This window comes from Neophocaena asiaeorientalis, unplaced genomic scaffold (assembly GCF_003031525.2).
Source record: "Neophocaena asiaeorientalis asiaeorientalis breed wild unplaced genomic scaffold, Neophocaena_asiaeorientalis_V1.1 scaffold105, whole genome shotgun sequence".
Lineage (NCBI taxonomy): Eukaryota > Metazoa > Chordata > Mammalia > Artiodactyla > Phocoenidae > Neophocaena > Neophocaena asiaeorientalis.
The window spans coordinates 2,553,827-2,624,172 of record NW_020172162.1 but is presented as its reverse complement, the minus strand read 5'-3'; the positions used below and the strand labels follow the sequence as shown (position 1 = coordinate 2,624,172).

Genomic DNA, 70,346 nt, shown 5'->3' with positions numbered 1-70,346 from the left:
AACGTGAGTTCCCACGCAGACTTGGTCCTCGCTGCGCCGGTGAGTTGTGCTGCAGCGCGCGTGAGGGCCTTGCGTGCCGACATAGTTTTTTTTTCCAAGGTGCTTTTTGCAGAGGTAAAGGACTTTTGAGTACTCAGGGGGCCCGTCCGGAAGAATTTTACACGCAAATGCCAACCAGGCAAGGATGTGCGGAACAGGGTTAAGCACTTCGGTGTCAACTTCACCTTCTTAAAGTAATTTTTGTAACTTTTTAACTGCTCCCTGTGCCTCGGGCAACGCGTCGAGTGCCCCAAAGCTGCGGCTTCGGGAAACTGAGGCTAGGAAGTGAGTTCTCGGGCTGGGGCTGGCTCGGGATGGGCCCAGAGGGACAGAGACGAAGGAGATTCTTTTGTTATCCACACTCCCAAACCCACCCCCCCCCTCAGTTCTTCTGGGGTTTTTGTTGTTGCTGTTGTTTGTTTTTTTAACCATCCATTCCTAATTTCCAGTTTCATATCGCCGTACAGGACTGTCAGCTTCCTTCACCCTCAGTACTGAGATTTGCTGAGATTTTGTATCTTCACAGTTTTACATCCCGAGCCATTAACCCAGTGTCTGATAACTTAGTAGGTGCTCAATAAATTTTTGATGAATGAACGGAGAGCTTCTTGGATTCCAGAAGAAAGTGGGGCCAGTGCATCCTGTTCCTGCTAGTGGTCTAGCTGGCGTGTGCATGGCCCTTGAAATGAAATTCATGGAAAAACCAGAGCCTTTAAAATCTGTCACATAAACATTCCACCACTGAACGTAGGTTTTACCGTAGAGGCCATGTCCTTGTTGAAGCGATTTAACAGAAAAGTGTTGTGTTCTTGTCTTCCCCCACCACATACAAAGCACTAGTAATAGAAGAGAGACCACTTACTACCTAGTAGACAAGATGGCCAGCATCCCAATGATCTGTTAAAGGTACCACATGGACACATTTTCTTTACCCTCTTCCAAACTTCTGGGCTCCTAAGCATCTCATAGATGAGCAAAAGAGGAGTAGAATGTCTAATAATCAGGAAGAAAAAAACTGGAATCAACCCTGACAGAAGTTTGAGTAGGTGAAAATTTAATCTGCTGGACTGTCCCACCTGCCACAGGTGGGACAGTCCAGCAGGAGAGCTGTTTAGAAAGCCCCTGAAGCAACAGGGAAAGAAAACAACATGCTTTTATGAATTGTATTGACACCATGGTGAAAAATTGGGGGATCTGTCTTTTAAATGACCTCAAATTTTATAACGTAGAGACACATGAAGGTTGCTAGCCAACGAGCAAAAATAATTTGGTGTTAGTGTATGGGAGGTTGGGGTGTAACGTTTTTGTTTTTCCTGGCACTTAATTTTGATGGCAAATTTTGGTACCTCTCCTGTTATTCATTGTACCTATTATTGGCTAAAGCAAGTCTGGGGGAATTATTTGTAGAATCAGTCTTTGGGGTGATGGAACTTTTCTCTGTCCTCTTGATGGTGGCTACAGGGATGTATACCTGTGTTACCTTTCATAGAACTGTACACCCCCTCCCTCCAGAAAGTAAATTTTACTGTATGGTAATTTAAAAAAAATAGAAATTGAAGGCACACACACAACACAAAACATGATCCCAAAAGGGATCTTTTATGTGCTTTGTGAGTATCACCTTGCTCTTGCTGTTTCTTTCCCACTTCACATTGGACAATGGCTCTTCTGCCCCGTCTGATGTTCTAGTATCTCTTGCAACATTATTATTTCAGCCCAGGCTCTTGCAGTTTCTGGAACGAGCTGTCACACGTGACCCGCACATGCCAAGCTAAGGGCTCTCCACGCTGGCATGTAGCCTTCAGTGTGTCAAACAGGAGAGGTGCGATTTCATTTGGAGTGGCATTAATGCCTGGCATGTTAGTCCCTGAATGATTAGACTTTTTACAAACTGTTGTTTTAGAGCTGAGTTTTTCTCAGCAGCTCACCTGGTAACATGCCCTTCCTCTATTTTTAATTCAACTTGAAACACATGTACGGCCATCCCGCAATATTTGTGGGGGATTGGATCCAGGACCCCCTTCAGATACCACAATCCACACATGCTCAAGTCCCTTACAGCGAGTCCTTCATATCCTTGGATTTCGAACCCACAGATTTGGAAGGCTGACTGTATTTTAAATCGGCACTTTTAGGTTTTTGTTCTCTACTAACGGCCACCTCTCCTCTCCTCTTGTCTGATTTTCAGTTATCAGTTATCACTGCCCAGTGAAACACAGTATCTGTAAAGGCATTGAATGCTCAGTTGAATAAATCACGTGTTGGTCTTTTCTTGTTTGCCAGGGGCTGTTGGTTTGAGCATGGAGCTAGTAAATTGAAGAGGGGAGGCTGGGGATGTGGAGGGGGGTAGCTTATACCCGACTGTGCCCCAACTCCAGTTAGCTCATGTGGTCACAAGACAACACATTTGTAAAAGTGGGAAGTACAGAGGAAACTCTGCTTATACCTCCTAGGAAAATTAGTCACCATTGTCCAGTCAGTCACATGGGTGGCTGCTGGGATATGCTAGCCCTTTTCTCCTTGACCCCAGCTTCTGGATTCCACGGTTAAAGTTAAAAGCAGAGTCTGACTCCTCCTACCATTGATGTCGAAGGAGGTAGCCAGTCCTTCGTGAGGCCAAGGAGGGCTTAATAAGTAGAAGCCCTTAGCTGAGGAAGACATCACATTTAGTCACATTCAGAAAACGCAGTCTCCGAAGGGTGAGACGCCACATCACAGGCAGGCAGGGCTGTGCGGTTGTCCTTCGCTGCGCACGCTGAAAGATAAGGCTGTTCTCTGACTGAATGAGGAAGGCAGCGACAATTACAGTTCAAGGAAACTCAGGGGAACATTGCCCTGGTTTTGTGAGGACTGGTATTTTTCAAACTTTATTTGAAGATGTGTCTAAAAATAAAAACAAATTGCAAACATGTCCTGCGAGTCCCATGGGCTGGATGCCACAGCCAAGAGGGCCGGGTTCTGAGATCCCCAAGGCTCCCAGCCATTCCTGCAGACCCAGAGACGGAGCCCAGCAAGGGTGGATGGCATGGGAACATTCTTCCCGTCCTTAGGGAGGGCATTTTGATTTCACCCCTTCCAGTTTAACGTTTCTTTTTTCTTCCATTTGAAAGAAACATTACAAAACTTTTAAAAAATTTTAAACCATTTTATTTTAGTTTTAAAAAATCTTCACGTTTACCGAGTGCTGTGTGCCGGGCACGTTCTCCTCTGTAGTTTTCATAGAGTCTCTAGAAGGAAAGGTAGTGTGTGCAGCTCCTTTTACAGAAGAAAGCACCAAGGCTTGGCTGGGTAAGCCACTTGCCTGGGATTAGAAGCTAAACGTAGGTGAAGCCAGGATTAGATAGAACACAGGTCTTTCTGCCCCTAAAGTTTGGTAGGGAATTCCATTTTCATCCAAATCAGCTGTACCTTCGTGATCCGAAGGCCTACCTGGCCTGTTGACTCGCTCCTGCATCTGAGGCCAGCCTACAAACGTGTGCTCCGCAGGGAAGGGAGAAGGCAGAGCGGGGATGGCCCGCCCCCTTTCGGTCCCAGCTCTTCTCGGAAGGCTGGAATGAGGCCCCCAGCCCGAGTCCACCCGCCTCTTTCCCTCTTCTTGCTCTCTGCAGCACCCACCCCAAGCGAGGCGCAACCCGCCGCCCCCCTGCTTCTCTGCAAACTAGGAGGACTGTTGTGAGGACTGCACCGGTGAACGTGTGAAACAGTTAGACCTCACAGGCAGCACTGCATGAATGTCAGCTGCTGTCCTCTTCTATGTTTAATTTTTAAAAATCAGTATAGCCTGCAGTGGAGAGGCTTCATGAAGTCAGATCACATGGCTTTGGCAAGATGAAGTACCGTTTGGTTAGGTCTTAGTTAAACTGTTTAAATCCTTGCATGTATTTTATTAATAACACCTTTAAAATGGTCTGGGCCTGTTCTCCGTGCTTTACCTTTTGTATGTGGCAGGGCTGCACAGCCACCATCCCGGGGGTCTCAGGCTCCGATCATTCCTATGCTGGGGCTCTGGGGCTCACGTTCTCAAGGAGATCCTCAGGTGGTACGAGTTCGCCTCGCTTTACATCTGGGAACAGGAGTGGAGGTCGGGAGGATTTGCCCCAAGGCGGCCTGAGGTCGGGCTGCTGGGCCAGGTCTTTGGACCTGACCTCATCGTGCGGGGGAGTCCTAAGTCCCGTGGACGTTTCCGATGTGGTAGGGCAGAATCCTGAGTCAGCCGACTGGGATTTGAACGTTGAGGTTTCAGGAAGCCCAAGTACTTCCCATTTCTGGGCCTGCTGCCTGTCCTGTGAGACTTGGGCAGCCACAAGCTTCCAGCGCCTCTGATTAGCCTGGGCTAGATTCTCCTAAACGAACTCAATGCAGAGGCACCCCAGGTCACTCCCAGCCCCCTGTGGGCGCCGCTAGAGGACGTTTTGCTTTGGAAACCTGTGGGGTGCTTAGGGAAGAGCCCAATGACCCTGTGTGGGCAGAGGGGTTTGCCAACGGTTTGCCATGCCAGGTGCACCCTGCTTGCCTTACCGTGGTCTAGCCTCCAGCTCCTGAGAAAGGCATCCTCTCCCAACCCCCCAATCAGATTCTCGCGTGACTCCTTATTACGCACTTTGAGCTGGTGACCTCAGGACACTCCTTCCTTTTTCTGTGGCCCAGCCACTCCTCAGCTCCCCAGACCTCCCCTCCCCTCTCCCCACTGCATCCTGCTGATTCACCCTGGAGCCAGGGCCCCTAGAGCAGGCCCCTGATTTGCCCAGTTTTGTCCGGTTTTGAGGAATCAGGGAAGGAGGGCTCCAGGTACGGGTCAGAAGTCTTCCAGGGTGCTCAGACACAGACATGAGAGAACCCCAAAGAAAGCACCGTCCATCATCTAGAATGCAGGAACCCAACAAGTCCAGCCTAGAGAATTGCTAAGCTGCTCTCCAGCCAGCCACAGATTCTCTAAATGACCTGGCTTTAGCGCTCAGCTTGGATCCCTAATCCAGGACACTTGGTCCTGGTTTGGTTTTTTTTTTTTTCCTCCCATGAAATTTGACTTATTTTGAAAAACACTCCAAGTATCAGGGCAATGCACTGATGGGGCCTATAATACACCCGCCAGGAAATGGCATTTCCTTAGTGTTCAAAGCTGATCTTTTCACCTTTTTGTTCACACCTTGGCTTGTGAGCTGAGAATTTTTTCTGATCTCCCCATCACCCCATACTGAGGAGCTTTTAACACCTTCAGAGGCAATAATTCAGAGACAGTTATGAAATGAAAGGTCTGCACTAGTTTGTCAGTTATATATTGTTTCTTAGAGCATCAGTATTTTAAAATATCTTCCTAGTCTGATTCCCTGGAGATCCCAAGAAGCTCCTGGAAAGTCAGTCTATTTTTCTTTTTTTTTTTTTGTGGTACGCAGGCCTCTCACTGTTGTGGCCTCTCCCCGTTGCGGAGCACAGCCTCCAGACGCGCAGGCTCAGCAGCCATGGCTCAAGGGCCCAGCCGCTCCGCGGCATGTGGGATCTTCCCGGACCGGGGCACGAACCCGTGTCCCCTGCATCGGCAAGCGGACTGTCAACCACTGCGCCACCAGGGAGGCCCTCTTTTTTTTTTATTTATTTTTTTTTATTTTATTTATTCGGCTGTGTCGTGTCTTAGTTGCAGCATGTGGGATCTTCGCTGCAACATGCAAGATCTTTCGTTGCAGCACACAGGCTCTTTGTCGCCCCGCGTGGGCTCTCTGGTTGTGGTGCGCGGGCTTAGTTGCCACGCGGCATGTGGGATCTTAGTTCCCCGACCAGGGCTCGAACCTGAGTCCCCTGCATTCTTAACCACTGGACCACCAGGGAGGTCCCAGCATCAGTATTTTAAATACTTAAATGATTTGATTTTACATTCTTAGCTTGTTGCTATTTATGGGTATAACTTAGAAGATGACCTGGCTAGCAGGAAAGATTGCTAAACTTCTTATTTTTTCATTTAAAAAAAAGTCTCATTTTCAAAGAATTGCATGCTCACTGTAGAATGTTTGGAAAGTAGAGGAAACTAAAGAAGAAAAGTCATCCATAGTCATCCTAATTGGAGGTAATTAACATCTTGGCATGTTTTCTTCCGTCTGCTTATGGCATTTTTCAATTACATTGTCAAGATATCCCCTGTGAACTTTGAAGTACATTGTTATTGACTGGGTGGCCCTGTAATGAACAATTGATTTTGAATCTTTACACATAATTTAATGTTCGGCCCTTTCTGTCAATAGAGGTTTTGAAGTCGTGTGTTGAGAAAAATGTGTAGAAGTTGACTTTCTAACTTTGTATATTGGAAATAACAATAGTGATCAAAGGTGATCTCAATCCAGGTCACATTGAGTTTGTTGTCCCTTCCATTTTCTCTGCAGGTTTTTGTGGAATTTATCAGTAATTAATAGTGACTGATGGTTACAGAGGGCTTACTCTGCACCAGGATTTCCACCCTCAGCCTGACCCTAGAGTTCCTGCCTATGTTTAACCTAAGATCAATTCGAAGTAAAAGACCCCCTGGCCCAGGTTCTTTGCCCTTCTGGCCTTTGCTTATTTCGTATCATAATTTTCAAGTGTGTGAGGCGCTAAGTGACAGAAAGATTTGGCTATAGGTCTTTATAAGCTGAAAGTGATGAAGATCAAGATATGCCCATTTACACATTGACAGCGTTATTTCCAGAGCAAATATTTCCCCCTAGAATTTGCTTTAATGTTATGTCTTACCCCAAAGGAAAAAAATCTTGTAGATATATGTCAGACTGTAATATTATTTGTATCCAGATCGCAAAATTGTAAGCACTGGTGGTCTTCTGCACAGCTGTGGCATGCGGCCTGTGTTTATTAGATGTGAGTTACAGTTGTTATAGAAACCTTAATATAATATCTTCTAACCTTGAGGTTCTGACTGCTCTTTCCTTCCTGTTACTGTTATCTTCTAGTGTTTCCCATCCTCCCCTCCAACAGAAGTTCCCAGAGTTCTGTCTTCATCCTCCAGGTCCTCCCACCTCTACCCTGTGTTGGTTTCAATCCCTGTAAATAAGCTATACAGTCGATCGATCCCCTCACAGTCACCCCACTGGCACCAGCAGCTCCCCGTCACACAGTGGGGAGTGTAGCCACCAAAGCACAGGGCAGGGAGACCGGGGGCCACTCCCAGTGTATGGTCTCCAGCATGTTACTAACCTCTCTGAGCCTCGGGTCTCACACCTATACAACGAGATGATTTCTGAGGTCCCGTTTGGCTCTAAAACTCTGCCTCGGTTTCCTCACTTGTAAAATGGGACTAAGAAGAGTTTCCACCTCCTAGGATTGTTAGGTTAATTACACTTAGTAGAGCTCTTAGCATAGCATCTTCCACAGTGTAGGCTGTTGTTTGCATTGAGTCTCCGTCAAGTGTGCAAAGCACTGGGCAGTGTGGCGAGGAGTTGGAAGGGAATGGCACGGCAGGGTTTCTGCCTTCCAGGGTTTGCCCAGGTGAGCTGGGGTGTCCCTCTGCTCCAGCCACACCCCTGTTGGACACCTCCATTAGCACCCTCAGGGCTGACCTCAGCCAGGGACTCTCCCATCAGAAGCCCATTAACAGGCCCCCTTACTGGTTTTCAGCCCTTCTCTGTCTCCTCCCAAAGGGACTACTCACTCCAAATCCTTGTCTCAAAATCTACTTCTGGGGGAACTTACACTAAAAAAAGAAGTGATACCGAAATTTCCATGATACATTAAGCAAAAGAAGCAAGGAGAAAGGATCTTAAACCTTTTAGTCTCAAGATCCCTTTCTACCCTTAAAAAGTATTGAGGACCCCAAATAGCTTTTGTTTATATGGGTTCCTGTCAGTATTTACCGTGGTAGAAACTAAAACAGAAAAAGAAAAAATGTTTAAATATTGATTTACCAATTCATTGAAAAATAACCAAAATAAATATATTACAAGTTAATGTCAATAATATTTTTGTGAAAAAAAATTTTTTCCAAAGAAAATAAGTGAAAAAAGTGGTATCGTTTACATTTTTGCAAATATCTCTTATATCTGACTTAATAGAAGACAGCTGAATTTTCATATCTGCCTCTGTATTCAATCTTTTGCAAAATAAAGTATCATGTAGCCTCTGGGGAAGTCTCCTGCACACCTGTGAAAAGGAGGCAACAGCATCTCAGTTTTATTATGAAAATAGTTTTGATCTCATGGACCCCCCCCGAAAGGGCCTTGGCTGTACTGGTAAACTGGGTCTCCAAAAAGAAAGAAAAAAACAAAGCCCGGAACAGGACTGGTTTGTAAAAGTGTCACTTTCCATGGTGTGCCAATTTCAGGCTACCAGCTCGACTCCACTGATGCTGGAGTTTGGGAGAGACGTGCAGTCTGTGCAGGCAGCGCACTGCACTCATGTCCCACTTTGAGGACCTCTGGCAGAGTGTCTGCGGAAGGACTCAGGAAACCCGACGAGGTTGCCTCCAAGAGTGTAACCCAGTGACTGGAGGACCCTGGGCTTTTTAACCAAATATCCTTTTATACCTTTGGAATTGTCAGATGCATGCCCATCTAGTCAAAAGCAAAGGAGACTTTAAGAATCTTCCCTTCTTAAAATGAACTCTCTAAGTTGATCCATAATTTGTCAGTCTTCAGCTTTTCCACTTCTTTGTGGCATCTCTTAGAACTGGTTCTTTCCAAGCGCCGGTGACTGGTTCTCACTGCTCTGCCGGCCCCTCGTCTTGCTTCGCCCTTGCTTCCCGCTGTGGGCCAGGCGCACTGAAATGCAGGAGGCAGATCCAGCCGCTGCTGCAGCAGGAGGCCCTGAGGTGGCCCTGCCAGGTCCTGCATTTATGTAGCCAATTTAGGCAACTTATCCTTGTAATTTGATGTTTGAGTGTCTAAGGCATCTTAAACATTTGGGATTACCGTTCCTTTTGCACTTTTGGTAAAAACTGAAGGTTTTCTGGTAGCTGCTTCCCACCCCACCCCACCCCTGTGCCCTGCATGGAAAATGTGTGAACACTGTCATCTCGCCCTGTGAAGAAAGATAGAGACTATTAGGTATTATAATAAAATGATATATGCTCCTCCGAGCTCTGCGATATTAAAAACCTTTCTTTACTGCTGACAGTCACTTTGCCTGAGGCTTCCTAGGCTATTTGGGTTCAAAACAAACAAAAAGCATTTTCACTTATTGGATTAACCACTGGAGATTGGTCCTGTTTGAGAGTTACCCTCCCATAGGTCACCCGTGTCTTAGAAGCTGTGTGTTTTAACTAGAGGCAGTGGCAAGCTACATGTGTCTGTCTCCTTGACACGCGTCCCTTTCACTTGTTTAAATCTTCCCTTGGGATTGGTCAGGGATATGGAACAGGCACCCCTTGGGGAAAAGCTGATTTTCAGGGACATGTGGATGCATAGTTAGACTGTGTCACAATTCGAGATTCGTGGTGAGAGGAATAAGAGGGTTTTGAGAAGGAGAGAATGTTAAAATGAGAAATTCTACGAAGTCCTGCAGGCAAAGGAGATTGTAATCCTAGCAGCCCAGCGGGCGGGTGCTGCAGAGTTGGTAGCTTCTACATAACCTATAGTTGTGTAAACGAAAGGAATTTCTGCGGCATGCTTGGCATCCGGGCGTTTAGTGTCCGCCCAGGATGAACAACCTTGTGACCTTCATCTGGGCAGATGACCAGGAAACGGAGGTAGCAACGTGTGATACCCATCCCCTTTCTACCCAGCTGGGGCGGTGTTGATGTGCTGGGTCTACATCAGCTTGGGATGCCGGCAAGTGACCCACACATCCCCTCCCTCTTGTAGAAACTTCTGTATTGTGAAGTGGACTCTATATAAGCACAGAGCAGCCTCATTTTCCTGCTAGTGACACGGAGATGAAAGGAGATTTCCAGCTGCCAGTGGTCAGAGAGATCCAAGGCTGGAAACTGGCCTCTGTGTTCATGAGAAGAACCTTAATAGAAGAATGAGGATTCTGTCATTCCCTCTCCTGGTGGCTGACGGGAGATACACACGGATTTGGTTTGAATCCTAGTTCTGCCACCAAACAGCTGTGTTATACTGGTCAGGTACCTGCCCTCTGTTCTATTCCTCCCCTTTCCAATAGTCAAACATCTTATTTCTGTAATCAAAATGACATAAAAATTTTCCAGCTTCACTGAGGTATAATTGACAAATCAAAATTGTAAATATTTAAGGTGTACGCCCGCAGTTTTTTTATTCAGTTGGGATTGAAGTAGCTCAGGGTAAGATCAAGGCGCACACGAAGTGGGCAGGCAGCGCCGGGCCCCAAGTGCGCAGGCCGTGGGTGTTAACGGGGACCCTCACCTCGCTCCGCCCCACACGATTCACAGGCACTTGGCTTTCCAGGCCTTGCAAATGGGAAACTCCCCGGCTTCCCAATGAGAGTGGCTTGTTCGCCAGCTAGGAGGGAAGGGGCGCACCACACTGCGTTCCGGGTTCCTTCTGTGCCAATCTAGCATCTGTCGCTGGTCTATAAATGGACACGGAAATGTTTTCCAAGGTAGATGCACTCTGGCCGCCCCTTCCGTGAGGCTGCCCAGCCCCCTCCGGCTCTCCTTCCACCCGCAGGTGGCTCGGGCGTGTGCCCTTCGCTCATCATTTTACGACGCGAGAATCGGGGCGAGCTCAGAATTCAGGTGCTAAATTGCCTGCACTAGGGTCACTTGGTGGTGGTTCGGCGAAAACGCTTCGGCGCACCGAGTCGCCTTCCCGCGCCGCCCTCTCGGAAATGGAGTGTTAGACAAGCGGACCCTCCTTGCTCAGTGCTCGTGGTTCTGTGCTGGGTTTTCTCATTGACTCCTGTTTCTTTTCCTCTAGGATTCGCTCGTCGTTTTCATGCTTTCCACTTAGCCAGAGGCTTTGTGGCTTTTCGCGTGACCCTTTTTTCCCCCAAATTAACCACGTACCGTCTCCTCCCTTTCCCACCTTTTCTCTTCGGAATGTAATTTGTCCAGTACACCATACCCTCTCCAGCAACCCTGTACTCATTCCTCCTCAGCTGTTCTGCAGCCTCTCACTTGAGGAGACGGCTTATGTGACGGGGCGGCAGGGCCTCCCGGGGAAGATGGCAGCTCACCTGCGTCTCCTTGAGAAGCCCCCTGTCTGGGCTGCGAATCAGCCCTGAGTTTCTGCCCAGCGTTCGCCAACCTTGCTGTCTGAAAAGAGTACTGGCGCACACCTAACCTGCCTGGGACTCCCCCCCCTCAGAGACACCCAAACGTGAGATTTCTTTCCTTGAAATACAATGGAAATTGTCTTTGCTGAAATTCACCTCTGGTAAAATAGTTCTTGGTCCCTTGAAGTTGACTTATGTTTATTTTCACTCAGTCTCACCTACATGTTATGTTTTTCAGACAGGAGATAGTTTAGTAAGTAGGAATTAATTTCAGTTTCAAATAAATCTTAAAATTTCTTATTCAATCCTTTGAAAATTAGTAATACAGGGATGAAAACAATTGTGCCTGTCATGAAGTAACTGTGACGACTGAGAATGGTGCCATACGTTGTAGCACTACTATATGAGTGTTGCTGTATTAGTGAGGTTTTTTTTTTCCATACGTCGTAGCATTATATGTGTTGCTGTATTAGTTTTTTTAACATCTTTATTAGAGTATAATTGCTTTACAGTGGTGTGTCAGTTTCTGCTTTATAACAAAGTGAATCAGTTATACATATGTCCCCATATCTCTTCCCTCTTGCATCTCCCTCCCTCCTATTAGTGAGTTTTGAAGTTATGATCCTGTGCACAGATCACCTAGACATAGTCTTACTCTCTCTCCATCCATCCGTCTAAAACGGGACCACACACCATTCCACAGCCGCTCCATGAATGGTTTACTGAACTTTGTGGGTGGCATCCTTCCTTCTTATAGAAATTCCATAAAGATACCCCAGAGCCTGCCCCCTCTGACCCGTAACTGGAATGGGCACTCAGGGTTTGCGGGCTGCTTCGCCAGCGGTGGGAACCACAGCTCCTCAATGCCAACACTAGAGGCTGTCATGTGTGTTCTTCTGCCATGTTACTGCCTCATTTATACTTTATCCTAGTTACGGACATGCTGTTATGTAATCTGGGGAATCTCCAAGACGTAATGGTGCTTTTAACCATGGTGTCCACTGCATTTCGGCTGGGGCAGCGAGAGTCGGGGGCTGGCTCTGCCCCAGACCCTGCAGCCCATACAGGGCGCCGCCACTGCCTCCTGCCACGTTCCCTCATCAATAAAAAGAGTGGTTTGGACCAGATCGTATGGCTCAGGAGCTTTAAGAACCCACAGTGCCTCTTTCTCTTCATTGCTTCTGAAGGAAGGGCAAGACAGCACCATCCAATAAAAATATAATGCAAAAGCCACATATGTAATTTTAACTTCTCTAGCAGCCACATTAAAAAAAGGTGAAATTAATTTTAGTATTTTGTTTTGCCCAACAGATCTGAAATATTATCATTTTAACATGTAATCAGTAGATTATTAATGAGATATTTCACATTCTTTTTACTGTGCTGAGTCTTTGAATCCAGCATGTATCTTAAACTTACAGCATGTCTCCACCTGCACTGGCCACATTCCAAGTGCTCGGGAGCCGTGTGTGACTAGTGGCTACCGTCATGGACAGCACAGGTCTTTTTGGACCACCTGAGACCTTAGCTCAGGTTCACCGGGTCCTCGGGGTCCACAGCCTCCTGTGGACCTTTGTCAGCCTTTTCATTTTGTGGCTAGAATGTTTAAGGCAGGGACTAACAGATCATCCAAACTGAGGTCTTTTGTAAGACTTGATTTTCTCAAATAATGTTCCTTTCTTTCTGTAAGTGGGTCTCCGTTGATGCTTTAAGATGCATTCTGCCCACATAAAGTCTTGGAGAAGCACTCCCAGCAGGCATACAGGAGGCCTGGCTGTTTCTGAGCAACTGCAAACAAGAGGACGAAGTTTTCCTTGATGTTGCAGAGCCGCATTGACTTAACCTCCTATTACCGGGAGCCAGGGTTGGGAGGGTAAGGGAATTTCTTATGGGTGGGTAAAATTTTAAAAAACGAACAATAAATCAAGACTTTATCTTTGTCTTTTCATTTAGTGGAATAGAAGATGAATGCAACTGAATTCAGTGAAGATGTAGAAGAAGGTAAAAAAAGAAAAGCCTCTTTTTAAAAAATATTTTAACTGAATACTTTTTTAGATACGTTTACGTGGTTCAAAAATGTTAAAAGGTACATGATGAAAAATCAAGAAACGTCTCCTCTCACCCCTGATTCCCATCCTTCTCCATTCACACGTGTGGTATTTTATGTATCTTTCCAGAGTTACCTTTTTTAAAAGCATCATTTAAAAGAGTAGTTTCTCTCCTTCCATCTCCTCTCCCTCCCCTGAGAAAAGACTTTAAAACCTGTTTTGAACAAAATGTGCTTGGAACATGGTATCATTGGATAGCACTAGTGTGGTGAGATACAGATTGCTTGATTGGAAAGCCAGTTTTATTGTGATCTGTTACTCAGATATTGTTATCTGAGTGACAGTATCAAAGGGCGGCCGCATACAACCTGCTGCTCAGGGGACCCTGCTAATCCCAGCGCCGCCAGGTGGTCTCCCCGCTGAGCCCTATTTCTTCTCTGCCACAGTTCTGAAAAATAACACTGTGAAAGTGGAGACAGAGGCCGAAGATGCTGCCCTGGACTGCTCAGTGAATTCCAGGTCCTCCGAGAAGCACGCTCTGGACAGCGTCTTCACTGGCCTCCAGGACTCCAGCAAGAGAAAGCAGCCGGGCGGCGAGGGCCCGCCGGACTCTGTCCCAAGCGTGAAGAGGCGGCGGCTGATTCCCGAGGTGAGGGCTCACAGGGAAAGCAGGAACTTGTTGATAGCAAGGACTGTTAGTGAAAGCCTACCACGTTTCACATAGCGTACACCTTACCTAGATTCCTGGAGAAGGTGAGGCTTAGTGGGTCTTTTCCTAAATCAGATCCATCTTTTGTATCTATTGGGGGAGCTTATTCAATGAATCTTTTTGTAAAAAGACCAATTATTTTATAACATGCCTGTGACCCCTAACCTACCTATTTTATGAATTTGCTTTCTTTTTTTTTTTTTTGCGGCACGTGGGCCTCTCACTGTTGTGGCCTCTCCCGTTGCGGAGCACAGGCTCCGGATGTGCAGGCCCCCCGGCCATGGCTTACGGGCCCAGCCGCTCCGCGGCATATGGGATCTTCCCAGACCAGGGCACGAACCCGTGTCCCCTGTATCGGCAGGCGGACTCTCAACCACTGCGCCACCAGGGAAGCCCTGCTTTATTTCTTACTCACCTGCTGATTATATTGAACTTTGCTAAGTTCTGAGAGAGAGAAAATGGAACTGGACATAGTGGTCCCCTCTAGTAGCCTGGAGTCCAGATGGGAGACAAGACAGGTACACAAAACAGTTAAGACGGAGGAGAGAGGGGAGTTTGGGAGATGAGGTGTCTGGCCCGGAATGCCTGTTCCACAGAGCCTCTCCACAGACGGACAGATCATACCTTAAACTCTTAGAAGAACGTTTTCCCAAGCTCTCTAACGCAGCTACTCACCACTCAGACACACACACATGCGCGCGTGCGCTATGAGGGACCCAGATAGGCATTTCAGCTTCTGCATGTCTGTTCAATAGAGCCCACGTTTCAGAATTCATCATCATTAGCCAGGACACCACGGGGTATCAGCCTGGGACTCTGGGTTGTTACTGGTTGGTTTTAATTCTCCTCTATTAGATGCTACGCCAGATCTAAATAAATTGGGAATTGATAGGTTTTAGAGATTTAGTAAAGTGGTGAGATTAAGATTTTCACCAGGATTTCAATATGCAAGTTAATACTACATTATAAGGAGGACTGATCTGCGTGCCACATCATGGAACACTGAGGGATACATTCATTTATTTATTTATTTGGAATTTTTTTCCAAACAGCTCTATTGAGATATAATTCACATACTATACAATTCACCAGTTTACATTGTTCAAGTCAGTGGTTTTTAGTAGATTCGGAGAGTTGTACAACCATTACTATGATAAATTTTAGCACATTTTCATCACCCCGCAAAGAAATCTTGTACCCAGTTAAGCAGTCACTCCCCATCCACCGCTCCTGTAGCTCTTGGCAACCACTCATCTACTTTCTGTCTCTATGGATTTGCCTGTTCTGGACATTTCATATAAATGGAATCATAGACTATGTGGCTTTTTGTATCTGGCTTCTTTTACTTAGCCTAATGTTTTTAAAGTTCATCCTTGCTGAAGCATGTTATCAGTTCTTCATTCCTTTTTATGGCCAAATAATATTTCCTGGTGTGACTATATCACATTTTGTTTACCATTCATCAGTTGACGGACATTTGGGTTGTTTCCACTTTTTGGCTATCATGAGTACTCCAGCAATACATTTTAGAAAATCCATAATACCCAGAAAAAAGTTGAATTTTCTTATACCGGTATGATCATTTTTTTATGAAGGATTAATGAAAAATACCCCACCCTCGACCCTGGCTGCCTCAACCAGCCACTTGCTGCATACCTCGGGACTCTAGGGAGAGTTTCATGTGTGGACAGCAGTTTCCAGTGCAATAAGTTGATTGTAGATGAAAACTCAGATTCCTGACTGGAGAGATGCCTGCTGTGGCCAGTGAAGCTACAAGATGGTTAGTCCAATAGCTTGTTTGAAAAACCTTTACCCATCTGCTTTTTTAAAAATGCTTTATTTGTAAACCATAATTTATTATCCTTTTCCCTAACGATTGGTATATAGGAACTTTTATGTCATTACATATAGCGCCACAGGGACCATCCGTATCCATATCCATAAACCTCGTGCCCTCCTGTGAGTGATTCTAAGGGTTAGGCTCCTCGAGGTTATTCTGAAAGGGTTGAGGAGTTTGAGAAGCACTATGGTATGCCCCTGAAGGAACTCCAGGAAACGTCTTCTGTGTGTCACGTTAAATTCTGCTTATGATCAATTCTGCACACTCTTTCACGTTTACAAGTAAAGCTTGAGTTCAAGAAATGGAGCACAAAGTTGAGTGTATTGGTTCACCTTTGCTGTGACAAACCATCCCAAAACTTAGCCGCCTTAAAGTAACCACTGTTTCATTCAGTTCTGTGAGTCAGCTGGTGCTTGCTCTGGTTTGGCCTGATGTGGCTGGGGCCAGATGGTAAGGGAGGACCTCACTCCCGTATCCGGGCCTCACCTGGGCTGGTGGGGTGACTCCAGCTTCCCTTTATGCACTTCCTCACCCCCTACGAGGAGGAGGCTAGTCCAGGCTTACTCTCATGCATGGAAGATTTCCAAGGAGGAGCGAGGAGGGCAGACTCTGGGGAGCAAACACTTTTGATGCCTCTGCTTGCGACACATTTGCTCATGGGCCACCAGTCAAAGCCAGTCATGTGGCCAAATCTAGATCAAGGGGTGGAAAACTAGACACCACCTCCCGATGGTGGGAGCAACAAAGTCACGTTGCAAAGAGATTTCACACAAGGACAGGGGAACTATGATGGCCATTTTTATAAACAATTCACCACAGCAAGGAACAGCCAGCTCTTGCATCAAGAAGGAATTCTGATCACATGTAGGCTGGTTTGTGGCCTTTGTGGACAGCCCAGGTTGGCCCCATTGCCTCATTGCACAAATGGTGTCACTCTTCATCCTTTCGTCCAACACATTTTATTGGCATCATAGAGAAGGGAGCATCTTCATCTTTTGGGGATAGAAGGGGAAGGAGAAGGTTCTTATGATTTGTATTTTAGTAGAATCCTTCAGTGTATGAAGCAAGTCAGGAAAGTCCTGCATTGGGGAAAGGTCCGTTGAGGTTCACAGTGGAAGGATTTCCCTGAGCATCACAGAAATGATTTGAAGGTTGCAGATGCTCTTCTAGATCTGGTGAGGCAATAAGCTTTGTCTGGCCGGAGCTTCAGCAGCATGCAGGAATCCTGACATGTTTGGAGAAAAGGGAACCAATATATATTTGAATATTTCTAATATGACTTGTCCAATTTACATATTCTAATTAGTCATCTATGTTTACTTTTTTTTTTTTTTTTTTTTTTTTGGGGGGCGGGCGCCCCTCTCCTGTTGGTGCCCTCCCCTTTGGGGGAGCACAGCCTCCAGACGCACAGGCTCAGCAGCCATGGCTCACGGGCCTAGCCGCTCTGCGGCATGTGGGATCCTCCCGGACCGGGGCACGAACCCGCGTCTCCTGCATCGGCAGGGGGAACCTCCACCCCCCCCCCCCCCCGGCAGCCCCCCCTCTTTTTTTTTTTTTTTAATTTATTTATTTTTGGCTGCATTGGTTCTTTGTTGCTGCACGTAGGCCCTCTCCAGTTGTGGTGAGTGGGGTCCGCCCCTCATCATGGTGTGCAGGCCTCATTGCGGTGGCCTCCCCTGCTGCAGAGCATGGGCTTCAGTAGTTGTGGCGCACGGGCTCAGCCGCTCCGTGGCATGTGGGATCCTCCCGGACCAGTATCCCACCTGTGTTCCCTCCATTGGCAGGCGGACTCGCAGCCACTGCGCCACCATGGAAGTCCCCTATGTTTACTTTTCAGTGGATTGGATACAGCAGGCAGCTGTAACCCATTAGATTTTGGAGTAGAAAAGACACTTTAAGTCCTGGGTTTTATTTTGGGAGTGCTGTTAGCTTTGTTCATTTCCCTTAGTGTAGATAATGTGAGGTTGATAGCCCTGCTCCCCTTCCTGTTCTGTAAAAAGTATATGTATATGTAAGTATAAACCTTTTGAAATTCTTGAGCTCCTTGTAGAATGGTGACGTGTGAAGTCAAGGCAGTGCTTCCTTTTAAAAGTTTGTACAAGGTGATATGTCAGTAAATCAGTAGCCTCAGAGCCCTGGGGGCTTTCGAACAATCCATTGGTTTTATGAAATTATGGCATGTGTTGATTTTTCAGAATGGTACTAGTCCTAATTTAGAGTGGATAGCCCTTTATCCTTCTCTCCCTGGGTTTTCTCTGATCCGTCTTACATGTGTGGTGGGGAAGGAGGAAGTGGGAGAGCGGAAGCAGGGAGTATATACGACTGTCTTAAGCACTTTCATCACAGGGTAAGACGGAGGAACGGAGGCTGAATCAAGCAATAATCCAAAAAAGTGGAAAGGATGTACGTTAACAGCTGTTGACTCCCTACCTGACAAATAACCCCACTCCTTGTCTTGTTTCATTTAATCCGTATAACAGTGATGAGAGAATATCTCCCCCAGAGAGAAGAGCCAGCTCAGACATATAAGTTAAAGTCAAGTGCCAGGATACCAGTGGGGCAGCCTTGATCCTGGTGTGAGGTGGCAGGAGTGACTGGGAACACTCAGCTCTCAGCTCCCCGCTCCGTATCCAGGAGGTGAGCCCCACCTTCTCTGATCCAGCCCATAGGAATGGTCAGTTCCAGAATGAATGGAAACTGGAGTCGGATAAGGGGGAGTTCACCATGGAGCCTTTGGCCAATTCTGTGACCTCCCAAACTCAGGTCCCTCCACGGTGATGAGTGGTGACATTGCTTCCTCATTGGTTCCTTGTGTGGATTGAGACAACCCCTGGAAGGAGCCCAGCACGGGGCCTGCCCTACATCAGCCTTCAAAAATGTTTATTTACTGCTCCCCAACCCCCATCTCCAACTACCACCCCTTACGGTCAGTATTCAGCCACCTCCCTCCATGTTTATCAGAAGGAAAATGGCATGGAATTGCCAAGAGAGGCCACCTGATGCCCTCCTGGACGCCCCCGGCCTGAGTGCCCTTGATTCTGAGCACCTTCCATCTTCTCCTTTGACCCCAAGGAAGGGGGATGAGGGCGAGGGGGGAGGATTTGAGTGGTAGCCCTGATGCCTAAGGTCTGTCACATTCAAACTCCCATCGGTGCTGATGGCCTGTTTATGAGTGACATTTAGTACAATGCTTAGAAGAAAAATAAAACCTCCCTCAAAAAATCTAACAAAAGGCTGCCTAAAGACATATTTGGCGTCTCTGCTGGGAGAGGCATGATAGCCAAATACAGCAGATGTGGGAGGTGAGTAGCCAGCGTTTTTATTGCTAATCATCTTTTTGTTCATGGAACTGGGGGTGATATTCAAGAGCCCTGGGCCAGGCAGAAGTTAGCCTTGTTCTCCTGGGGTTCTTTGTTTCTACGTTTGTTTTTAATCCTAAAGTGTCATTGCAGTTTGGTTTTCAATTGGAGAATGGAACTGCCATCTCATTCACTCAGTGCAAATGTACTGAACACCTCCTAGGTGTCATTCAGTATGGTCCCAGCTGGAGGTTCGTAGTCATTTCCACAGCAGCCCTAGCAGATAGGTACTGTGGCCATTCCCATTTTCATGAGGCTCAGAGAAGCTAGCACTACCAAGCCTGCTTGATTTGGAACTGTGCACTTAAAGCACTGGTGGCCCTGAGCACTGTGGGGTATTTGTAGGATACGCTGTGAGGAGCCTCTGAGGATGCCCTGCCCTGATAGTTTGCCATCCCTGTGGTCTTTCTCTTCTCCCTTCCTATAAGTTGCTTTATCTCCCCAGATTCTTATTTTTTCAGGCATGATAACACATTCTCCATCCTCACCACACAGTGTCAGCAGTATAAAGGATAAACCCAAAGGATAAAAGCCATGAGGGCAGAGACAGGCTTGTTCCCTGTGTCCCCAGGGCCTTGCACCGTGCCTGACGGATGCTGGGCACTCAGTAATGTTTGTTTACTGACTCTGTGTGGTAGAAAGCTCTTCCATTCCTTATTGCTAACTACATCTGGTCATTTGATGATGATGATGATGGAGATAAACATTCTGTTAAAAATGAAAAGCATCCCCCCGTCTCGATTATTTGGAGGTGGGTGGTGATGCCAGCCCCCTAGGAGCCCTTTTTCATGGTCTGCCCTTGATGCCACATTAATTCTCAGCTCCCTGCTCCTCTGAAGGCATGCTGCTTTCTTGGTGTTCCACTTAGCTGACTGGGCACCACTTAGCCACTCATCATTCGTTGAACTGAATTCAGTGACTGCTCTTGGATTTGGAGTCTTGAGGAAGACTCAGGACTTGGAGCATCTCCATGGTGACCCAGTCCCCGGGATGTCACTGGGCATGGACACATCCGTAACCTTACATCAACCTGTTTTTGATCAGTCAGACTCTCCAGCCAAGAGATTGGGCATTCCCGCTTGAGTCTAAGGGTGCTAGTGATAGAATGAAATGCACGGATCGGATCCAGGAGAGATGCTGGCACTGCAGAGCCTGAGCTGTGCAGCAGAGTTCACATATGGTTGGAAGATGAGCCTCGGAGAATTGGGAACGGTGTCAGCCAGACACCAGTGCCAAGTAGCACAGATTTAAAGATTTCTTGATACTCCTAGACAGCTGAGCAGAGATTTTATCAGCAGCAGCAAATGCAGCCAGCCCCTCGTGCCTTGGCAGCATTTGTGGAATTAATTGGAGCACTGAGTTGACAGGACACCAGTGTGGGGATATCTAAGAACCTTCTCTTTGGTGCGTGTGTCATGCTTTGTGTTGAATTGTGTATCCAAGGTCTCTGGGAGTGAGGAATGTTGCCCTCTGCTGGGACTGTAACTTAATTTTTTATTCAAGCAACTTAGCCAAAAATGTTTGTATTGATGGCAGTGTTTCTAACATGCTTGGTAGAAACTGAAATGTTTTTATTAATGACGCTGACTATTGAGAGTTATGGAGGGTCTCCAGTTCTGACACACTGCTCTTCGCTCACTGTAGGAATGTGCTGGAGTCAAACGACTTCTGTTTGTTTTGTTCAGATAGTTCACCCAGAAACTTGTCCCTGTGCTTATTTTCTACTCTGAGTGTTAATAAGGGCAGATCCCCCCTAGAACGTGTACTCTTATTACATGGCATGTGAGTTTCTGGTGATCTTTCTCTGCATGGAATCTTATTTAAATCTATTAGTGGAACTGCTTGTTACAAAGCCTTTGCCCCTTTCCAAAATCAGTTGTAATGTAATTATATAGATATTTTTAATGATTGACATCACACACTCAAATTACTCTATATTGGTAAAACCTCACGGAAATCTTATGATCCATGGGACCTCCAAAATTATTTTGGTGTAATAAAATTTAATGGTGAGTGCTTTTTCCTTTTCCGGTAAGCAGCTTGAGGTGACCTCTAAAAATGGTTCACTATTCACTTGACCCAGAAAACCCCACAAAATCATGCAAATTGAGAGGTTGAAATCTTCGTGTTCACTTTAAGAACACACGTGAAACTGCCCAGGCCACTGAGAGTACGCATGTCGGAAAGCCACCAAGTATCTGAAGGATGTCACTTTAAAGGAGCAGTGTGTGCCATTCCGTTGTTACAATGGTGGAGTTGGTAGGTGTGCCCAGGCCAAACAGTGGGGCTGGACGCAGGGTCGGTGGCCCAAAAAGAGTGCTGAATTTTCACTGCACACGCTCAAAAACGCAGAGAGTAATGCTGAACTTAAGGGCTTAGATGTAGGTTCTCTGGTCATTGAGCACATCCAGGTGAACAAAGCCCCCAAGATGCGGTGCAGGACTTACAGAGTTCATGGTGGGATCGACCCATACATGAGCTCTCCCTTCCACGTTGAGATGATCCTTACTGAAAAAGAACAGATGGCTCCTAAACCAGAAGAGGAGGTTGACCAGAAGAAAAAGATATTCCAGAAGAAACTGAAGAAACAAAAACTTATGGCCTGGGAATAAATGCTGCAAAAAATAAATGCAAATAAAAGTAAAAAAAAGAAAAAATTTAATGGTGAGTAAATTGCTAAAAATCTAATTTACAGTCTATAGGAATTAGCAAGTAAGGCAATTTGAGTTTATTAGGGCAGTGCTTTTCAACAGTGATCCACAATTATAAATTCACCTTATAGAGCCATCTGGTCCACATATATGGATTTGTATGTAAATACATAGACACAGAGCAGTAGAACAAAACTTCTTGAATTTACTTACTGTGTGCAATGCCCTCTGACATTTTCTATTCTGTTCTTTTTTTCTTTCCTTCCTGTCTCTCTTTCATACTTCCTCCTTCCCTCCCTCTTTCTTTCTTTGTTTTTTGTTTTTTTGGCTGCACTACGCGGCATGCAGGATCTTGGTTCCCTGACCAGGGATTGAACCCGTGCCCCCTGCAGTAGAAGCATGGAGCCCTAACCACTGGACTGCCAAGGAATTCTCCCCTCCCTCTTTTATGCTGGTCTTGACCCATCAAATCAATGTCATCATTTAGTAATGGGTCATGTGACAACCCACAGTTCTAAACACACTGTGTCAGGAGTAAAGATTTTCAACCATCTCCATCCCTTTCTTTCTCCAAGTTTCTGATGTATGTGTATGTGGTTTCTTTCTTTCCTTTCTTTCTTCCTTTTTATTTATTTTAGTTTTTTTAAGTTTTCTTTTTTTAAATATTTATTTATTTTATTTACTTATTTTTGGCTGCGTCAGGTCTTAGTTGCAGCACTCAGGATCTTTGTTGTGGTGCGCAGGCTCTCTAGTTGTGGCACGAGGGCTCAGTTGCCCTGCGGCATGCGGGATCTTAATTCCCCAACCAGGGATCGAACCCGCATCCCCTGGATTGGAAGGCGGATTTGGTTTTTTGTTCTATAAATTTTTTTTTGAACTTTATTTTATTTATTTTTTATACAGCAGGTTCTTATTAGTTATCCATTTTATACATATTAGTGTATATATGTCAATCCCAATATCCCAATTCATCCCACCACCACCACCACCACCAGCCACTTTCGCCCCTTGGTGTCCATAGGTTTGTTCTCTACATCTGTGTCTCTATTTCTGCCCTGCAAACCAGTTCATCTGTACCATTTTTCTAGGTTCCACATATATGCATTAATATACGATATTTGTTTTTCTCTTTCTGACTTACTTCATTCTGTATGACACTCTCTAGATCCATCCATGTTTCTACAAATGACCCAATTTCATTCCTTTTTACGGCTGAGTAATATTCCATTGCATATCTGTGCCACATCTTCTTTATCCATTCGTCTGTCGATGGGCATTTAGGTTGCTTCCATGACCTGGCTATTGTAAATAGTGCTGCAATGAACATTGGGATGCATGTGTCTTTTTGAACTATGGTTTTCTCAGGGTATATGCCCAGCCGTGGGATTGCTGGGTCATATGGTAATTCTATTTTTAGTTTTGTAAGGAACCTCCATACTGTTCTCCATAGTGGCTGTATCAATTTACATTCCCACCAACAGTGCAAGAGGGTTCCCTTTTCTCCACACCGTCTCCAGCATTTGTTGTTTGTAGATTTTCTGATGATGCCCGTTCTCACTGGTGTGAGGTGATACCTCATTGCAGTTTTGATTTGCATTTCTCTAAGGATTAGTGACGTTGAGCAGCTTTTCGTGTGCTTCTTGGGGAAGGCAGATTCTTAACCACTGGACCACCAGGGAAGTCCCTCTTCCTTCCTTTTTAAAATTATCCTCTGCTTTCTGCCAGGTAGCAGTACTACAGAACTGAAAAGAGCTTGAAACCCCACCTTGAGCTCAGCTGTCCTTCCTGTACTCCTCCCAGCCCCAGTCTTTAGAGCAAACAGACCTCTAAGAATGCCTTCCGTGAGTGACTTACCCTGCTGCACTGCAGGCAAGTTCTTCTCTTATTTACTGGTTGAGAGTAATCTTTACAACTAGTTCAATAAAAGGCCCATAGTATTGTCACTGCTGCAGCTTGGGAAGAGCATTGTTTAATAATAATCATACTAAAACAGTACATATTTATTAAGCACTTACTGATTCAGACACAGGCTCAGTGCTTCATATACATTATCTCATTAGGTCATCATAGGTACCCTGGTACCCAGAGACAGGTACCATGATATATCCCCGAGTTACACACAGAAAGCTGAAGCATGAAAGGTCATGCAGAGGACCTATCCACTCCTTTATACCTCCCTACACTCATGTTGTTCATTAAGCTAGTGGCCTCTCTGAACAGGTTCTTTTTCTTAAGCATATATTTGAGGGTGGTAGACACTTTACCCTGCTTAACAAACATTCAGTGAGCTCTTCTCTGTCCCAGGCACTTTGCAGGACACTAGGGAAGGACTCAGGAAGGACGTGGCCCCATCATGTAACCATTTTGCAGTGTGATGAGGTTGGGGATAGCTCAGGGAGGAGACCCCATGAGGGAGAGGGGCAGGTGGCAGGCTCGCCCCAGCCCAGGAGGCCCCTGGTCCTCTGCTCTTGGGAAGTTTTTTGGTGGGGTTGTGGGGTGGGGTAGGAGGGCCAGGGGCCTCTGACCCACCATCAGTTTATAAATTTATTTTATTTATTTATTTATTTTTGGCTTCATTGGGTCTTCGTTGCTGCTCGTGGGCTTTCTCTAGTTGCAGCTAGCATGGGCTACTCTTGATTGCGGTGCACGGGCTTCTCATTGTAGTGGCTTCTCTTGTTGCGGAGCACGGGCTCTAGGTGCACAGGCTTCAGTAGTTGTGGCACGCGGGCTTCAGTAGTTGTGGCTGGGGGGCTCTAGAGCGCAGGCTCAGTAGGTGTGGCTCACCGGGCTTAGTTGCTCTGCACCATGTGGGATCTTCCCAGACCAGGGCTTGAACCCGTTTTCCCCTGCGTTGGCAGGCAGGTTCTTTAACCACTGCACCACCAGGGAAGCCCCCATCATCAGTTTAGACAAACCCTGAAGAAAGTATTGCCTACCTCGGTGGGATAATTGAAACACTTGAAAGAATTCCTTTATTTTCAGGGTCCTGAGAGAGTAAAGTAGCTGTTCTTCTGCATGGTTGTTGTCAACAGAGATGCAACAGAAAAATTAACCTTTGTCTAATATGAGTCTGATGATTCCATTTTTTAAAAGAGAGGGTCCAGGGAGTAATAATTCGTCCATTTAAATAAACGATAACATGTGGGAGGTTCAGAAGGGTTAGAGTTTCACATGCTTATGTGGCCTCACTGCCTCTTTCCACCTCAGGCCTTTGTATCGCTCACCTGCCGTTGTAACGGCAGACCCCCTGAGAGTGTCTCTTCCCTACATTTTTTTAGGCTGCAAGAGAAAAGCACCTCATGTACTGTGTTGTGCTGGCATTAGTTATCTGAATGCTTACAAATGACACGGAATCTGCCTGGATGAGATAAACTGAGGGCAGACCACCTGGCCCTGGCCACCCAGAGAGGTCCAACGGCTTGTTAGAAATGCAAAGCCTTGAATCAGAATCTGTATTCTAACTAGACCCCAGGCTGTTCATATGGATATTAGACTTTCAGAAGCGCTGGGCTGGGCCAGGTTGTGCCAACCATATTCTTCCCCAGGTGGGGGAGCATCCTAAGGATGCACTTTGTCCTTGTCCATTTTCTAGTTGCCTGAGGCATGCGCATGTCTGTGGAAGCACATGCTTTGTGCTTCAACCCTGACTGCTCCCCTAACACCCACAGGTGCTCATCAATTAGTTCTTCTGCTTAATTAGACCCTCAGAAATATATTCCAGTATGTTTTGGGGTCAGATTCAACATTTGTCAAAAACAAATTTATGACTGAAATATATAAACGACACATACTTAAGGCATACCATTTGGTAAGTTTTGACATGTATACCAATGAAACTATGCTACAATCAAGATGAGAAACATATCCATCACCTGCTACCATGAACGTCTCCTTGTGCCCTTTTGCATCCTCCCCCCATCCCCAGGTAACGACTAATCTGCTTTCTGTCACTAAAGATGAGTTGGCATTTTCTAGAATTTTATGTGAATGGAATCCCACAGGCCTCTTTCGTTTGACTGGCTTCTTTCACTCAGCTTAATTATTTTGAGATTCATCATGTTTATCAGTTTATTGCTGAGTAGCATTCTGCTGTATAACACAGCAATCTATATACTTGTTTAAAACTTGGGTTGTTTCCAGTTTGGGGCTATTTACAAACAGGGCTGCCATGAACATCTGCATGTAAGTCTTCGTATGATCATGTGCGTTCATTTTGCTTGGTAAATGGATACCTAGGAATGGAATACCTGGATCATATGGTCCCATATATAACTTCTTAAAAGAATACCAATTGTTTTCTACAGTGGTTATACCATTTTATATCCACCCCAGCAGCATGCGAGAGTTCCAGTTCCTTCACATCATCTCCGTCATTCAGTACTGTCTGCCTTTTTGATTACACCCATCATAGTGGGGGTGATGTGGTATCTCGGTGTGGTTTTAATATGCAGATCACGAAGCATCCTTTTTTTTTAATTAATTAATTTTTTGGCCGCACTGTGGAACATGTGGGATCTTAGTTCCCCAAACAGGGATCGAACCCGTGCCCCCTGCAGTAGAAGTGTGGAGTCTTAATCACTGGACCACCATGGAAGTCCCACTAAGCATCTTTTTATGTGCTTTTTTGCCATTTATATGGCTTCTCCAAAGTGACTATTGAAGCCATTAATTGGGTTGTATGTCATATTGAGTTTGAGTGTTCTTTATGTAATCTGGATTCAAGTCCTTTATCAGATAAATGATTTGCCTGTGTTCTCTTCCAGTCTGGGCTTGTTTTTCATCTTTTAAAGAAGTTTTAAATTTTGATGAAGTCCAGTTTATCAGTTTGTTCTCTTATGGATCATGCTTGTGGTATTGTATCTGAGAAATATTCGCCTAAAACAAGGTCATAAGGGATTGCTCTTACGCTTTCTTTAGAAGTGTTAGAAGTTTAAGTTCGTTTTTAGTCTTACATCCATGATCCATTTTTAGTTAATTTTTTATATGATATATGTAGGATGAAACATTTTTGCTTTTTTTTTTTTTGCATACGTATATCCAATTTTTCTAGCATCATTTGTTGAAAAGATTCTCCTTTTTCTACTGAATTGCCTTTGAACCTGTGTTGAAAATCACTTGTCCATATATATGTAAATAAGCCTCTTAAACCGTCCAGGGCCTGGCAGTAGGGAAAACCACTAAAGAAAGCTGAGGACTCTGGGATCCCAAATGGTCTGGGCAGTTGCCTTCTGGTATGAAGCTTGGGCTCAAGCTTTGGAGCCTTTAAGGGTATCTTCAGGACTTCCCTCGTGGTACAGTGGTTAAGAATCCACCTGCCAATGCAGGGGACATGGGTTCGATCCCTGGTCTGGGGAGATCCCACATGCCGTGGAGCAACTAAGCCCATGTGCCACAACTACTGAGCCCACGTGCCACAACTACTGAAGCCCACGCACCTAGAGCCTGTGCTCCGCAACAAGAGAAGCCACCGCAATGAGAAGCCCGAGCACTGCAACAAAGAGTAGCCCCCGCTCACCGCAACTAGAGAAAAGCCCACGCAGAGCAACGAAGACCCAATGCAGCCAAAAATAAATAAATAAATTTATTTATTTATTTAAAAAGAAATATTTTGAACTTGCCCTGGGAGTCCATCAGGAGTGGACCTGCAGAGTGTGCCGACCTTGGGAGAGTTGAGGAGATAATCCCTGAAATCATTTTTGGTAGGGCTTAATTCTCTCACTGTCCTCTATTGAGCAAGGCTGGAGAGTACATAGAAAGTACCTTTCTAGATGCATAGGAAAGGTGTTAATTCAGTACATGCAGTGGGTGCTTTAGGACATGGGGCTTAATACTCTTCTGCAATTCTGGTTGAGAAGGGCTGCTGGACTAAGAAGGGCTAGGAGACCGAGACTTAGAAAGCTGGGAGGCCTCATCACTTCACAGCATCTACAGTCGCCCGAGCTTGGGCGAGTTCTGAGCCTTTTCCAGTCTGAGTTTAGATGTGACTCCAGGCAGTGGTAGAGTTGACAACAGACTGCCACTCTCTAGACCAGGGGTCCCCAACCCCTGGGCCGTGGACTGCCTGTTAGTAACCAGGCCGCACAGCAGGAGGTGAGCAGCGGGTAAGCAAGCGGAGCTTCATCTGCCGCTCCCCATCACTCACATCACCGCCTGAACCATCCCCCAGCCCACCGCTGTCCGTGGGAAAATTGCCTTCCATGAAACCCGTCCCTGGTGCCAAAAAGGTTGGGGACCGCTGGACCCCAGTTCTCCCGTGCCCAACACCATGCATCTTGGGAGCTGTCCAGAGTGGAGACACCTGCTCTCCTAGAGGCTGCAGACTGGACAACACACTGCTGCCTTCCGGAGCTGCCGTTGGCAGGAATCCTCCCTGTCTGAGAGCAGTCAGGGCAGTGAGGTGGCTGAACTGCCACAGGAGCGCTTCCCGTGCCCGGGGTCTCCCTCGTGGACTCTTGCCCGGCCTTGCCAGGATATGTGTTTGCTCTCCTGCCAGGCCTTGAAGACAGGAAGTTCAGGGCTTGTGTCCTACAGGAATTAGAAGCTTTTGAGGTCCAGCCTGAGCCTCTCAGGAAGTAGGGAGAGCGAGCAAGTTTGGCGCTGGGATGCAGGTTTGTGTTAGTGGTGTGTTGTGTACCATACCGGTAGAGTGATTCCCGGGCAAGGGAAACACTTTCTCACAGGCTCCTGCGATCGACCTCGGCCCCTCTTTTGTGTCTAGGGTAGTAAACCAGAACCCTCAGCTAACGCACTTCTTGTCTTCCAGGCGCTCCTAGCAGGCATGCGGAACCGGGAGAACGGCTCGCCCTGCCAGGGCAACGGGGAGCAGGCAGGCAGGGGCAGGAGCTCGGGCTCCGCGTGGCCGGGCGAGGAGGAGCCCAGCAACGACGTGACCACGCCCTCCTACAAGAAGCCTCTGTACGGCATCTCGCACAAGATCATGGAGAAGAAGAACCCTCCCACCGGAGACGCGCTTAACATGTTCGAGCTCTTCGAGAAGGCGAACCCCAGGAACAGCCCCTCACCACTGCGGCTCCTGAACGAGCCGCAGAAGCGGGACGGCGGCGGCGCCGCGGCAGCCACCGACAGTGACCCCAACATCTACTTTCTCATCCAGAAGATGTTCTACATGCTCAACACGCTCTCCTCCAACATGTCGCAGCTGCACAGCAAGGTGGACCTGCTCTCCCTGGAGGTGAGCCGCATCAAGAAGCAGGTGAGCCCCACCGAGATGGTAGCCAAGTTCCAGCCGCCCCCCGAGTACCAGCTCACGGCAGCCGAGCTCAAGCAGATCGTGGACCAGAGCCTGTCGGGCGGCGACCTGGCCTGCCGCCTGCTGGTGCAGCTCTTCCCTGAACTCTTCAGCGACGTGGACTTCTCCCGGGGCTGCAGCGCCTGCGGCTTTGCGGCCAAGCGGAAGCTGGAATCGCTGCACCTGCAGCTCATCCGCAACTACGTGGAGGTCTACTACCCGTCAGTGAAGGACACGGCCGTGTGGCAGGCTGAGTGCCTGCCCCAGCTGAACGACTTCTTCAGCCGCTTCTGGGCCCAACGGGAAATGGAGGACAGCCAGCCCAGCGGCCAGGTCGCTGGCTTCTTCGAGGCTGAGCAAGTGGACACCAGCCACTTCCTGGACAACAAAGACCAGGAGGAGGCCCTGTCCCTGGACCGGAGCAGTACCATCGCCTCGGACCACGTGGTGGACACGCAGGACCTAACTGAGTTCCTGGACGAAGCCTCGTCGCCAGGGGAGTTCGCGGTCTTCCTTCTGCACCGGCTCTTCCCCGAGCTCTTCGACCACCGAAAGCTGGGCGAGCAGTACAGCTGCTACGGGGACGGAGGCAAGCAGGAGCTGGACGCACAGAGGCTGCAGATCATCCGCAACTACACGGAGATCTACTTCCCCGACATGCAGGAGGAGGAGGCCTGGCTGCAGCAGTGCGCCCAGCGCATCAACGACGAGCTGGAGGGCCTGGGGCTGGACGCGGGCAGCGAGGGCGAGCCCCCGCGGGACGACTGCTACGACTCTTCCAGCCTTCCCGATGACATCTCCGTGGTCAAGGTGGAAGACAGCTTCGAGGGCGAGCGGCCCGGCCGGCGGTCCAAGAAGATCTGGCTGGTGCCCATCGACTTCGACAAGCTGGAGATCCCACAGCCCGACTTCGAGGTGCCTGGCGCCGACTGCCTGCTCAGCAAGGAGCAGCTGCGCAGTATCTACGAAAGCAGCCTGTCCATTGGCAACTTTGCCTCACGCCTGCTCGTGCACCTGTTCCCCGAGCTCTTCACCCACGAGAACCTGCGCAAGCAGTACAACTGCAGCGGCTCGCTGGGCAAGAAGCAGCTGGACCCGTCCCGCATCAAGCTCATCCGCCACTACGTGCAGCTGCTCTACCCGCGGGCCAAGAATGACCGCGTCTGGACACTGGAGTTCGTGGGCAAACTGGACGAGCGCTGCCGGCGCCGGGACACGGAGCAGAGGCGCTCCTACCAGCAGCAGCGCAAGGTCCATGTGCCGGGCCCGGAGTGCAGGGACCTGGCCAGCTATGCAATCAACCCCGAGCGGTTCCGGGAGGAATTTGAGGGGCCCCCACTGCCCCCCGAAAGGAGCAGCAAGGACTTCTGCAAGATCCCCCTGGACGAGCTGGTGGTGCCCTCGCCCGACTTCCCGGTGCCTTCGCCATACCTGCTGTCAGACAAGGAGGTTCGCGAGATCGTGCAGCAGAGCCTCTCTGTGGGCAACTTCGCCGCCCGGCTGCTCGTCAGGCTCTTCCCCGAACTCTTCACCGCCGAGAACCTACGGCTGCAGTACAACCACTCCGGGGCGTGCAACAAGAAGCAGCTGGACCCCACGCGGCTGAGGCTCATCCGCCACTACGTGGAGGCCGTGTACCCGGTGGAGAAGATGGAGGAGGTGTGGCACTATGAATGTATCCCCAGCATCGACGAACGGTGCCGCCGCCCCAACAGGAAGAAATGCGACATCCTGAAGAAAGCCAAGAAGGTGGAGAAGTGATGGGCACCGCGGGCACTGAGCGTTCTGCCGGAGCCCGCGACGTGTCCACAGCCGCGCACCTTATGTCGGCGGGGAGTGGCCTGCTGCATTTGCACACGTGACCGCCCCGCCGGCCACGGCCGCGAGAAAGAAGCCTCGCATTTGGCCTCTTGTACTTACGACTTTTGTCCTGTGTTCCTGGTGGTACAGCCAGAGTCTGGGGAGGGCCAAGCTGTGATAGCAGAGAGGCCTCAGGAGTCAGGTTTCCCTCTCTTTGGCAGTGTCCTCCCAGTCCCCTCACAATTTGAAATGCGAATCGAGCAACCCTCTTGGTCCTCTTCCCACCTTTTACATCTTCCACTTTTATCAGTTTTTTTTTAAGTTAAAAAGAAACCCTTTTTTAAGAAAATCATTGGGCTCTGTGGAGGCCATTTTACCTAGAAAAAAATCTTTTAAATATTTGAGATGAAGTACTGTAAGATGACTTCAGTTGCTGGGAATTTTTTTTTTTTAGGACGGTTTCAGATAAATGAAATTTTTAGAAGTGCCATGATCATGCGTGATGGCTAATAGCTTCAGGTGGCATAGAGATGGATTTACTGACCTTGTCTTTTACATTGGATTTTGGAAGAGTCAGGATGCCTCTTGGATGGCGGTGGAGGGGATGGAATAGTGCGATGTCTTTCTGACCGTGGTCAGTCACCTTCTCCCTCCCACTGTGGTGCCGAGGAAGGGGCTTAGGGGGCGGCCTGGCCCACGTTGCCGTGCCGGTAGAACATTGTGCTCACTCTGTAGACGAGAACACTGGATGATGTTGATGATGATGATATGAATGTAGAGAGACGTGGAAACACGTTCACAATGTCTTCATTTGAGCTGTGTCCTCCCACTGCCCCCTCTCCTCTCTAGGCAAGGATGCTGTTGGAGGGGCAAACACATTACCTTGGAGAAGTGTGTGTGGATATCTTGTTTGATTTAAGGATGGGCCCCTTTGGGCTCACCAAGAACTGTTTACTTTCCATGTGTGTATTTGTACAAAACAAAACCTGGGTTCTGGGAGCTGTATGGTGACTTCACCACACCTCAGTGTCAGCTCCTCCAGTCAGTACACATCCTTGTTCCTCAGGGTGGGCCCAAGCCTTGGGCTCTCTTGGGGATACCCGGTATTGGAAGGACACAGACCATCTCAAATGGGGCTCCCGTATCCCTTCCTAGGGTCCACTCAGAGCTCTCCCTCTGAGCCCTCAGAAGGTCCTGCTGTCCTACATCTAGCTGGTCCCTTGGCCTCGGGATGAGACACCTCTTTTCTCTCCCCTGGTTGGGAAGGTCACATTGCTCCAGGCCAGCGGCATGCTCTCCAGGATTCCAACCTGGAGGAAACTCCCCAACAGGTAAAGTCCTTAATATAAAAACAATACTTTTACCTACCTGACTGTGGGGGCCAGTGGCTAAGGGGGAAAGGAAACAGTCTAACCCAAACACAGTACATCATACCAGAAAGCTAGAAAATGAATTGAATCACACAGGGTAGTCCTAAAACCCTTGTGGAATGTTACAGATTTAATAATCTAATGGCTTAACATTTTGCTACCTTAAAATGCAGAAATAATAGAAACAGTCTATGACTTTTCTTCATACAGATAAGGACTTCAGTTTCAGTGGCTGTATGACAGAATTTTGCCTGCACCCAGCGGGCAGTTTTCTTTTTTAATATGACAAGATTCTGAGCAGTGTCAAGTTGCTGATCTAATTTTAGTAAATTTGCTTTTAAATGTCATTTACAGATTATTTCTATTGAAACTGCAGACCTGAATTATTGCAATTTAGAAATGCACAGGGACTTAATAAATGACTGTCTCCCCACACACCCACATGTGCACACCCACATTTCTTAGTAGAAAACTGAAGTGAGAGGAAGGGGACCGACATGAATAACAAGCTCAACCTCTTTGTGCCTGGAAAGGAGGAGGACTGGAGCAGCCAGAGACTCACTTCCCCCTCTCCTGGGCCTTTCTCTATGCCTTAGTCTCTCCAGCACATAAATGCATGCCTGCGCGCGCGCACACACCCAAAGACGGCAGTGGCACTCTCTCGCCCACCAGCCCTGTGGGCGGGAGGGTGCCATGGAATTTGTTCTGGTCTCTAGGATGTATCCAAGAGGATTCCAAGCCATGTGAAAATTGCCCTGCTTTCTAGAGGGTGGAATGTGACCCTGCAACTTCAGAAGCACAATCATTTAATAATTCAAAAAAAAAAAAAATCATCCTATCTACCCACAATAGAGACATCAACAAGGTTCTAGGAACGAACTATGTCTCTTTAGAACCTAACGCATGTTCAATTTTTGGAAACCGTGTTTTGGTGGTTTCCTTAATACCTTTCCTTGTAGGGCTTCTTCCCCCCAAATCTTAGAGTCCCTTCCAGTGAAGAGAGGTGGACACACTCTGTGAGCTGTTTCTTGTCTCTCTGGACTGACTCATCAAGAACCGCCTGTGGGTCCCGTGTCTGTCTCTGTGGTGTCCTCAGAGCTTCAGCCATACAGGTGGGCTCCAGGGGCAGTTTTTTTTACACGAAGCAATAGAAGTACAAAATACTAATTTTTTTTCAAAATTTAATGTTTTCCATAAAATCTGTTGGCAAAACCCCTTCTCCCTCCACATCTAAATGCTTTGATTTTTACTTGTTTGCTTTTTTTGGAATTTCTCCCCCCTCATGTCCAGAGGACTAAAGAAGTAGCACAGATACATTCTGATGTTGAGTAAAATAGCGAGTCACAATAGGTGGTAGTGTCCCTTGTTCTTCTCTGTTAGTAAGTTTTAAAAGAATGTATGAAGATAGTCCTGAATGTACTAAGTGTTCTAATCCTGCTTCAGTTCACTTTGGCTGTGTCTACATGACAACACACGTTTGACAGGGAATAAAGTCGTGTCCAGTGTCATGGGTGTTAGTGTGCCCCTCCCCCCTTCAGTGTTGGCTCCAAACCTTCCTTTCTTTTTAAGTTTGGGGGGAGGGGCTCCACCTCAGCAGCAATCATCAACCAACCAATGGGATCTACTTAGTGGTGAATGGATTAGCTGTTTAAATGCTAAGAGTCACCGGCCTACCCTACCACAGCATGGCCACTCGGGTTCCTGCAGAGATGGCCTCAGTTTTCACCTTTGCCCCCCAAATGTTTACTTCTTGCCTGACTGAGGAGGAGGGTCTCGAGACCCCGGATTGGAGGCCATTGGGCTCTTACCCTGCCTCGCTGTGTAGATGGATGATATGGAGTGGGCAGGGGGTGGGGGCCGAGGGGCTCCGACTGTCACGTGGAGATACTTGCCTCTTGTAGATCCAGCCTTAATGTTCTTCTGACATCCTAGTGACAGCAGACCCTGCACAAAGTGGATATCAGAATTAATACTGTGAGGAGACAAAATAATGAGTATAGTTTTACCAAAGATAATGAAATATCGCATAATGTCTGCATTTTACCATTGATTTGAGTGCATCCTTAGAAAACTGAATGTAACAAAAACCCAGGACATTTTTGGAAATTGTATGCTCTCTAGCAACTTTGTGTGAATTTTTATACAAGCACTGTTTTATGAGTTATATAAAATGTTATAAAAATAGAAAATATATGGTCTCGTAACATCTTATTTTCTTAAGGCAGAGGTCTCTCGGAACGTCTGGGTCTGTCTGTCTTTGCGTGCGGCCTCCCCCCTCCCCCCTCGTCCCCGGGGAGGGCGCGGGCACTCGGGGCACCTCGGCCTCTCGGACTTAACGCGCTCTGGCTATCGGGGTGCAGTTTGTCACAGCCGAGTGACTGAGACGTCTCCACACAAACCGCTTCCTGGCCATGCAGTAGGGGCGCGGCTGACTGCCCCCCTTTCCTGGTCGGGTGCCAGACCCGCCCGGCTGCTAAACTAGCAGAGCTTCAGTTCACTCTTTTTTTTCCACTTTGGATTAAATGAGATTTCGTTCCTCAAAGCTAACGTATTATTAACTGGTAACAAAAGGATGCATGTTTTTTTCTCGCCTCTTTGGCGAATTATAAATCATTAAATACTATTTCACAGTGAAAATAAGGACTCAAGCTATCAGAGCAACACTGGTTTGGACCCGGGGTTCGCGCGGCCTGAAGTGAGTCGTGGCCTGCGATTGGAGCCCGCCGCCTCCAGGGCGTGAGCGCTCAGTCCTGAGTCCTGACACCTGTGCTGTAAGCCTCGCGCAGGTCAGGGCTGGTCGGGGCTGGGGCCTCAGACATTTACTCCGTGAGCAGGTTTAAGCAAGACTTGAAGGAAGACTAAATTCTTTAGGTCCGTTCTGGCTGTGGGTATCTTTGTTTTCGACCAAAAGAAAAGAAAAAAGTGCCTTTCCTCAGCTGCCGAGAAGGTGCTTCCGAGGAAACGGAGGCCGCACGGGGGTGAGGCCCGCCCTTCAGCCGCGACTGGCGCCGCGACTGGCGCCGCGGCCGGCACCCCGCCGCCCAGCGCTCGCCCGCGCCACGGCCTCGGTCTCCGAGCTCGCCTGCATCTACTCGGCCCCCGGTCTGCACGGCGAGTGACGTGACGGCCACGGAGGGTAAGATCAATGCCCTCATTAAAGCAGCCCGCGTAAATGTCGAGCCTTTCTGGCCAGGCTTGTTTGCCGAGCCTCTGGCCAGTGTCAATCTCAGGAGCCTCATCTGCAAGGTGGGGGGCAGGCGGACCGGTCCAGCAGGAGAAGCAGGCGGTCCTGCCCACTCCAGCGCCGCTGCCCCAGCTGAGGAGAAGAAAGCAGAAGCAAAGAAAGAAGAATCTGAGGAGTCTGATGATGACACAGGCTTTTTTTTTTTTTTTTTTTACTAAATGTAACACATTTAACAAAAAGCTGAACTGTTAAAAAAAAAGCTGAACTCTTTGCTTCTGTTTTTGCTTTGCTTCTGTTGGTCTTGCAAAAAACAAAAATCAGAGAATTTCAGTATATGTGGTTTCACTTGTAAAAGCAGTTCTCAGAAATAAGAGCGCCACACCAAATTATCCTGAAGTTTGGAACAGTGAGATGCAATGGGCTCTTTAAGAGAGCTTCCAGAGAAATCTAAAATCCTTCGGCCAGTGGTGGGAACGAACATTCATTGTCTGCTTGCTGTGACGGCAGTGTTGGGCATACCTAACATTCATTGAGTATATACAACAGTGCCGAGGCACACTGCTGAGAGCTGCACCTGGATCACGGCTTGCAATCATCTCGGAACCCTGTGACGTAAGTTCCCTAATTAAGCCGGTTGAGACAAGAAAGCTAAGGCCCTGAAGGGTATGTGTGTTATCTCATTTAATTCTCATAAAAACTCAGTGTCTTGGGCAATGCCATTATCTCCGTTTTGTGGTGAGGTAGCAGAAAGGTTTACCGGCCAAGTTCACACAACTGGCAAACTTCAGTGCCAGGATTTGAACCCAAGTTTGTCTCGTTCCGCCGTACCATCTCAGAAACTAAACACCCCCGGGCCACACACAATACACAGCGATTCAGACCCGAAACCAGTTACAAGTCAGTGGTGTCCCGTCACCCACATCCTCTAAGCCCCAGTTTGTCTGATCTTAGATACGGGGGTGCCGGTTCTCAAACTGCCCTGGGTGAAATAATTGAGGCAATTGTGGACAGACATGTTCTGGTAAGAGTAAATTTTTTGAGATAGTGAAAGTAACTGCCATGGACCAGATTCCTTAGGAGCAGAGCCTGAGACTAGGATTCTTGTGCAACTGATTGAGGACCTGCTCCCAGGAGATGGGAAGCAGGACGGGCCCAGGGAAGGCTGTGAGCGAGTGTGGTCTCCTCTGCAGTCCGGCCTCATTGCCAGCCACTGGAGGCCCTAGAACATGAATTGTTTGGCAGAATTAGTACCAGGTGCAGCAAAGGGGCCAGTTGGTCGGTGAGGTCTTCTCCAGGGAAAGGGGTAGCTCGCCTGGCAGGGTGGCTCCCTTTGCCAAGGGCAGTGTTCCAGAAGGGCCATTGTGAGTGGTTAGCTGGCTCTCAGCAGCAAGGGCATGGGTGCGCTGGAAAGGGAATCTGGGTGGGACTCCCATCAGCATCCACTAAGGGGCAGAACAACCAGAGGGCACATTACCCCAGGGGTTCTGATTCTGTCTGACTGGGGTGGTGCCTAAGCATTTGCATTTCTAAAGAGTTCCCAGGTCATACTGGTGCTGGTCCAGGGGCTGCAGAACCACTGCATGACAGTGACTTCGAAAAATACACTGTGTACATCTCAGAAACTGAAGGCTTAGCACTTTACTCATTAGTAGAAATAGATCTGAGCTGAAATAAGTGGTTTCCTGTTGTGTTCAAATGAAACTGACCTTTTTTAAAATTACAAATTATAAGTTTATTAATGAGGAGTACTTAATACTGTGAAACAGGTAGACTGGTCCTTGTTGGAGTTGTCAGGAAAAACTTCCCCGGGCTCCCCTGGTGGCGCAGTGGTTGAGAGTCCGCCTGCCGATGCAGGGGACACGGGTTCGTGCCCCGGTCCGGGAAGATACCACATGCCGCGGAGCGGCTGGGCCCGTGAGTCATGGCCGCTGAGCCTGCATGTCCGGAGCCTGTGCTCCGCAACAGGAGAGGCCACAGCAGTGAGAGGCCCGAGTACCGCAAAAAAAAAACTTCCCCAAGGAAATGGATGACTAGCCTAGATTTGAAAATGAGGAATTAATTAGGTGAAAAGTTCAGCATGCAAACAAGCTTTGGGGTACAAGAAGAACCCCTTAGGAAACAATAAAAGGAAGCCAATGGGGCTGGAACTAGAGGAGGAGGAGGAGTTTCATGAGCCTGCAGAATTAGTCCAGGGCTGGATGACTTTGTTTTCACCAAATTGTCCTTGGATCCGTACGAAAAGAAGAAACTCTTCACCTGTTCTAAGTAGGGAGGGGAATATTCTGTTCTGATACAATCGTGTTGAACTCTGCCTTCTCAGCCCAGTAAGGCTGCCTTCCTCTGCTGGTGTTCTAGTCACCTTGCCATCCTGACTTCTTAACTAGTGATAAATGAAATCTTAGCTTTCAGGTCAGTGGGAAGAGGCAGGTTTACAAATGCTTCAGCATCAGGGCTTAGGGTCACTGGCCCAATGTGGTAGCTTTTGCCAGAACATTTCTGCAGGGGGAGGCCTGTCCATTGCTTTTTTTTTTTTTTTGCGGTACATGGGCCTCTCATTGTTGTGGCCTCTCCCGTTGCAGAGCACAGGCTCCGGACGCGCAGGCTCAGCGGCCATGGCTCACGGGCCCAGCCGCTCCGCGGCATGTGGGATCTTCCCGGACCGGGGCATGAACCCGTGTCCCCTGCATCGGCAGGCGGACTCTCAACCACTGTGCCACCAGGGAAGCCCCATTGCTTTTATTTTAAAGAGCAGCAATTTGTTTGTTCTTCTAGAGTGTGTAGTCCAGATGGTGAACTGTGTCCTTGACAGAGGTTGAGAACATGGAATGCCACAACTTTTCCTTTCAGAAGCTTCTGCGGTGTGGCAGCTGTGTATTCAGAAGTGACGGTGGGGCCTTAAATTATAGGGAGTTGTGTTTTTCAGAAAAGCTCCCGGTCTCTAAGCTCCTGCAATGGGTCAGGAATGTGCTAGGGATGTGACATACGTTATTTCATTTATTCCTCACGGAAACCCTGTGGGATAGATATTTGTATTCCCTATCCTACAGATGGGGATGCTTTCAGAGGTTAAGTAACTTGGTCAAGGTCACAATGCTGGCAGAAATGGGAGCCTCTAGTGATGGCAAGGCTGACTCCCCAGTTTGTGCTCTTGATTTCCACGCTGCCGCTTATGTAGCTGTGTGGACTAAATCTGTTCGTCTGTCTGCCTGGTGGTTCCCGGCTGTTTAACTTGGGGTTTTGCTGACTGTCCACAGTCGCTGAGCTTCTGGATCCACCCCAGAGTATCTGACTCAGGAAACCTCTCAATGCCACAGGAAATAGAACAAGGAATGCAGTAAGAATCATCTCTGCCTCTAAAGGAAGATCATTCGTTTAGCAAAAATATTTGTAACCTCTACTATCTCCTGGGCACTGTTTCATGATTCTAGCAAGCCTTGTTCGTTGGTAGGTACGAAGCCTGTTTGAGCTTGGAGAGAAGGTTCTGATGGTAAACAGTACAAAACATGATGCCTCTTGCCTTCGGTTGATTTTCAAGATGCATGTGGGTATAAGCAGGCTGAGGACATCGGCTCTGCCCGGGTGCAGACGGCTGAGGCCGTGGCAGGAGGACAGGGTCAGGCTTTGGTCTGAGGCACACCTGCCGGAGTGCAGGTTCCTGACTCTCCTGTCTCTCACAGGCTGAAACACAGTTGCTAAGTATCCTGCTATTTCTGACGTGAGGTATTAAACCTGAGTCTCCCCATTGTATCTGACCAGCTGATATCGCAGTGCAGGCACAGTGCCAGGCATGACAAGGCATATCCTTCAGCATATGGTGATGGCTGCCTTGTCTTCAGGTAATTAATACTGATTGCTTGAGTCCAAAGAATTGGCTGCTATTATTGTAGCCTCACCATAGATTTATCTGTCTCAGAATCAAGAGTTAAGGGATTTCCCCTACAATCCTAAAGAAAATTCCCTACACATTCTGTGGGGAAGTATCTAATATAAGCAACCCCTCTGAGTGGGACTCCAGAAATGGGCTTTACCAGTCCAGACTTCTAAACAGAAATTGCCCATTTTAGATACTTGCTGTTCTACTCTGACTGCAATCAGTCTTTGGGCCTTCACTTGTCTGGCCTGGGGAAGGTTCCTCCAACTTTAAGGATAAATTCCCAGGATCGAAGGTCCATTGGATACAGTTGACATCTCCACAAGGGAATCAAGAAGTGCATTGTAAAAAAAAAAAAAAAGTGCATTGTGAGTGACCCATGTCCTCAGGATCTTGCAAAATTGTTGACTTTCACCATCCATCTTTTGATATACCTGGTGTGTTAACTAATAACGAACAAAAAAATCTTAAAACAAGAAAGGGCCATCAAGCGTGTCTTTGAGAGGACAGGAGAGTGGCCGTCTCAGAAAGCTGTGTCCAATTTCAGAGCCCTCAGAGAAATGCCAAGCACAGACTGGTTGTAGCAGCTACCAAAAGGCAGAAGCACAGGCTGTGGAGAGAACTTACGAAGAGTGTATGTCAAACTAACTGTATCTCTTTATACTCATAATTAGACTGGCAAAAATTAGAAAGCTGGGTCATGCCAGGGGCTGGGTGAGGCTATGAGTCTATAGGTACTTTGGGTATTGCTGGTGGGAGGGCAGCCTGGTGCAGCCCTTCTGGAGAGAAAGCAGCACTGTGTTTTTTGTGGTGAGGGGAGTTGGGTGGGAGAATGTCACCGGGAGAGTGGGTGGGCAAACTGTGGTGGATGTACTTCAGTGTTTATTATGCAGCAGTGAGAAGCAATGGATTAGATGTGCCTAGAGTGCCATGGATGGGCTTAGTGAAGAAAGTAAGATACAAAATGAAATATATAGTAATGTCATTTATGAAATTTAAAATATATTTTATTTTATTTATAATATAATAATTATAATATATAAATATATTTATAATATGTGCACAGAACAACAAAACATTTTATAAGACTGCATACCAACAAAAGGATACACATTAAGCACATTAGAATGATTAGCTAAAGTAAGGGAGGGGGACATGTGGAACGATGTGAGAACAAGAAAAGAGAAAAGATAACTTGAAAGAAGAACTTGGAGGGTGGGTGCTGGTGCCCCGGCATCTCCCAGTGGAAACTCTTGTGGGTGCACCTCCCCATTCCACCCAGGGATGTGCTGGTAAATGTGTGACAACTGGCTCTCCAAGGGAAAAATCCATTCTGTTTCACGGTGCTTGCTGATTTCCAAGGTGAAAATCCTGCTACCATGGCTCATCTTAAGCCACCCATATGACTCGGAAGCCATTTGGGAGATGCTCACATTCTGCTCTATGGGGTCTGCTCGATGGAGTTTCTAATTTCTCAAGATGGTCAGTAAGCCGACTGATAACCCTGGCAGTAACTTTTTATTTTTTTTATTTTTATTTTATTGGAGTATAGTTGATTTACAATGTTGTGTTAGTTTCAGGTGTACAGCAAAGTGATTGTTATACATATACGTATATTCACTCCTTTTTAGATTCTTTTCTAAGTTATCCCAGAATATTCAGTAGAGTTCCCTGTGCTATACAGTAGGTCCTTGTTGGTTATCTATCTAATTCTGACAGTAACTTTTTGAAAGCCAAAATACATACGACCAAGATAAGGCAGGACTTCCGTAGAGTGTCTCTTTACTTGCCTCGTATACCTTGCACACCCTTTAAGAAAGTTCATAGAACATACACCACCTCTCCAAAGGAAATCTGTTTTGTTTTTAGTTTCTTGAAAAATGGTAGTTTCTATTCCCTCAATCATTATTGACCAAATAAACCATGACCTAAGAATTTTCCCCCAAATGTCTACTTTTCTCCCCAAAATGCTAAAAAAATAATGAAACTATTGCCTAGCCGTCTATATAATTTTCCATGGAACATGGTAAATGCTATTTGGCAGAGAAATGCAATTAGCGTCACACTGCCCAGGGGAGAGCTATTTCTTTGAAGGGATTAACCATTACTGGTAAAAGGATTGGACGGGCCTCTACGGCAGCAGTCCCCAACTTTTTGGCACCAGGGACTGGTTTCATGGAAGACAAATTTTCCACGGCCAGGGGGGTGGGTGTTGGGTTCATGTGGCAGTGCAAGCTATGGGGAGCAATGGGGAGCGGCAGATGAAGTTTCGCTTGTTCGCCCGCCACTCACCTCCTACTGTGCAGCCCGGTTCCTAACAGGCCGCAGACTGGTACCAGTCTGCGGCCCAGGGGTTGGGGACCCCTGCTCTACAAAAATAGTCATAACTTTAAATTGTTCATCCTTAAAAAACTGCAAACATACACTAGAAGCATTTTCAGACTTTCCTGGGAAAGCCACACATTTTTTATTTTTATTATTTTTTTAATTGAAGTATAGTTGATTTACAATATTGTGTTAGTTTCAGTTGTACAGCAAAGTGATCCAAATAAAAATATTTATATATATATATATTCAAGATATTGAATGTATTTCCCTGTGCTATGCAGTAAATCCTTGTTGTTTATCTATTTGATGTATAGTAAATTGTATCTGTTAATCCCATACTCCGAATTTGCCCCTCCTCTCCTTTGGTAACCATAAATTTGTTTTCTATGTCTGTGAGTCTGTTTCTGTTTTGTAAATAAGTTCATTTGTATTATTTTTTAGATTCCACATACAAGTGATATCATATGTCTTCTCTGACTTACTTCACTTAGTATGATGATAATCTCTGTGTCCATCCATGTTGCTGCAAATGGCAATATTTCATTCTTTTTTTATGGCTGAATCTTATTCCATTGTGTGTATATATATATATATATATATATATATATACCACTTCTTTATCCATTCATCTGTCGATGGGCACTTGGGTTGTTTCCATGTCTTGGCTATTGTAAATAGTGCTGCAATAAACATTGGGGTGCATGCATCTTTTCAAATAGAGTTTTCTCTGGATATATGCCCAGGAGTGGGATTTCTGGATCATATGGCAACTCTATTATTAGTTTTTTGAGGAAGCTCCATACCGTTTTCCATAGTGGCTGCACCAACTTACATTCCCACACCAACAGTGTAGGTGGGTTCCCTTTTCTCTGCACCCTCTCCAGCATTTATTGTTTATGGACTTTTTTTTTAAAGAATATATTTTATTCTTTATTTATTGGCTGCATTGGGTCTTCGTTGCTGTGTGCAGGCTTCCTCTAGTTGCGGCGAGTGGGGGCTACTCTTCATCGCAGTGCACGGGCTTCTCATCGTGGTGACTTCTGTTGTTGCGGAGCACGGGCTCTAGGCACGCGGGCTTCAGTAGTTGTGGCACACGGGCTTAGTTGCTCTGTGGCATGTGGGATCTTCCCAGACCAGGGCTCGAACCCGTGTGCTCTGCATTGGCAGGAGGATTCTTGACCACTGTGCCACCAGGGAAGCCCTGTTTATGGACTTTTTAATGATGGCCATTCTGACCTGTATGAGGTGGTACCTCACTGTAGTTTTGATTCACATTTCTATAATTAGCGATGTTGAGCACCTTTTCATGTGCCTGTTGGCCATCTGTACATCTTCTTTGCAAAAATGTCTATTTAGGTCTGCTCATTTTTTGATTGCATTGTTTGGTTTTTGTTATTGAGTTGTATGAGCTGTTTGTATATTTTGGAAATTAAGCCCTTGTTGGTCACATCATTTACAAATATTTTTTCCCAGTCTGTAGGTTGTCTTTTCCTTTTTTGTTTATGGTTTCCTTTGTTGTGCAAAAGCTTGTAAGTTTGGGGACTTCCCGGACTTCCCTGGTGGCACAGTGGTTAAGAATCTGCCTGCCAATGCAGGGGACACGGGTTTGAACCCTGGTCCGGGAAGATTCCACATGCCGCAGAGCAACTGAGCCCATGCACCACAACTACTGAGCCTGCGCTCTAGAGCCCGCATGCCACAACTACTGAAACCCACGTGCCTAGAGCCCATGTTCCACAACAAGAGAAGCCACCGCAATAAGAAGCCCACACACCACATCAAAGAGTAGCCCCTACTCGCTGCAACTAGAGAAAGCCTGCGTGCAGCAACAAAGACCCAATGCAGCCAAAAATAAATTAATTAATTTAAAATAAAGTTTGGGGGCTTCCCTGGTGGTCCAGTGGCTAAGACTCCACGCTCCCAATGCAGGGGGCCTGGGTTTGATCCCTGGTCAGGGAACTAGATCCCACATGCTGCAACTAAGCGTTCACATGCTGCAACTAAAGATCCTGCACACCTCAACGAAGATCCCGCATGCAGCAGCAAAGAGCCAGCGCAGCCAAATAAATAAATAAATAAAGATTTTAAAAAACCCTTATAGTTTGATTAGGCCCCATTTATTTTTGCTTTTATTTTTCTTTAAATAGATTTATTTTATTTATTTATTTATTGGCTGCATCAGGTCTTCCGTGGCTGTGCACGGGCTTTCTCTAGTTGCCAAGGGCTTCTCATTGCAGTGGTTTCTCTTGTTGTGGAGCACAGGCTCCAGGCGCACAGGCTTCAGTAGCTGTGGCACACGGGCTTAGTTGCTCCACAGCATGTGGGATCTTCCCGGACCAGGGCTCGAACCCATGTCCCCTGTATTGGCAGGCAGATTCTTAACCACTGCGCCACCAGGGAAGCCCCTGCTTTTATTTCTATAGCCTTGGTAAACTGACCTAAGAAAACTTTGGTATGACTTATGTCAAAGAATGTTTTGCCTATGTTACCTTCTAGGAGTTTTATGGTGTCATGTCTTATATTTTTAAGCCATTCCAAGTTTATTTTTGTGTATGGTGTGAGGGTGTGTCCTAACTTCATTGATTTACATGCGGCTATCCAACTTTCCCAACACCACTTGCCGAAGAGACTGTCTTTTCTCCATCGTATATTCTTGCATCTTTTGTTTAAGGTTGACCATGTGTGTGTTTATTTCTAGGCTCTCTATTCTGTACATTGATCTATATGTGTTTTTGTGCCAATACCACACTGTTTTGATTACTGTAAGTTTCTAGTACTGTCTGAAGTAAGGATTATGCCTTCAGCTTCATTCTTTTTCCTCAGGATTGCTTTTGTAGTTCTAAATAAATTTTAGGATTATTTGTCCTAGTTCTGTGAAAAATGTCATGGGTAATTTGATATGGATTGCATTAAATCTGTAGATTGCTTTGGGTAGTATGGCCATTTAAACAATATTAATTTAACAATATTAATCCTTCCAATCCAAGAACATGGGATATCTTTTCATTTCCTTGAATCATCTTCAATTTCCTTTACCAGTGTTTTATAGTTCTCAGCATATGTCTTTAATCTCTTTGGTTAGGTTTATTCCTAGGTATTTGTGGGTTTTTTGTTTTTTAATTTTATTTATTTTTGGCTGTGTTGGGTCTTCATTGCTGTGCGCAGGCTTTCTCTAGTTGCGGCAAGTGGGGGCTACTCTTTGTTGCAGTGCATGGGCTTCTCACTGTGGTGGCCTCTCCCGCTGCGGAGCACGGGCTCTAGGCACGCAGGCTTCAATAGTTGTGGCTCGTGGGCTCTAGAGCACAGGCTCGGGAGTTGTGGCTCACAGGCTTAGTTGCTCCGCAGCATGTGGGATCTTCCCGGACCAGGGCTCAAACCCATGTCCCCTGCACTGGCAGGCGGATTCTTAACCACTGTGCCACCAGGGAAGCCCCTAGGTATTTGTTTTTCTTTTTTTTTTTTGCGGTATGCGGGCCTCTCACTGTTGTGGCCTCTCCCGTTGCGGAGCACAAGCTCCGGACACGCAGGCTCAGTGGCCATGGCTCACAGGCCCAGCCACTCTGCGGCATATGGGATCTTCCCAGACCGGGGCACGACACCCGTGTTCCCTGCATCAGCAGGCGGACTCTCAACCACTGCGTGTTTTTGTTTTTCTTTTGAAGTGATTTTAAACGAGATTTTTTTTTTTTTAACTTTCTGGTATTTCATTGTTAGTGTAAAGAAATGCAACAGGTTTCTGTATATTAGTCTTGTATCCTGCTATCTTGTTGAATTCATTTATCAGTTCTAATAGTTTTTGTGTGAAGTCTCAGGGTATTCTGTATAGAGAGTATCATGTCATCTGCATATAATAACAGTTTTACCTCTTCCCTTCCGATTTGGATATGTTTTATTTCTTTTTTGTCTGATTGCTGTGAAAGCCAGACCTATTGAAAAAAAGAATTCTTGTCACCCCATTAGAGCAGGGCATCTCAGCCTCAGTACCACTGACGTTTAAGGTCTGATCATTCTTTGTTGTGGGGACTATCTGTACACTGTAGGATGTTTAGCAGCATCACCTGTCTCTACGCATTTGACGCCCATCCCACCCCCTCCCCCTCAGTTGTGACAGACAAAAATATCTCCAGACATTGCCAAATGTCCCCAAGGGGGTAAAATCATGTCAGGTTGAGAAGCACTGAATTAGAAACATCCAAATCTTTTAAGTTTTTCATCATGTTGGTCACATGTTCACTGAGGAGGCCTTGCCAGGATGGCATTTATAAAGCAGCTATCATAGAGTGAGCTGCAAGAGTTCCATAAATCTTTATGAATTGCTTTTGTTTCTGCTGTTTCATAAATATGTTCTAAATCCCTTGTGCTGTAGACAACTATGAGAGATCAGTTTTTGCCATGTGGTATGACCAAACCAACATTCTCCACCATCAGACGTCTTTTTGCTTATTTTGATTTTTAAAAACAGAGAAGCCTGTAATGGGTCAAATCCCACCAGCTAAGCTGAGGTACTTAATTACCAATAGAGCTTCCAACAGCCTTTCAAATGGGCCTTCCTGCTTTCTAGCTACTATCAACTCATCTTGCCTCACACAACACATTTTAACTCTTCTGAAGACTGAACTCAACAAGGTAAGCAAATTAGTATCCTGATCCCTTCCTGACCAGTGAAGAAGCTGAAGCTCAGAGAGGTTAAGGCCAGAATATAACCAAGGTAACCAAACTTGCTAAGGGCAAGACAGAGCCTAAAAACTAGGACCCCTGACATATATCACTAGGTCATGCTGCCCCTCACCATGCAAGACTTATTTGGCTTTCTGTTACTTTCCAAAGAGCAATCAAGAGAAGGGAGGGAGAGAGGGTGGCAGGGAAGGAGAGACAGAAAGGCACAGAGAGGTGAAGAAAATGAGAAAAAGCATCATCGTTACTATAATCTCCTAAATTAAAACTCATAATTAACTCGTGTTGAAATTAATTATACTATTTTCACTGATGTAAAAGCCTAATTAACAAGTGGTAAAATAGAAAAATTCCTTCTGTTACACGGCACAGTATATATTATTGCTTCCTGAGAGCTGATTTAAGCTTTCAAATAAAAATCAATTTTCCTGAGCTCCTCTGAAATCTGAGCTGGTAAGACTTCCAGACTCATGTGACCAAACATCTCACTGCTTTGGGCTACAGAAGTTTCCCTTCTGTATCAGTTAACCTGAATTCTCAAGAATTCCTGGAGGGCAAATAAAAGGACCCAGACATAGTCGGTCTTTACGACACAAGAGTCTAATAAGTCTATTTGAGCCAGCCCTTCCAGTGCTAGCACACTGCTCCCGGGAATCTACAAACCAATTTATTTAAGCAGATGTCCTTTTCTTAGATGATGTGTATTATGTGTGTGTCCGTTCTATTACTACTCTATTTTTTTAGTCCCTTTTATAACACTTTCTTGAGAATTAGAATAATTAGTCTCTGATGCTTTATTCTCTTTACGGATAAAATCTGTGTGTTTTCTACTTTCACCTGAAAAGTAAACCATCGCTTAAATCAGGGAGGGTCATCACATTCTTTCTGTAGGTCAATGTAAATATTTTATGCTTTGTGGGCTACGTAAGGTCTCTGCCATATGTTCCTTTCTCTTTTTTTAAAACAACCCTTTAAAAATGTAAAAGCCGGGCTTCCCTGGTGGCGCAGTGGTTGAGAGTCCACCTGCCGATGCAGGGGACACAGGTTCGTGCCCCAGTCTGGGAAGATACCGCATGCCGCGGAGCAGCTGGGCCCGTGAGCCATGGCCACTGAGCCTGCGCGTCCGGAGCCTGTGCTCCGCAGCGGGAGAGGCCACAGCGGTGAGAGGCCCACGTACCACACAAAATAAATAAATAAATAAATAAAAATGTAAAAGGCATTCCTAACTTGCATGCCATACAAAAGGCCTCCAGCTGCCTTAGCCTATCAACCCCATGCCCTAAACAATTAATTTTAAATGGGCCCTAACTAGCTCATTTGGAATCAGTTGGAACAACTTTACTATCCAGACTTCTGGAGACAAACTGAAGGGAACTAAGGCCAACATGTTGGTAATTCAGAAAGGTCAGTGGATAAAGGGGTCTCCCAGTGCTGCTCCCCTAAGGAGATAAAGGGGACCTTGACTTGGCTTGGTTTTGCCTTAAGAAGCCTGAACCCAGGGAAGCTGGTTGATAGGGATAAAACTGAAATGACACTAAGAACAAGGCCAATTTATTTTACACTGCCTCCTGAGGTAGATAACGTGGGAAACAGCAGGCTGGTCACGGAAACCCTCTCTGGGCTTAGCTCATTCAGCACATGTCTCACTCATGCTCACGAGGTCGAACTGTGGACAAATCAAGCCTGGGAGGGAAATCCAGGCCAAGGGAAGCGTCTGTAGGAGCCACGATACGAATGCTGACTTCCACAAAATTGGCTCAGGAGATTCCACAAGTGGTAGGAGAACCTTATTTTAGTAAAAACGTCCTCTTTTTAACCTGGCCCCTTCCCCCACCACTAGAAAGCAGCTTTGTTGCTAAAAAGCAATCCATTTATTTGAGCGTACTTTTTTTGGGCAATTGTAACTTTTTCCACCGCCGTAACACCACTCTGTACTTCTCACTGCTGGTCTTCTCTTCAAACACTTTTTTCAGAAGAATCCTCATCACGGTCTCTGTTTCTGCTTCTCTATCCTCTCCAATTAGAAGATCCAATGTATCTCCCACTTTCACCTGAAAATTAAAAAGAAAACAGAACCTTCGTTACATTTTGGGAAACTCGGCCAATGCAAACGTCTCTCCTTTGAGTTTTCACTGGGCGACCACCACCCGGGGCACAGGTGACTCCTCTGTACTGGTCACTTCTCCCTAGTGCTTCCAGGTGAAAGGGCCCCCCTCTCCAGGCAGATGCCTCAGAACCATGTGGCTCAATAGGGGCCAGTGTCCCTCCTTCAGGCTGAGACAACTGGCTGCTCGTGGACAGGGCCTGTGTGGCTTCAGTTTTGTCTATTGCATGACTTCAGGAAACACTTGAATGGAAGCATTTATTTTGTAACAGTGGCAGAAGATGAAGCAGGGCACAACCTTAGAGATTATGAGCACAGTAATTACTACATGCACTGAGAAGACAATTTTCAGTGTAACACTTTCACTGATTTCAACACAGTTAAGCTACATCATTGGGGACAGGGCACAATTTGTTGGAAATCTGTCACAGTGGAACAACGGTCAGCTGCATCTCCTAAAGAAATCGAAGTAAATAAACTGCTTTCCAGCATTGGCTAGCGCCAGTGATGCCACATCACCAAGGAGACAGGACTCAACGCACAAGGATGGAATGCCACAGAAAAGAGGGTCGAGTTGGATGCTGACTTGGGTTAAAAGGGCTGAGGTCAAACCCGTTTTTGTCCAGATGGGAGCTTTGGGTTGAGCGAGCGCAGGACATGCCCTGGGGGCAGTCACATCAGTGCTGCCATGGTGCAAACAGCCCATGAGACACCTGGTCCTGGCAGCTCAGGATCCCAGGGGATCTGCCCAGCAACTCAGGAAGGGGATAAACCGGCCCAGGTGCCACATGCTTCTACTAGAACACAAGCCAGGATGACCAGAGGCTGTCTCAGACCATTCACCACCGCTTCCAAGCCAAGGATGGGGGCAGTGGTGAAGAGATGGACAGGAAGACAGGGACAGACCTCCATGTGTGGGCCATGGACTCTAAGTGGGCACAGGTACCCACTTAAAAGCCTGCTTGGGGGCTTGTGTTTAAGGAGCATGGTGACAAATGCTTATGTTTGCCTCATTTGTCGATGAATGCCCTGAGGCAGTCTAACTTCACGCTGTTGGGATATCTGTACCTCACTAGGGCGAGCCACCCACTCGAGGCTTCCGCAGGCCCAGTACTAAGTCTACAACGTGGGAATGCACGCCTGCTCACCGTGATGCCACACTGGTCAATCCAGGCGGCTGGATGTAAAACTCACAGGGGCTGATTTTAAACCATTAACTCTCCCCTCTGGGCTGAGAAGCAGAGAGACTCAAACCACAGCAAGGCATGAAGACTGCTTCTCCTTGTGGGTTTGAAGGCATCATCTGGGCTGGGCAGAGGTGGGAGTGGGGAGTCGCGGGGAAGGGCAGTCAGTCCTCCTGAAGTTCTGCTGGATTCAATTTTTTTTTTTTTAAATGACCATTTGCCCAAACTGTGTAGACATTTAAAATCAATGTTCAGAAATACACGGCTTGGGAACTCTGCTTTACCTTTTTTGGCATAACTTTGTGTCATTAAAATTCATTTTTTAATAAGTAATATAAGCACATGATACAATACGTTAAAAAAAGGTATAAAAGGGTATACAGAGAAAAAGGCAACCCTTCTCATGTACCCTTTCGTGGATATACTATGTGTGATGTCTGCCCCTTAAGAGGAGAGTGGATCGTTCTGGTGGCTTTCTTCTAGGGCAGAGAATAGGGAAGCAATGTTTCTCCTTTACCCGGTGAATCCCAGGGAGAGGTGAGGTTAGGAAGGCTTCAGTCCCATATTTGGGCTCCATACACCCTCTATTTAGGTCAACAGTTACCCAGCACCCACAGCACTCTGGGCCCCATCTGGTGTGCAACTCACAGAAAAGCTCTGCTCAGCTGCAGGCAGCCAGGCTCAGGCCCCACGGAGCAGGCCACGGAAGGGGAGGTGTTCCTCTTTCCCTGCAAAGCCCTGTCCCTTCTACCGTGGGAGACGGCACAGTAGGCACAAAGCAAAACTGGCTGGAATTAGGGGCTGTTCCAAGCATCTACATTTCCAATCTCCCCTTAGCTGCAGTTACTATGGCTACCAGGCCTCCTAGTAACAAGGCAGCCGAGTGTTAATGCTGGCCCCTTCCTTTGCTGACCCTCAGGAGAAATCTGGAAGGCAGCCAAGACAACAGAACACCCAAGGCAGAATGAAGAAGCAGCAATTAGACTGTAGTTAACAATATCTCAAAGCACAGGGAGAAAAATAGATTTATGGTGTCTGTAAATGAGGCCCTGGCAGAGACACTGTGCACCAAGAACAGATCTTGTCTTTGGAACACTGTGGCTGGTGAGAAGGGGGTTGGGCTACAAGCAGGAAAAAGCAATTAAGGGACAAGAGGGACCTGATCTCCAGGTGCATGTCTGGAGTGCTTGATTTCCTACAGCTCACTGAGCAAGGAATGACACCTGCAGTCCGAACCTGTCAGGTCAGGTGCCATCAGAGGGATCTGGGCCTTGTGACTTGGTGGCCAAGACAAGCACTGGGGATCCCCCCTCCTGTCCACTCAGCTGCAAGAACCACTCTGAGTCTGGGGAGCAGAGACTGAAGACAGCCTCAGTGCTCACCCAGGTCCGTGGCCAATGGCTCACGCCCTCCCATGTCCCAGGGGTACAGGATGCAGCTCAGGTCGTCCAATCCCAGGAGTGTTTGAAATAGGAAAGAAGCTAAAATAAAAACAACCTTCAAAAGTGTGTCTAACTTCCCTGGAACATTTATTCCCTGGACACTGACTAAGAGTTAGATTATGTCTGCCAATGCCTCATAGGTCTGTGTCTTCCAAACTTTTTAAGGGTCTCTGTCATATACTTTTAAAAATTGTTTTGTTAAAAAAAAAAAAAAAAAAAATTGTTTTGTTAACTTTTACTATCATTATATTTTCCAATTACAAAAGTGAAACATACTCGTAAAAAATTCAGAAAATAAAATGCATGAAGAACATATAACCCACAGTGCCCCACTCAAAGATAAATACTAGTAGTATTAATATTTTAATTCTATGTATGTATATATGTAACTTTTTACAGAAATTCATTTTTAAAAGAATATATATATCATTTATTATAACACTGGATACTAAAAATACATTTTCTTATAACACTTGTGAGTGATTCTTTCACTTAACAATAGTACTGATATGGAGCTGTCAGGAAATATGAAACCTTCTTTTTGATGGCTGCCCTGCACACAGAGCAGTGTATCCAGCAGGTACTGGGGGTGGGGGGCTACTGCTGAGCTGAACAGAACTGCACATCTGCTCAGGTAACAGCAGGCCAAAGAAGCCTCTACATGGATTTAGCCTGATTATTATGATTTCACGGGGGCTAACATTAATGACTTAGAAGTTTAATAGATTTTTGCCAGTTCTGATAGTGACTTGTCTTAAAATTTTTAAAAAAAAGGGAAAGCTTCATCTCAAAGTCATTATGGCTGCAAAGAGCAAGTGGTCTGCGTAACTGAAGCTATGTGACCAGGCCTGAGGGAGACCTTAGAGGGGGCAAGACAGACATACACGAGGAACCACTGATGCCCTAAAGAAGGAGCCCTGGGGGAAACTGGGGGAGGCATTAACTGAGTACTGGAAGAACAACAGACAAAAATATCTGGCTGTCATAATATCTCACTGTGGGCTTTTCTGGGGGCGCAGTGGTTAAGAATCCGCCTGCCAATGCAGGGGACACGGGTTCGAGCCCTGGTCTGGGAAGATCCCACACGCCGCAGAGCAACTAAGCCCGTGCGCCACAACTACTGAGCCCACGTGCCACAGCTACTGAAGCCTGCGCACCTAGAGCCCGTGCTCCGCAACAAGAGAAGCCAACACAATGAGACGCCCACGCACCGCTACTAAGAGTAGCCCCCGCTCACTGCAACTAGAGAAAGCCCGCGCACAGCAATGAAGACCCAACACAGCCAAAAAAACAACAACAAAACTCACCGTTCTGCTTTTCTTCCATAATTTTTCCCCGTTCAGCCTGAGTTCACCTTTGTAGAATGCATCTTCTACTTTGCTAAAAAAAGAAGAAAAAAATCAAAGTGCTTTAAAATAGAAATATATTCAAAACAATTATATAATTTTGAGAAAAGTACCAGCTGTTTGTAATGCTTATCCTGACAGTGACTGGCCTCCCCACAAAATCTCCATTCTGGGTGCTGGGAAAGTGAAAGTCAACTGCTTCCATATATATCTAAACAGGGAGACCAAAGGGCACTGCCGAGTACATGCTGGCTGCTGCAAAGACCTGCTAGCGCCAGCAGGCAGGTAACCAGCGCCCTGCTGGGGTTTCCAAGGGGGCTGGAACCCGCATCTAGCGCATTCAGGGTGGGCCCGGTGCTCTCCACGTGACTCCCCCTACAGCAGTCACCTTAGAGGTGGTAGCGCCTGTGATTCACGACAGCCATAATGAGTGGGCACTCCTTTCCCTTCACGTGCTGTGAGAAAAACCAGGCACCCCATGTATGGTGAGGCTGTTGAGAAACCCTCTGCTAATTTGCACTGAGGATGGGGAAGTTCCAATCCATCAGCTGCTGATCTCTCTGAATTTGATCACTGGGGCAACCAGACCATGGCAGGATACAGACAAAAACGAGTGCCCTTTCGTTTTAGTGCTCTGACTCCAGGCGACTGACATCTGGGGTTCTCCTAATAAGAACAGCAGCAGTTACTACTGTGAGAGAGGGAGAGGCCCCTCATGAGCCTGCCAGATTTTAGAGAACATTCAAGTCCCGACCAGGGTGCCTGTGGGTTCAGAGTTAAAAACTGAACTATGCCTTTAAATCAGGACATAAAGATACAAATTACACAAGGGAATCTTTCTTAATTTATTTTTCATACCACAATTCTTATCTTGCATGCAGTATGCACACAATGATTGCTAAAGGAATGAATGAACAATGAGGATCACTATTCTTATACAATTAGTCTAGCAGAGAAGGAATGAGAATATTAAAGAAATCTTGAAAGTTACACTTAGTATCTCTATGCACTATATATGAACACACACAGTATTTCATCATCATAGCTAACATACCGAGTACCCACTATGTGCCACACACTGTTATAAATGCTTTAGGTCGATAGACTCATTCAATCCTAGCCACCACCTTCTAAAGCTGGTTCTATTACCCCCATTCTACAGATGAGGAAACTGCACAGAGATTTTAAGTAACTTGTCCAAGGTCATACACAACCCAGGATTGAAACCCCAGTAGTCTGGCTACAAAGCCTGCAGTCTTAACCACCATGTTATACTGCTTCCGTTGATTCTAAGAGGTACCTTCTCACTGTAGCGTTTGTGAAACCCAGGTGCATTCTATGCTTGCTATATACATCTAACATGGTGATTCCTTTTTTCCCCAAGAAGCTGTTTTTACATCAATGGTTCATCTTACAAAGTTGATTGTGTCTTAGAATCAAGGAAATGTGCCATGTGGGACTTGCAGGCAGTCACTTGACTTCTTTGGGAATTAGTTTTCTCATCTATAGAATGAAATAATTGGAACAGGTTACCTATAAGACCCTTTCACATCTATGATTACTCTTCACCATAATATAAGCCATGTAATTGGTAATGCTGCTTTAAAATAACCAAAAAGCGGACAAGCGATTTTGTATTAAAACGCATATACTTACTTTCTCCCGATATCTAGGCCTGTCTTCAGGATAACATCATATCGGAAAGACTGCACTACTTTGTCCAGGTCCTTATGGTCTCTGACCACACTGGGGTCGTCCTCTGGCTCCTCTTCCTGCTCACTCATCTCATGATGTCCACTCTCTTCATCAGAGTCCCCTTCATCTTCCATTTTTTGCAGAGTCTTTTTAGTGGATTTTTTAGAGCTTACATTACTTTTGAGTCTTATGGAAAATGGGAAAATATATTCTTGAGATATTAAAAGCCCTGAGAGTCTCAGTGAGAAAATGTTATGGAAAAATGTTTTATAATTTGAAGCATTTAACTTGGAACTAGACAAATATAAGTATCGATTCCAGGAAGCACAGTGTTTATGTGAAGGTGTCCCTCGTAGCGCTCCGCAGAGCCCAATCCAGGCATCTGGCTTTCTTAAAACGCTGCTGGGCAATCTGATGCTAGTCATAGCCATGGCTCATACGACCTGAAACAGACAATAATTCAGTTTTACTTCCCAAGTGTGGTATCCTGGCATTCTTACAACATAAACCATACACACCATGAACACTTTACATCTAGTACTGTACTTATGCTTCCTCCTACAAAAGGCCATGTTGGTCCACATGTACCAAGGGCCATGCACACTGTACTAGGTGAGTCTTCCAGCTGTAATTAATGTGCTGACCTCACAGGGTGGTCAAGGTTGAATTAGATACTAATACGTATGAAAACACCGGTTCTACTCTTCTCACTCCCCCAAATTAGCTTGGGTACTGACTGCTACTGAAAAATATTAACAATAGTTCTCAATGATTTTTTTTTTCTTTTTTTTTTTTTTGGCTGTGCCATGCAGCTTGTGGGGATCTCAGTTCCCCCCACCAGGGATTAAACCCAGACCACAGCAGAAATCCTAACTACTAGGCCACCAGGGAACTCCCTCAATGATTTATTTTAAAAAGGAAAATCTCAGGACAAGAAAGACTATTTACTGACATACATTACATCCTTACAATATTGACTTTGCAGAAGATACCAGATCATGACTTCATGAAAGCCAGTGAGTCTCTAAACTTTATTTCAATCTCCAACTCCAGCAAATCAGAGCTAGGAATGAGCAAATTGTACAGATCTGCATTTCACCTCCTTTCACATCTTCTTCCCACTGTTTAACAGAGGCAGTAGCTAGTAGAAAAAGAAGGGGCCTGGAGACCCACAAACTAGGTAATTGTTTCCTGAGGCAGAGGTGCTGACATGCCACATGTCCTGTGTGCTCCACTGGGAGGACCCTTGGAAGATTGCACCTGGCTCCCTCCAGACTTTGCCCCATGCATCTTCTTCCTTGCATGTTGTATCCTTTTGCTGTAGTAAATCATAGCCATGACCCACAGCTGAATCCTGTTGAGTCTTCCTAGTGAAATCAATGAACCTAGGGGTGGTCTTGGAAACCCTGACAAAACATCCAACTGCCTATTCGACATCTCCATTTGGGTGCATAACAGGCACCTTAAACTTAATTGGCCCGGAAACAAACTCCTGATATATCTCTAAGCCCAAATCTGCTCTACCTGTGGCCTTCCCCATCTCAGTTAATGGTAACTCCACCCTTCTAGTTCCTGAGAACAAAGGCTTCCAGTCACTCTTGACTCTTCTCTTTCCCCCGTACTCAGATCCATAATGTCAGGAAATCATGTGGCTTATCTCCAAAACATGTCCAGTATCCCATGACTTCTCACCATTCCCACTGTTACCACAGATTCAGGCCACCATCTATCACCAGGATTACTACAAAGGCTCCATTACAGTGTGTTCTCCATAGAGCAGTCAGAGTGAGTCTTTTAAAAAGTAATTTATATCATGTCACTCCTTCCCTCACAACCTTATAAAAGCACAGAGAAAAGCAAAATCCCTCCCTTGGCCTATAGTCCCTTGTGTGATCTATCCCCTTCATTTCCGCTCTGACCTCATCTCCTGCCTCTCTCACCCACGCTCACTCAGCTCCTTCCTGAAGATCCTCATACACAACAGGCACACTTCTGGGTAGACTCCTTTGTTCCAGCTGCCCAGAGCACTCTTAGCCCAGATATCTGCATGGACAAATCACCTTCACCTCAATGAGGTCTACTCATTCCAACTCCATTTAACAGGTGTCTTGTCCTCCAAATCTCCCCTTGCCCCGTTCTACTTTCTTTCGCAATAGTACTTATCTGCTATGTTATATAATTTACTGCTCAATCCCAAGTGCCCAGAATAGTGCCTGACACATGGTAAGTGCTTAATTAAATACTGTGAAAGTAGGTCAAAAAACCCGGTGCATTACAATGAAGAACAATGATGGCGCTGGGCTGATGGGTAAGAGGTTAGATCTCCAAGGGCCTTCCCTATCAAAGCTTGGACTTACCCAGAACGCATGAGAACTATAGCAAGACCTTAAGTAGGGAAGTGATCTGATAGGAGTGCTTTTTAAAAGATTTCTTTGGCGACAGCGTGGACGTAAGGGGAGTATCACGGCTCCTTCACTGAAGGTTTAGAGTGAAATCTTCAGGAGAAACATAAAATCGGTGAACTAACCGAAGGCTGTAAGAAAAGCAACGACTGGAATGTAGAGGCAACGCTGTCCTTGACCTGCGGGACATTTGAAATCCCTCCATTTTCCTAGGCCTGTTAACTACTCCGTATGGAAAACCTGATTTAACTGCTTTTAGTTCAACTGCAAACAAAAATCTTCTCTTCTCTTGGAGACCTCAGAGGCTGACCAAGTCCTGAAACAAGGTCATGTTCGCCTCGCTCCCTCCCTACCCCCGTCGGGCTGCGCACCTTCCCGGGTCCTCAAGGTCATCCCATGGCTTTGCCGAGCGCCGGACTCCACACCCCGCCCTGCCCTTGCCCCTCCCCTTCCGCCGGCGCCGGCGCCGGCGCGGTGAGAGCAGGCTGGGCGGTGCGCACTGGCACGGCGGCGATGGCAGTGGCACAGCGACCCCTGCTGGAAGCCGCGCCTCGGAGGACTGCGCCGGGAGGGCTGCTGAGAGAGGACAGGGCCAGCTCTGAGCTGAGCGGGAAGTGCACGCTGAGTGATTGATTCCACATTGTTGAAGAAAGCTTTTCTTTTTAATTAATTAAGTAGAACTTCCCTAGTGGCACAGTGGTTAAGAATCTGCCTGCCAGTGAGGGGACAAGGGTTTGATCCCTGCTTGGGGAAGATTCCACAAGCCGCAGAGCAACTAAGCCCGTGTGCCACAACTACTGAGTCCGTGTGCCGCAACTACTGAGCCCACGCGCCTAGAGCCTGTGCTCCACAAGAGGAGCCACCACAATGAGAAGCCCACGCACGCAACGGAGTAGCCCCTGCTTGCCACAGCTGGGGAAAGCCTGCAGGCAGCAACGAAGACCCAATGCAGCCAAAAATAAAATAAATAAATTATTAAGTAATTTATTTTTCATTGAAGTATAGTTGATGTATAATATTATATAAATTACAGGTGTACAATATAGTGAGTCACAATTTTTAAAGGTTATACTCCATATTTGCTATATCCCCATTTTGTATAATATATCCTTGTAGCTTATTTTATACCTAATAGTTTGTACCTCTTAATCCCCTATCTCTATATTGACCCTTCTTCTTTCCTCTCCCCACTGGTAGCAGCTAGTTTGTTCTCTACATCTGTGAGTCAGCTTCTTTTTTGTTATATTCACTAGCTGGTGTGTTTTTTAGATTCCACATGTAAATGATATCATACAATATTTGTCTTTCTCTGTCTGACTTATTTCACTTAGAATAATGCCCTCCAAGTCCATCCTCCAAGTTGGACACTTAGGTTGCTTCCCTATCTTGACAACTGTGAATACTGTTGCTATGAACATTGGGGTACATGTTATCTTTTCAAATTAGTGTTTTTGCATTTTTTCGGAAATATACCCAGGAGTAGAATTGCAGGGTCATATGGTAGTTCTATTTTTAGTTTTTTGAGAAACCTCCATACAGTTTTCCACAGTGGCTGCATCAATTTACATTCCCACCAACAGTGTACAAGTGTTCCCTCTTCTCCAGTCCTTGCTAACATTTGTTATTTGTGTTCTTTTTGATGATAGTCATTCTGACAGGCCTGAGGTAATATCTCATTATGGTTTTTTTTTTTTAAACATCTTTATTGGAGTATAATTGCTTTACAATGGTGTGTTAGTTTCTGCTTTATAACAAAGTGAATCAGTTATACATATACATATATCCCCATATCTCCTCCCTCTTGCGGCTCTCATTGTGATTTTAATTTGCATATCTCTGATGATTCATGATGTCAAGTATATTTGCATGTGTCTGTTGGCCATATGCGTTTCCTCTTTGGAAAAATGTTCAGTTCTTCTGCCCATTTTTAACAGCTATCTTTTTTTTTACTAAATTTTAAATTTTATTTATTTTTACTTTTGGCTGCTTTGGGTCTTCGTTGCCGCGTGCAGGCTTTCTCTAGTTGCAGCAAACGGGGGCTACACTTCGTTGCGGTGCGTGGGCTTCTCATTGCAGTGGCTTCTCTTTGTTGTGGAGCATGGGCTCTAGGCGCGCGGGCTTCAGTATTTGTGGCTGTGGCACTTGGGCTCCGTAGTTGTGCCTTGTGGGCTTCACGAACCTGTGTCCCCTGCATCGGCAGGCGGACTCTCAACCACTGCGCCACCAGGGAAGCCCCACTGTATTCTTTTATCTCCTTCCATAATCACCTATAACCATACAGCAATCTTGTCAGTTTATAATAATAATGATTAACTCCTACTCTTGGCAGATTTACCAATATATTTGTAGTCATTTACAAATGACTTAAAATAGTAAATGCAACTGTATATCACCTGTGTAAAATGTCAACAGTATATGCTAAACTGATACAATATATGAAGTTCTGTCACTTCAGCACTTGATACAATTTGTAACTGCCTTTGCTTATTGCACAAATGCAACCAAGTAGGTTATAAATTCTGGGGGTGTGGGGGTGTGTGCATTTTTCTGGAGACAACAGTCTATAACTCTCAAACATGTTCGAAGGGGTTGGTGATCGCAGAAAAATCCAAGACCCACAGCATTAAAATGAGCCCACATACCACAAAAAAAAAAAAAAAAAAAAATGCAGTGCTATTGGATTACATAAAATCAATCCCACAAACCAAAAAAAAAAAAAAAAAAAAGAATGCAGTGCTATTGGATTACATAAAATCAACTTAGTCACTGGCCTTTAAAACAAAATAAACATTTCATTAGATGAATCAAGTTGATTTTTAACTTTAAAATGCTAATTAATATAAAAAACTGCTGTGAAATTAAGAAGTGGTATGTGTGTATACACATATTTGTGATTTTTAATTTTTTTCACAGAAACCTGCCCCTGCTGTAGTACATTGTAGCGATTGTAGTTCTGACTGGTTTAGACCACCTAGTGGACTAAATTTTTACTCCATCAACAGGGCTGCTGCACTGGGTCAGACCAAAAGACGCTGAGAATTGAAATCAGAGTTAAGCCTACAAGTCTGGGCTCCAGCTTTTATTTTTATTTATTTATTTAAATGAAGTTCAATTTTTTTTTTAATTAATTAATTTTATTTTTGGCTGCGTTGGGTCTTCGTTGTTGCACGCGGGCTTTTTCAAGTTGCAGCGAGAGGGGGCTACTCTTCCTTGCGGTGTGCAGGCTTCCCATTGCAGTGGCTTCTCTTGTTGCAGAGCATGGGCTCTAGGTGCGCGGGCTTCAGTAGTTGTGGCTCATGGGCTAAGTAGTTGTGGCTTGCGGGCTCTAGAGCGCAGACTCAGTAGCTGTGGTGCACGGGCTTAGTTGCTCCACAGCATGTGGGATCTCCCCAGACCAGAGCTCGAACCTGTGTCCCCTGCGTTGGCAGGCAGATTCTTAACCACTGCGCCACCAGGGAAGTCCCTGGGCTCCAGCTTTTAATTTAGCTCAAATATTTAATTTTACATAAAGTGATGAGTAAATCAGAGCACTTTTCATTGGGGCCTGTAGGTGACTTTAACGTTATATTTTAATACAGGAGGAGCAGCCTTACTTTCCATACTCTCAACATTGTTATAGGCTTTATTTTCTTTTCTTTTCTCTTACAATTTACTACTTATTTATTTGTTTCCTTGTTTAAATGAAGAAAAATTACCTGGAGAAGAAAGTTCTTTTCACAGCCTCACTGATCACAAACCTCAAGGTTAGCTAATCACCAAAGAAAGATATTTTAAGCGTGATCAGTTCCAAAGCCCCCTCCCTCCACTCTGAACCCCACCCTCTCTCACCTTCTCAAGGAGTTTACTCTTTAGAGTCTCCTCCTTCCTGAATCTTTCTCACTCTTCCATATCATTCCTGCCGGCACACAAACACAACATGTTAACGAGTTCTGATTATGTCATATATAGCTAAGATATATTTAAAATTTTTTTAATTTAATAGAAATAATGTAGTGATACTTTTTTCAGTCCACTTTATTTTTGAGATTCTTTCCATGTTTATACATATATTTTGGCTCCTTTATACAATTCATATATAAATTATTCCCAGTTGTTTCCTTCCTGAAGTTTCTTTCAAACATTGCAGCAATTTACTTATGGAGGTATCATCCTTTGAAACTTTCTCTAGGGTGTTTACTTAGAATAGGAATCTCTGGGGACTTCCCTGGTGGTCCAGTGGGTAAGACTTCGAGCTCCCAATGCAGGGAACCTGGGTTCGATTCCTGGTCGGGAAACTAGGTCCCGCACGCATGCTGCAACTAAGATCCCATGTGCCGCAACTAAGACCTGGTGCAGCCAAAATAAATAAATAAATAAATATTTTTAAAAAGAAAATAAAGAATAGGAATCTCTGGGTCCAAAAGTAATTATATTTTCTTCAATCTTACTAAAAAATGGCCTAATTTTACTAATTTACATTTGCACAAGCTCATGAACATAATATTTTCCCCCATTCTTCATTCATTCATTCATTTTTGGCTGTGTTGGGTCTTTGTTGCTGCACGTGGGCTTTCTCTAGTTGCGGTGAGTGGGGGCTACTCTTCGTTACAGTGCGCGGGCTTCTCATTGCGATGGCTTCTCTTGCTGTGGAGCACGGTCTCTAGGCTTGTGGGCTCCAGTAGTTGTGGCACACGGGCTCAGTAGTTGTGGCGCATGGCCTTAGTTGCTCTGCGGCATGTGGGATCTTCCGGGACCAGGGCTCGAACCCATGTCCCCTGCATTGGCAGGCGGATTCTTAACCACTGTGCCACCAGGGAAGCCCCCCCCCCATTCTTCTTAATAGTTCATGTTATCAGATTTTTAAGTATTATCAGTCTCATGGATGAAAAATGGTACCTTGTTTTAATTTGTAAACTTTCCTTGATTGGTAGTGAGATTGAATATCTTTTTATATATTCGATGGCTCTTCAGGTTTCTCTTCTTTTATTTGCCAGTTTATATCCTTTGCCCACTTTTCTTTGTAATAGTTGTCTTTTCCTTTTGCCTGTCCCAAAGGTAAATGCCAGTACCACCACGTATGGGCATGCATAACTCTAGGAACTCACTCATACTCATCTGTAGTGCCATTCAAATTAACTGCAGTGGAGATGGCACCCCTGGGGTTGTGCAGTGTAGTGGCCATTGTACCCATGCTTCTGATCTGGGTCTATGATGCCTTTGCTTTCTTTAAAAATAGTTTTTTAGGGAATTCCCTGGTGGTCTAGTGGTTAAGACTCTGTGCTTCCACTGCAGGGGGCCTGTGTTCAATCCCTAGTCAGGGTAGTAAGATCCCACAAGCCTGTGGTGTGGCCAAAAAAATAAAAAATTTAAAAAAAATTTTTTTAATTAAAAAGTCACATGCATGTGTTTCTCTAAACAATGTATTGGCAAGTTTTGTTCTTAAAATTTACATAAATTGTGTCATACTAAATGTCACACATATGATGGCTATATGTCATCAACATACTATATGTTTATGACTTGTGCTTTCACTCAACATTGGGTTTCTATGTTACCAAACGAAACTTGAGTCCGCTTGCCTGAAGTGCAGCAAAGCCAATCTACTGACACCAGGTTGTGATGAAGGAAAATACAGTGTTTATTGCAGGGCACCAAGCAAGGGAGTGGGAGACAAGCCTCAGATACACTCCAATTTGGTTTTTGAGTTTGGGATGTTTTAAAGGGAAAGAACAAAGAAGTTGGGGTTAATCATCTTGTGAGATCTCTGTGACTATTTTTTCTTTTGGCCATGCCGCAAGCCTTCTGAGATCTCAGTTCCCCAACCAGGGATTGAACCCAAGCCATGGCAGTGAAAGCGCCAAGTCCTAACCACTGAACTGACAGGGAATTCCCTCTGTGACATTTCTTAAATTATAGTTCTGAGAGTCAGGATGTCTCTGGTTTATGATTCTCTGGTCACGTGGTCCATGGCTCAGGGATCTGTGAGCTCATCTTACCCTCGAGAAACAATGTGCGTCGATGTGTTTATGACAATATCTATGCTAGCAATTTTAGTACATTAAGGAGGCTCTTGGGACTTCCCTGGTGGCACAGTGGTTAAGAATCTGCCTGCCAATGCAGGGGACACGGGTTCGAGCCCTGGTCCAGGAAGATCCCACATGCTGCAGAGCAACTGAGCCCGTGTACCACAACTACTGAGCCTGTGCTCTAGAGCTCAAGAGTCACAACTACTGAGCCCGGGTGCCACAGCTACTGAGCCTGCGTGCCATAGCTACTGAGCCTGCGCTCTAGAGTTTGAGAGTTGCAACAACTGAGCCTGCGTGCCACAGGTACTGAGCCCGTGTGCCGCAGGTACTGAGCATGCGCTCTAGAGCCCGTGCTCCACAACAAGAGAAACCACTGCAATGAGAAGCCCGCACACCACAACAAAGAGTAGCCCCTGCTTGCCGCAACTAGAAAAAGCTCGCGTGCAGCAACAAAGACCCAAAGCAGCCAAAAATAAATAAATAAATTAAAAATGTTAAAAAATAAATAAAGCAGTTGTTCCAAATCAGTTTACAAAAAGAAAAAAAAAAGGATGCTATTCACAGCAGCAGTTTTAGTCATCTGACTATGGTTGATTAGTGTTCACTTAGCACAGGACTGTGATCAGAGGGAACAAGAACAGGAATAAAGTTTTGGATAGAGAGGTTAATCATAAACTTGGTAAGGGAATTCAGTTTCAGGGGGACTCAGTTTCAAGATATACCCTTCTGTTGCTGGCAACTGTAGTTCACCCATTTATTTATTTATTTTATTTTATTTTATTTTTTTTTTGCGGTACGCGGGCCTCTCACTGCTGTGGCCTCTCCCGCCGCGGAGCACAGGCTCCGGACGCGCAGGCTCAGCGGCCATGGCTCACGGGCACAGCCGCTCCGCGGCACGTGGGATCCTCCCAGACCGCGGCACGAACCCGCGTCCCCTGCATCGGCAGGCGGACTCTCAACCACTGCGCCACCAGGGAAGCCCTCACCCATTTATTTTACCACTTATAATACTCCATAGTGTTAGTGTACCATTTTTTTTTGTGGTACGCGGGCCTCTCACTGTTGTGGCCTCTCCCACTGCAGAGCACAGGCTCCGGACGCGCAGGCTCAGCGGCCATGGCTCACGGGCCCAGCCACTCCACGACATGTGGGATCTTCCCGGACCGGGGCACGAACCCATGTCCCCTGCATCGGCAGGCGGCCTCTCAACCACTGCGCCACCAGGTGTTAGACCCAAACGGTCTACGAGGGATTCCAACTCGCCCAAGAACCGCCAAGAGTCGAGAGCCGCTGCAACACGCAAGAGGTTTATTAGGAGCCGATGCACCGGGGTTCCCTGAACCTCACGCAGGAGGCCGATGGGGAAACCCCTAAAAGCGGAATCACATACTTTTTATAGGTTTATTTACTCATAGGGCGGGTATATTCTCACAATGATTGGGTAAATGTGGTGACTTTTGAATTCATTGGCTTAGGAACTTTTGTCCCACCTTCTGGCCGTTATAGTTGTCTGTTCATTGTGGCGGTTAGGGCGTATACCTGTTACGGGCAACTGGAAAATTACCTGCTGTCTGGCAAGTCCCCGTCAACTGAAAAACTCCAAGAATTGGTTTCGATAGGGAGAAGGAGTGGCGCACGATAGGGAGAAGAATTGGTTTCGATAGGGAGAAGGAGTGGCGCACGATAGGGAGAAGAATTGGTTTACGGGAACAAGTGAGGGGGTGGAAAGTCCCTAAAGGCCCCACACAGGGAAGCCCCATAATTTATTTTTTATTCTTCTGTTGATGGACTATGACTTCTTTCTAGGTTTTTTCTTGGTTTTTGTTTTGATATAATGGAAAATGTGCTTATGAATCGCCTTTTTATTTTTTTAATTTATTATTATTTGTTAACAGGAGAAAATCAAAGTTTAACATGTATACATGAGAGAGACCCAGAAAAACTGAGTAAATCACCAAAATGGTTGAAATACCATCCTCAGCTAAGATAAAAGATGATGTTGAGGATGAGGAGAGGCAGTTAAGGGAGGTTCCCAGGAAAAGCACAGTAAACAAGGGTGATGTGATGCAGATTTAAGTTAGGGCCTTCTGCACTGATAAGAGTTTCTAGAGATTTGGTTATCCTCTTCTTCCAGGCACAGAGAGGGAGACACACTTACAAATGGAGATTTCTCTTACAAATGTAAATGTTTCTTACGAAAGGACAACTCCTAGTCTGTTTTCAGAGAATAACCAGCTTAAAACAATTAATATGCCAAAGAGACGTATTTTAGGGTGGCAAGTTTTGCTCCCCTACGCTACCACCTTTGAAACTTTTAAGAAATTTCATGTCCAGAAGGTGAGTTGGTAGATGGTTTCATCTCACTGAACCAGTCTCTTAGTCCTGACACTAGGTCAGTTCAGTTACTCATTTCAAAAGAGAGGTGGGGCTCTCAAAGTTAGGCCTAAGGGTACAAGCAGTTAGGTATTTAATAGAAGCATTTCTACAGAGACAGAATGAAAATAAATGTTAATGGTTGGAGGAAGTTATAAAGCCAGTCTTGATGCCGAAAACTCAGCTTCTATTCACTGGTGCCGAACCAAATCTCGGAGACAGAGTTTGGGGTCAAGTAGAAAAGAATAGCTTTATTGCTTTGCCAGGCAAAGGGGGACACAGTGGGCTCATGCCCTCAAAAATGTGTGTCCTAACCCAGGGAGATTTGGTGAGGAGTTTTATAGCAATGGTTCAAGGGCAGGGTTGATGATAGGGATCAGGGTGTGTGCAGGGCCTGCATTCCTTTAATCGGGCCTCAGGTGGTCTCCTGATGAGCTTCTGTGGTTCTCCAGGTTATCAAACTCTGACCTTCTCTCTGGAATGAAGAATGCTTCATCAAATATCTAACATCGGGGCTTCCCTGGTGGCACAGTGGTTGAGTCAGTCTGCCTACGCAGGGGACACGGGTTCGTGCCCCAGTCTGGAAGACCCTACATGCTGTGGAGCGTCTGGGCCCGTGAGCCATTGCCGCTGAGCCTGCGCGTCTGGGGCCTGTGTTCCGCAGCAGGAGGGGCCACAACGGTGAGAGGCCCGCGTACTGCCAAAAATAAAAAAAAAGTTAACATCTTCCATTTGTTCGGGGTTTTAGTTCTGCAGAAGAGCTCAAAGATTTTGTCAGGTGCATCCCTTGAGGTGGAACCAGGACCCTGTTTCAAGCCTGCACTATTGTTTCTTGGCCACTCTTCCCTTGTCTCTGCATCCCCTCCCTTCCCTGATTAGCAACTGTTTGAACGTGCCCTTTGGAATTCAGGGAAGGTTATGGAGGCTGAAGCCTATTTCCTACAAACAAGGAACAGGGGACTGAGAGAGGCTTCTGTGACCAGGAGCCCCACAGGGTCCTGCTCTGTTTCAGTCTGAGTCTGGAGGGCAGTTTAGATGTAGGGGTCAAAGCACCTTTTGCAATTAGAATGTTTCTGATGATGTCATTGGGTGATCGGGTAAACTTTCTGAGTGACCTGCACAGCAATAGGCATGAAGATTTTCTAAACATGGACTGTTTTGGTGATCTTTCTCAAGTTTATATCTAAGTTGTTCAGTTTAAATTTGCAGAGCTTCAGGAAAGGCACAGCACTGGCTCTCAATGATTCTAAGTCAAAAGTGGGAGAAAAATTAGAAATATTAGTTTGGAGAGTTGTATTTGAATACTCACAAAGTTTCCAAATTCTGTAGGGATCAGGCAGGGGGAAAAAAGATAAATGTTTCAATTCTGCTTAGAAAGATATAATTTACAAATTGCTGTAAATCAGAGTTAGCTTAAGAGAAATGAGAAAATTTCCTCCAATCTGGAAAAACAAAACATTAAAAAGAATCAGTAATTTTTCAAACAAAAGTCATGATCTTAAAATTATCAGAAATGTGTACTCAAGAGTTTTTTCCATGAAGATTAAGCAATGTATAAAATCATCAGAATAAAACTATAACAGTCTGTAAATGATAAAAGACTTAAAATGGCATGGTTAAAGATCTAATTACAATGCAATTGGCAAAGAAGTTTGGTTATGTTACTGGACACAGGTTCAGGTGCCCAATTCACAGTGAGGCCAAACAAACCAAAATATCAAGTTTGAGAAAGGTTTATTGCAGGGCCAAGCAAGTTGAATGGGTAGCTTGTGCTCAAAAACCCCAAACTCCCTGATGGCTTCTGGGGAGAGGTTTTTATAGGCAAAATTTGGGGTGAGGGCTGAAGGGTGTATGACTTTCCTCTGCTTGGTTGGTGGTGAGGTAGCAGGGTGGTATTCCAGGAGTGTGCTCAGGCTGAAGTTACCATCCCCCAGCTGGGTGGGGCCTTGGTTCCTGGTTTGGTTTTTTTTTTTTTTGGCCGAGTGTAGGGATCGGACTGTGTCCCCTGCATTGGGAGCCCAGAGTCTTAACCACAGGACTGCCAGGAAAGTCCCCTTAGTTCCTGTAGAAGAACTCAAAGATATTGTTCTGTATATCCCTTGAGGAGGAACTAGGACCAGCTTTAATCGCAGCACTATTGTTGCTTGATTGCTTACCTTTTTTTCCGCATTCCCTTACTTCCCTGATGAAAACTGTCTGAATCTTCCCTTTGGAACTCAGGGAAGGTCTGAGGGGCTGAATAAAGCCTATTTCCTACAAAGAAGAAATGAGGGATATGGAAAGGATTTGTGTCCCTGAGGGCTCCAGAGGGTCCTGTTGAGTTTCAGTTATCTCTGACAAACAACATTTTAAGATGTTACTAGAATTATGACTGATACCATTACACCAAGACACATCAGAATTCTAGGAATTTCATATAATTTCTAGAACATTTATATTAATAACATTTACCCATACAATATAACCTAAGAGGTTTTATCATCACTCATTTGACAATGTTCCTTGTGTAATTTAACACCAAATAAGCCTAATTAGTTAATATCTCTTTAACAAGGAGAGAAAACAAATCTCTCAAGGTGTTCCAGGGGCTTCTAGAAAAAACCTCAAAGTTATTTCTAGGTCAATAACCCTTCATTTAGAATTCGATTTTGGGGGAGTTTGTCAAAAATATCAAAAAGGTTTTAAAACACTTAGTCAAATAGGATCATAGGTCACTGTTAAACAATATTTAATTACACCATCCAACAAAGTGACAAAAGATTTCAAAGGCAAATACAGACTGTTACAATGGATTACTTAAAAAGTAAAGAACCTTCTACAATCTATTATCAAAGGCAGATCAATGGTTCAAGAAAACCTTGCCCTCTCAACAGAACCAAATTCTAGCTTTGCACCAGCTTACTTTTGATATTAAAATTTATTCACTCAATTAAATTTATTCCAATCCCAGCCATCTTGACTATGCATAACTCTCTACTCAAGGTTCCTTTTCCACAAACCTTCTATAACTCCCTTTTTTACACTCAGATTGTCCTGTGCTTCCCCCCCCCTTTTTTCTTTAATCTCATTTTAGGACAAAAATACTTTCTTTTAACAAAATGCATTTCCATTCTTTATACTTTTTTCTTCCTTGCATATACAAATGTTTATTAATTTTAGTAATTTTAATTACATACATTAATTAGAATTTTTAAACCTTAGAAGCATTAATTTCTAGTGAAAACTAATATGTGAGCAATTTTAAACTGTTTGTTATACTAGTATTTTTTTTTTTTTTTTGGATTGGCAAACTTATGTACCTATGGTAGGGGACCAAAATTTACTACCCTAAAATACGTCTCTTGGGCATAATAATTTTAAATGCTGGTTATTTTCTGAGAAACCACAGACATGGGAAGGGCTCTGAAGTTGCCCTTTTGTAAGAAACATTAACATTTATAAGAGAAATCTCCATTTGTAAGGGTGTCTCCCTCTCTGTGCCTGGAAGAAGAATATGACCAAATCTCTAGAAACTCTTATCAATGGAGAAGGCCCTACCTTAAATCTGCATCACAGTCATGCTTGTTTACTGTGCTTTTCCTGGTAACCTTGACTCTCCTCACTCTCACCATCCTCTTTTGTCTTTAGCTGAGGATGGTATTTAAGGTGAGGGTTTCAGCCATTTTAGTGACTTACTCAGTTTTCCTTGGCTTCTCCCATGTATACGTGTTATTAAATTTTGAGTTTCTCCTGTTAATATGCCTCATGTCCATTTAATTCTTAGATCAGCCAGAAGAACCCAGAAGGGTAGAGGAAACTTTCTTCTTCCTCAACAATATCATAATTTCTCATAGCATTTTTTTTCAGTGTGGTATAAGACATTTCTAATTAACTTAAACATCTTTAGTTTTTCTGTAATAAGATGACAAAAGTAGTTAGACTTGTTTAGCAATTAATGTTTCAGTATTTTATCTTATTTGGAAATGATCTAGACATTCAATGAATTGTCGTAATTTAACTTAACTTAGCAAACTAAAGTTTCATTTACCAAAAAGCTTTGGAGAAACTATTTTAAGTAGATATACCATAAAATACAATTATTGAAGAGTTTGACTAAAAACTCTTATCTCATTCACATTTATTTAATTTACTTGTTTCCAACAATTTTTACCAATCTAGTGGATATGGAATGGTATCTCATTGTGCTTTTAATTTGTGCTTCTCTGATAACCCATGAGGTTGAGCATCTTTATTTGTTTATTAGCAACTTTTGTTTCCTCTACATCTGTTTTGCCCATTTGGGGGTTCTATTTTTGTTTTCTGTTGGGCTATATTGTGGGCTGAGTTTTGTCCCCCTGAAAGATATGTTCAAGTCCTAACCCCCAGTCCCAGTGAATGTGACCTTCTTTGGAAATAGCGTCTTCACAGATGTAATCAAGATAAGGTCATACTAGATTAGGGTGTGCCTTGAATCCAATATTTGGTGTCTTTATAAGAAAAAAGAGAGGGAGATTTGGATACAGAGACACAGAGGATGCACAAAGGGAAGAAGGCCATGTGATTGAAACCAAGCACGACCATGTGGGGCTCCTGGGCATGGAAGCCTTTCTATGTCCCATGTTCCTTGTTTGTAGGGAACAGGCTCCAGCCTCCATAACCTTCCCTGAGTCCCAAAGGGCTGATTCTAACAGTTGCCAATCAGGGAAGGGAGGGGATGCAGAAACAAGGGAGGAGCAGTGAGAAATAGTGAAGGCTTGGGACAGGATCCTGGTTCCCCCTCAAGGGACACAGTAACAACATCTTTGAGCTCTTCTGCAGAACTAAAACCCCCAACAAATGGAAGATGTTAACTCCTTGATGAAGCATTCCTCATTCCAGAGAGAAGGTCAGAGTTTGATAACCTGGAGAACCACAGAAGCTCATCAGGAGACCACCTGAGGCCCGATTAAAGGAATGCAGGCCCTGCACACACCCTGATCCCTATCATCAACCCCGCCCTTGAACCATTGCTAGAAAACTCCTCACCAAATCCCCCTGGGTTGGGACACACAGTTTTGAGGGCATGAGCCCACTGTATCCCCCTTTGCCTGGTGAAGCAACAAATATATTATTTTCTATTTCACCCAAAACTCTGTCTCCAAGATTTGATTTGTCACTGGCGCACAGAGGCCGAGTTTTTGGCAACATGATGATTGAGGAAGAGATTGGAAAGACACAGTTACAATCTAAGGAATACCAGGGGTTGATGGTAACCACCAAGAGCTAGGAGAGAGGCATGTAACATATTCTCCCTCAGAGCCTCCAGAAGGAGCCAACTCTGCTGATATCTTGATTTCAGACATCTGCCCTTGTGAACTGTAAGAGAATAAATTTCTGTTGTTTTAAGCTACCCAGTTTGTGATAACTTGTTACAGCAGCCCTAGGAACAAAAACAGGCAGTTTCTTTTTTTCTATTATAAATTAATATAATAGAAAGATTATAAATTTAAGTTATAAATTTGTAGGAATTTATTATATATTCTGTGCTACAAATCTATATCGATTATGATGTTGCAAATATCTTCTCCTAGTTTGTGGCTTTCATT

General features: G+C 45.6%; 3 protein-coding genes and 1 pseudogene across 4 annotated transcripts; 3 read left to right on the top strand and 1 right to left on the bottom strand.

Moving 5' to 3' along the window:
* Positions 1-11,146: 11,146 nt before the first annotated feature.
* Positions 11,147-34,460, top strand: BEND3 (BEN domain containing 3). Its single transcript, XM_024755770.1, has 4 exons — positions 11,147-11,252; positions 13,102-13,149; positions 13,643-13,845; positions 28,519-34,460. The coding sequence occupies exons 2-4, from the start codon at positions 13,113-13,115 to the stop codon at positions 30,763-30,765; spliced, it is 2,487 nt and encodes an 828-aa protein (XP_024611538.1). The 5' UTR covers positions 11,147-11,252; positions 13,102-13,112; the 3' UTR covers positions 30,766-34,460.
* Positions 21,163-21,716, top strand: LOC112406785 (60S ribosomal protein L17 pseudogene; annotated as a pseudogene).
* On the top strand, positions 32,095-35,576 carry LOC112406539 (uncharacterized). The gene is given in 4 exon segments (XM_024755382.1): positions 32,095-32,135; positions 34,806-34,910; positions 35,020-35,290; positions 35,292-35,576. Coding segments are annotated over 4 exon segments (702 nt in total).
* Positions 35,577-47,403: 11,827 nt separating this feature from the next.
* MTRES1 (mitochondrial transcription rescue factor 1) lies at positions 47,404-56,796 on the bottom strand. Of its 2 annotated transcripts, none has more exons than XM_024755006.1 (4): positions 56,776-56,796; positions 53,964-54,445; positions 52,269-52,341; positions 47,404-48,282 (listed from the first exon to the last, which is right to left on the bottom strand). In XM_024755006.1, the coding sequence occupies exons 2-4, from the start codon at positions 54,431-54,433 to the stop codon at positions 48,103-48,105; spliced, it is 723 nt and encodes a 240-aa protein (XP_024610774.1). In that variant the 5' UTR covers positions 54,434-54,445; positions 56,776-56,796; the 3' UTR covers positions 47,404-48,102. The 2 variants fall into 2 exon arrangements, with proteins under 2 accessions (XP_024610774.1, XP_024610771.1); XM_024755003.1 differs by lacking the exon at positions 56,776-56,796 and adding an exon at positions 56,530-56,692.
* Between the last annotated feature and the right edge of the window lie 13,550 nt (positions 56,797-70,346).

What these genes read in the sequence shown, in the direction of transcription:
- MTRES1 (XM_024755006.1), bottom strand. Translation starts at nt 54,433, where the DNA reads ATGGCTATGACTAGCATCAGATTGCCCAGCAGCGTTTTAAGAAAGCCA. An exon ending in GGCCTAGATATCGGGAGAAA is followed by an intron (nt 52,342 to 53,963) that starts GTAAGTATATGC and finishes TTCTTTTTTTAG; the next exon opens with CAAAGTAGAAGATGCATTCT. An exon ending in TATGGAAGAAAAGCAGAACG is followed by an intron (nt 48,283 to 52,268) that starts GTGAGTTTTGTT and finishes TTTAATTTTCAG; the next exon opens with GTGAAAGTGGGAGATACATT.
- BEND3 (XM_024755770.1), top strand. Translation starts at nt 13,113, where the DNA reads ATGAATGCAACTGAATTCAGTGAAGATGTAGAAGAAG. An exon ending in CAGTGAAGATGTAGAAGAAG is followed by an intron (nt 13,150 to 13,642) that starts GTAAAAAAAGAA and finishes TCTCTGCCACAG; the next exon opens with TTCTGAAAAATAACACTGTG. An exon ending in GGCGGCGGCTGATTCCCGAG is followed by an intron (nt 13,846 to 28,518) that starts GTGAGGGCTCAC and finishes CTTGTCTTCCAG; the next exon opens with GCGCTCCTAGCAGGCATGCG.